Below are 72089 nucleotides of genomic sequence, written 5' to 3' on the forward strand. Positions count from 1 at the left end.
GTGCATTTCAAAGCAGTTCGTAAATATATTACATCATTCGTAAATAAATTTTCCATCTTTAAAAATTAGATTTAAAATAAACATTATATACAAAAAAACTTATACTTTTCAAAATATAATTTTAAGAATACAAAACGCCTACAAAATGGATATAAAATTAGTTTTTCTTAGATAATTCAATTCATCTAGTGCTTCTTTCTAATTGTATAAAAAACGAATAGTTTTTTTTACAACGATCTATAAAATTATATGTATAAAAGTATATATTTTGTATGAAAAATATTTACATGAGGATTTTTCAACTTATTTTCAAAATTTGTGGAATAAAAAAGAGTATATAATTGTTTGTGGTACATTACAAGGAAAATAAACATCGTCAAAAAGAAAATATGTTTTTTCATTAGTATCGCATGGAACTTCATGATAAACAACGGATAATATTTTGTTGTCAAAAAATTCAGAAGTCAGGTAGAATTATTAAAAGCTCACGTTAAAAATTTAAGTGAAATGATTAAAATTTCAAAGAAATAAATTTCAAATCCCATCACCATTTATATTTTTATTTCCCGTAATGAAAAATAAAATGTGGTATATTCATAGTGTTTAAAAATTAATATAAAATATCATTCTCAGATTAATGTAACAACAGGCCATAGAAAGAACCAGTCGATTTCCATTTTATATAAGATATTTATGCAAAATCTAAAAGTTTGCAATAGACATATATATTGCAAGTGGAAAAGAAATAAAAATGGTGATTCGAAATGAGCAGTGGACTGTACTTTTGCTTAAACTTCTTTATTTACACTATATACACTCCTTTTACGGTGAGTAGATCATATAATACATGGCTGATTGCGGTATTGCATTGCGGTTGGCTTGTTAAGCCTTACAAACTGAAGTTGTTTACAGCTTCTGCGGGAGCTGGGGAGCCGATGCGGGTCAACGTTCTAATGAACCCCTGAAAGACTCGACCGGAAGGGCGGGTAAAGGGGTTGCCGTAATTTTAACATTGCCAAATTTGGCGTTAAGTGACATTCGCGTGAACAAAAAAGTTGCATGGATTTCCATCAACCTCAAATCACAAATTAACAATTTCTCGCATTGATATTACATGGCCGAAAGTTAAGCGGCCTAGCTTGACACCTCCGAAAGAAAGGATGTAAAGAAGAGAAAGAAGTGGCGAGACCCACAGGACAGAAAATCTCAGAAACAGACTTTCAGTCTCAGGGAAGCAGTTCTCCCATCCCCTTAATTGAGGTCATTAAGGGAAAGAGAGAAATCTGTGAATGAGTTAACGGACAGAATCAATGAAATCATTTGAAACCGCATATCACTGTAATTGGGGATATTCACAGAAAGTCCCTTGCCCAGTGGCATTAGCGATTTCTTGACTTTCCAATATCAATGACTTCGCACTTGATAATATCAGTATCCCAAAAAAGATAATTTCTAATTTCCTATGACGTGACCTTCAATTCAGCGCACGCCATCTATTAGCAGAATTTAGAACTATAGTGAAAATCTGATAAAAGTGACATTTTTATTTATTTCAACTTTTTCAGAAAATATTTTACTCCAAGAAACAAACAGTTTAGAAAGAAAATCAAAATTAAAAATTAAATAAATCACATATTACTTAAATTAATAAATTAAGTATTAATTATAATTAACAAATTTTATTATTAATAATAATTAATTTTTGATTAAAAGTGTGAGATAACAGATATTTGGAACAAAACTTAAAAATAACAATAGCAAAAAAATTTGTTATTCAAAAACTCATGGATTATGCATCTTTATTTCATTTTAACTATCCTAAACAGAAAGCATTAGTATGAGTCTGTTGTGTATAATTTTAAACAAGATTCTGATTAACTTATTTCCCTTTATAATTTTTTGACAATTATATCATATGCAGATATAGTTAGTTTATTACATTTAATTTCGAAAAGGTTTCGATTATTCATATAATATGAATTGTTATTTGTATAATATATACACGCTTTTCCATCATATTTTAGCAGAAATATTGAAGAGTGTTGAGAAAATTGTGATAATTAAAAGTAATTTTATAGTTTAAGGTAATAATGACTGAATATTTCAAGTAATTTTTTTCTTAAACTTTCTTATTTTGGAACTGTTTTTGTATTTTATAACATAATTCTTAGCACTGTAATTTATGTTTTCAAAATAAATCTTTTCTACAGTTACTTTTTAAAGTACGTCAATTTTATGGAAAAACCTTTTTAAAATAATTGTTATATTTAATCACTTGCAGTGGAAAGACATGCCACGCGAGTCGAGATGCTTTTGTTACACGTCAGTAGGCAATTATTACTGAAGTAAAAATCATATTCGCTACTCTTCGACTGAGATTGTTTGCCAGAACGCAGTCAAAATTAATTCATTTAGAAGATATAAGTCTTTTTCCCATTTCTATAAGTTTGGATATTTTGTGCGGCCTCGCTGCGAGTTACACTGTTAACTATTTTGGCACGCGCACCTGTGAAATTCTTGCTACTGCAAGTGTTTAAGAGACTCGTATAAATTTTACGTTATATGTATATTTTCCCACGTTATTTAATGTGACTCATATTTTTTAAAGAACTTATAATGCATTTAGTCTGAGGTCTTAAAAAATACAAACTTGCAGTTAAAAATATATCTCTGTTCAGAAATTTATTAAAAAAAAAAAAACTCACAAAAAATATTTTTTCATTAAAATTTTTTTGATTAATACATAAACAATATTTAATACGCATGGCATTTGTATTTCTTATAAATTTTTCTACTTTGATCTTTAGGTATTAGTGTCTACTGTACTAAAGCTTTCAAAAACTGATTCTAATTGCAATCATGCCATTCTGTTATGCGGTTTAATGGATTTAATTATCTATTATCCATTTTCTAATTTTCGATAATGAAATCTGTCAATAAATACAGAATACGTATTTATTCAGGTACATGAAAAATACTCACAACACAAAGGCATTCACAGTTACATCACTAATTAGATAGTATAAAATCTGAATAGCTGAGCACAAAAGAAGGAAAAAACTGCTTCAAAGTTCTAGTAAAAACTTCGCATGTGGCGGTTTCCCTGCAATAGAATATCCAGTCCCCAGTTGGACAGCTGTTCCACACCCTTTTCGAAAGGGAGTGGGCACTTTTTCGGAAAATTCTTTTTGGGGTTCAGATATCTACAACACGGACTAGTCCATCTGCTCCAGGACATGTTCTTTTATTTCGAACCAAATTCCATTCCATAGGGTTCTTGTTATTCTTCTTCAGGATTACCAGCATCCGGGTTTGATGCTTGGTTGAGATAACATACATTTGGCTGGAGACTGCAAGTAGTTTATATATTTCTAAATCCATCTTTCCCAAAATCTATATCTTAGAAACTGTATGACAGACCATCGGGAAGATAAAGAAATGTTAGTTATAGAGACGCATAATCCACAATTTTTTGAATAACAAATAATTTTGCTATTGTTATTTTTAAATATTTGTTCCAAATATCTGTTATTTCTATCATATTATTAATTAAAAATTATTACTTAGTATTAAATATAAATTTTTTTAATGGCAATTAATACTTAATTTACTAATTTAAGTAACGTGTGATGAATTAATTTATCTATTTTAGCTTACTTCGTAAATTTTCTTTTCTTTTCAAAACTATTTATTTAATTTCTTTATTGGAGTAAAGCATTTTCTGAAAAATTTGAATTAAATATATGAGCCGTTTATTTTAAAAGTGGGGCAAGTCCATTTTTGAAAAAAATGGAGATAATGGTAGTATAGATAAAACTTTTTATGATCTTTTTTATAACTAAACAATATAAAGTAAAAAAAATCAGATTCTAGTATTTTGGAGATGGAGGTTTTAGCCCTTAACAGTATTGAAAATATGTTGATTTTGAAAGTGGTGCAAGTCCATCTTAGATTGAAATTATTTTTGGCTGAATATATTACGGCAAAATTAAGCTCCGGTTTCTGCATGGTGAAGCAAATGTGATCGTTTGATATCATGTCTAAAATCTAGGGTGTTTCTATCTATCTATCTTTGATAATGAAAATCGGTGGTTGTACAGATTTTCATAAAAAATAAAAAGTATATCTTAATTTTGTGTTTCAATAATAATATTATTATTATCGATAATATTATATTCAATAATAATAATATTTATAATTTTATAACTATACTATAGTTAAACAATTCACGGTTTCTCCATCGTTATTTTTATTTCTTTTTAAAACCGCTTTTTCCAGATGTTGGGTTGAAAATATATATCCTCGTTTCATTTCATGTATTAAACATTTATTATATTTTCGACAATTTCATATTACTTTATAATAATCCTGGGGAATACATAAGGAACTGGTTTTCAGGATTGCCAGCACTACCAGTCCAAAATCCCGATCGCTCGGTAAATTGAATGTCCTGACAAAAAAAATTTATGATCAATGATATTTATTTCATTGTCACTGGACTGAACAATCAGTGTGGGAAGTAAACACTTTATTATCTAAACACAAAAATAAGATATACTTTTTATTATTTATTAAACACTATACAACCACCAGTTTTCAATATCAAAGAGAGAGAGATAGAAACACTCTAGATTTCAGACAAGATATCAAACGTCCACATTTGCTTCACCATACAGAAACCGGAGTTAAATTTTGCCGTAATATATACGGTCAAAAATAATTTCAATCTAAGATTAACTTGCACCACATTCAAAATAAACAGATTTTCAATACTGTTCAGAGCTAAAACTGCCATCTCCAAAATACTAGAATCTGATTATTTTTTACTTCAAATTGTTTACGCACGAAGAGATCATAACAACTTTTATCTATAACTATCAATTTCTAAATTTTTTTTCAAAAATGGACTTGCCCAACTTTCAAAATAAACGGCTTATATGGATCTAAATAGATGCAGATCTGACACAGGCCTAATAAAATGTAGTTCTATTTAGATACAGATCCGATGTGGGCCTTATTAGATGCAGATTTGAATATATCTAAATATTTACAGCTCTAAATAGATGCAGATGTAATAAGATGCAGTTCCGATGCATGCCTAATAAGATTCAGTTCCATTGAGATGCGGATATAATTAGATGCAGATCCTACGTGGGCCTATTTAGATACAGATTTGAATATATCTAGTTATTTTCAGCTTTAAATGGATGCAGATGTAATAAGATGCAGTTCTGATGGATCCAAATTATATGCAGACCTGATTCAGATATAAATAGATGCATATCTATTTAAATGCGGGCCTAATAAAATGCAGTTCTATTTAGATGCGGATCCGATGTGGGCCTTATTAGATGCAGATATGAATATATCTAGTGATTTACAGCTCTAAATAGATGCATATGTATTAAGATGCAGTTCTGATGCGGGCCTAGTAAGATACTGACCTGATTCAGATATAATTAAATGCAGATCTATTTAGATGCTGGCCTAATAAAATCCAGTTCTATTTAGATGCGTATCTAATTAGATGCAGATCCAATTTGGGCCTTATTAGATGCAGATATGGATATATCTAGTTATTTACAGCTCTAAATGGACTTAGATGTACTAAGATGCAGTTCCGATGCGGGCCTAATGAGATGCAGACCTGATTCAGATATAATTAGATGCAAATTTATTGAGATAGGGGTCTAATAAGATGCAATTCTATTTCGATTCGGAACTAATTGGATGCAGATCTGATGTGGGCCTTATTAGATGCAGATTTGAATTTATCTGTTATTTACAGTTTTAAATAGATGCAGATGTTATAAGATGCAGTTCTGATGCTGGCCTAATTAGATGCAGACCCTATTTCGATCTAATTATATACAAACCTGATGCAGATTTAGATATGGATCTAATTAGATGTAAATCTGAATCGGGGCTAATTAGATGCAGACTAGATGCAGGCCTAATTAGATGCAGTTCAAATTAGATCAAGTAATCTGCAATTCTATTTAGATTCAGGTCTGATGTAAGTCTAATTAGATGCAAACCTGATTTCTATCTAAATAGATGCAGATCTAATAAGATGAAGTCTGATTGGGGGCTAATCAGATGTACACCTGATTTAGATCTAAGTAGATGAACTTCTATTTAGATACGGATCTAATTAGATGCCGATCTAATTAAGTTCGAACCTAATTAGATGCAGTTCTTTTTTAGATGCAGGTCTGATGCGGGCCTAATTAATTGCAGACCTGATTCAATCTATTTAGATATGTATCTAATTAGATGCAGTTCTGATGCAGGCGTAATTAGATGAAGAGTTCATGCAGGCGTAATTAGATGCAGTTCTATTTAGAAGCGGATCTAATTTGATGCAGATCTGATGTGGGCCTTATTAGATGCAGATTTAAGTATATCTAGTTACGTTCAGGTCTAAATAAATGCACATGTAATTAGATACAGGTCTGATGCGGGCTGAATTAAATGCAAACCTGATTGAGATATGATTAGATGCAGATCTATTTAGATGCGGGCCTAACTTAATGCAGTTATATTTTGATGCATATCTGTTGCGGGCGTAATTAGATGCACATCTGATCAGAGATGCACACATGATGCTCTGTTATTATCGAAACACAAAATCAAGGAATACTTTTTATTATTTGTGACAGACTGTACAACCACCGATTTTCATTATCAAAGATAGATAGATAGAAACACTAGATTTCAGACATGATATCAAAAGGCCACATTTGCTTCACCATACAGCAACTGAAGCTAAATTTTGCCGTAATGTATTCGCTCAAAAATAATTTCAATCTAAGATGGATTTGCACCACTTTCAAAATAAACAGATTTTCAATATTGTTAAGAGCTAAAACTTCCATATCCGAACCACTGGAATCTGATTCTTTTTAACTTTAAATTGTTTATTATTAAAAAAGATCATAACAAGTTTTATCTATACTACCATTATCTCCATTTTTGAAAAAAAAATGGACTTGCCCCACTTTCAAAATAAACGGCTTATATGCTGAATCAGATTTACAAGGGATGCACCATACAAAATGTTCTACAAAACTTCGATAGAACGAGATGTTGAATTTAAAATTATCGATTTGCCAGCACAACGAAGAAGTCCAAGTGATTTCAGAAATATAAAATTATATTTTATATATGAAAAAAAGGAGATCTATTACATCTGAAAAATGCAAGGAAATGATGGATTTATTACCATATATAACTCCTGTTCATCATGGACATTTTAAAATGTTAAAACCTGAATAAAATTCAGTTTAATTATATCTACGTATAAACTGAAAATGTATAATTTCGTTGAAATTATTAATAAAACTGAATTGGTTTTTTTTTTGTTATGTTATATTTTCTACAAGAATATTCTTTGTTTTCTTTCACTTTTTATGAAATGAATAAATATTTGTAAATTTTTGAATAGTATTTTTTATTATTAAAAAAACAGACTGGTGAAACTGAAATATTTCCCAATTAAATGAACGTTTACAATAATTCATTAATTTTGAAAGTGAGGCTAAGTCCATTTAGTTATAATAAACTCTTATTTTTTTAGTCAGCACTGTAAACAATATTGGATTATAAACTTATATTATCTGGTACCACAAAATACAAAAAATATATATATTAATACTTGCCAATATTTTTATATTTATTGAAATGCAAACCTTTAAATATCTGGCAATAACAAAAAAATGGACTTGCCCCATTTTCAAAATAAACGGCTCATATATGCCATTTCTTTAAAATGTTTACTTTAGACTTATATTCTACCAATAGATGGCGCCAGAAGTAGACAGAATATATGCAATCATGTCACAAGCAATTCAAAATGATTTGTATGGAATAGTGCATCATCAAATGCGAATATCGGAAAGTCAAGGTCACTCTCATCAAGTGGAGCGGCGACTTCACACTTTCCAGTGAAGTCACCGCTCTGATAAATTTCAGTGATATGCAATTCAATAATACGATAATTCCAAGAATAACCGGTCCGTTCACATTTCAACCCATTCACAGATTTCTCCTTTTCTGTTTTGTTCGAGAGCTTCCATTGAACAGAACGTATCGATTGTAACTTTCTATCGTGATCCAAAACCTGTAATCGAAATATCACCAGTAAGATCGTATCAAGGATTTGAATCACACCCCTCTTTGAAAATTATTGATCACTGGTATTAGTGACTTTATGATATTGGTTACGTAATAACCGCTCGTAAAATATTCGTCATCCCTAGTTAGTTATGAAATCACCGAGTTCCAGTATTGACAAGATCGATGTTCCAACCAGGAGACAACGGTTGAAGATCAGTTGGATCGACAGAGAGAGAACACAATGATCTTAAGTTCAAAACGGCTTCAATCTGTTTCACCAGCGTAGTAAATTCCTCGAAATCAACATTGTTGATTTAATCACCTTCAATAAAATTCTTTTCAATGTTCCAATGTTAGCCTCCCATAATCCACCAAAATGAGGTAATGGAGGAGGAATGAAGTTCCATACTATTCCTTTGCACAAAGGGGATTTGATGGGACTTTGATAAGAGCATCTGATGTTTCTGCAGTATTCCACCAACTCGCAGCAGTTCATCTTTGTCAAGAAATGGATTTAAAGATAAACTTTTATTATTATATGAAATCTGATGTTTTAACTGTAAACATTTTTCTTCAGATTAAGATTCAGATTACTTCACTAACACAGTGGTAGATTTTGACAATATGAGGCCATAGGTACTGAAATATTTTGAGATTCTTCCTGGAAAAACTATATTGATAACAAGAAAATAATTGGAACTAAACTTAATTGAGCTATTGACTTCATGCTTTTTTTAAATATCGTTTATAATTTGAAGGCAATTTCTGTATATCATTTAAAGCATCTACAGCTTTTATTCCTCCTCAGTTGAACAGATAATACAGCTTTTATCGCACAATATATATGTATGTAAAATGTAATTTTATGAACATTTGATTTGAAGCAAGAGTCGTGGTTTCCTTAGAGATTTTTATTCAAGGAAATAATCGAGTTTTTATACACTATCAAGATCATTTGTCCAAGCTCTGGTGAGTACTTTGTAGCGTAAGAAGAGGTAGGCAGATAGTAGGAATGGAAAGTTGAGAAAATATTTTGAACTTATATAGTTTTAGAAAAAAAAAATGTATTAGTCCAGCGTTTTGAGAATCAAAGTATTCCGTGAGGAAAATACAATATCTCGCAATTCAGAAGTCAAAGATACAGAAAACATTTTTTAGAAAATATATTAATTACAAATTGTAACACGCACACATAAGATACAACACTTCCATTTTAGAAAAGTAAGCAAAAAATAAAGAATTTTTATTTAAATATTTAATCACCATTTATAACTTACTGAATTTAGAATGTTTCCATTAATTTAGAAAAAAAAAATGTAGCAATATTTCTCTAATTAATTAAAGTGATCTAGCATTACGGAAAATGGAAGTACTCGCTCTGGGCGATGATGATACCTTTGAGGGAAAATATTAATAAAATCCCCTCATTACTGATAACACTGATTCGAGCAGAAAAGAAAAATCGCACTATAGCATCAAAGTCGACGATTGATGTAAATGATTACTATTCAAAATTAATACTTTTCATTGGATAAACAAAAGATAGATATTCGTTTTATTCTTTTAGCTTAAAGGATACTTGCCGCCAGGTGTTCGCCTTTCATATTAAAAGTAACAATTTAACCATTTCATCTACCTTTGATGAATGCATTTTATTAAGACAAATGAAATAATACTTTAAAGAATTCTTGCCCGCTAAACATAGAGCGTACTGACTGATTGGCTATTAATAAAAATAGGTGAAATTAAATGACGAATAAAAATGACATAATCTGCCTGGTTGGTAAAGGTGGTTTTATTAGTTTTATTTTGCGGTAAAAAGCAAAATGGAATGGCCGAGCGGGCAGACTATCAGTGATAATCTATCTAGAGAATATGAGCTTCTTGTGAAATTGAAATTGGCGAAATCTAGCTGGTGGTAGAGACTGGGTGATTGGTCAATTCCCCCCCCCTTATTATTTTAACTGTAGATTGTTTATGTAATAATATTATTTATTCGTCATATATATCTTAGAAACGCCCTGAATATCATGACTTTCGAAGTTATCTGATAATGTGGGGATTCTTTCTTTCTTTCTTTTTTTACTCCTTATTCCAGTCAGTGTTTATTCTCTCCAACATTTCATTTGTGTTTTTTTATATACATTCATTTCTTCATTAAAAAGTAAATGGTGAAAATTTAATGAACCAGACCGAAGGGAAGACTACGGAGAAAAAAAATTTCCGACTGCTTAGCACTGTGATATACGTCGAAATAGGTTTTGAGCCCCTCCCCCCTCTAGATCTCGAAGCACAATACGACCACCTCCAACGCCTGCGTGGAAAACCGTCACTGCACTAACACCCTTGTAGCATTTGCAATTCAATAACACTTAAATAATCCCTTTCTATTAGAAATATTAGTTTTATATTTATTAATAAACACCATTCAGTTATTCTAATTAATTTATCAAATAAGGAATATTTTTTAATTAAATCATTCTCTGGAGGACACTTTAAGCTAAGAGAGTAATTTCTTCCTTGTTTTCAAAAGCAGAATTCATTTCCGCATCGATTTTTTTTTAAAAATAATTTCCTGAATTTTACTACCTAATACTCTTGATAGCCTTAATTTTATGACAGCTCTGAACTGTTTCAGTTTCTTCTTTTCATCTATTCTTATAATGTATAATTAATTAAATATAATAATATAACATCAAAAGCAATTTTTAAAAAAAATCTATATTACAAATTAAAAAGAAATGTTCATCAAAATGTATCAATCAAAATCCTCTGTAAATTCGATCGTCAATATCTAATCAATGCATTAATAGTTTCATCACATCAACACTATCGATTTGTATATCTACAATATTTTTCAAATCAATTCTACTTATTTTTTTATCGAAATTCTGTTATAAAGGTACTTTTACTTTTTTTTTTTTTTTTATTCTCAGCCAATAACCGAAGAAGAACATGATATTATAAATCATGATACTATCGCATCTTACTTTTATTTCCGGAGTCAGATGTACCAAAAATAAGGTATATATGGGGCGAAAGCTTTCAACAGCTGATTCTAACTGCAATCACGCTATTGTAAATCTATTATCTGGTTCATTAGTTTTAATTATATAATATCTATTTTTCAATAATCAAATCTATTACAAATACAGAATCATGCACACAGAAAACATATAATTATACAAAGATATTCACAGTTACATCCCTAATTAGATATAACAAAATCTGAAGAGCTAAGCACAAAAAGAAAGAGGAAAAACAGAAAGGGGAAAAAAATAGGAAATGATTCAAAGTTCTAGAAAAAACTGACTTGTGCCGATTTCTATGGCGATCACAACTGTCGATCACAACTGAGGAAAATGCCTCCTTACCAGGGCCTGGGGCAAAAACTTCTTTGGGGGCCCTCCTCTGCGAAAATTTAGTTGAATTCCGCCCTAGAAAGCCATGGATTTACGAAATATAAATTTTTTGTGTTCATACGATAGATAAATGAAGAAGCTAACATAAAACTGACGGATTTTACACTGTACTGATATTTTGTTTAAAAAAGTTCATTAAAGTAGGAAACGTAAAATAAATTTTGTATTCGATTTGGGGCCCCTCTCTGATGTGGGGGCCCGAGATAACTGCCCCGTATAACCCCTGTCTTAGTCAGGCTCTGCTCCCTACGTGGGACAGGTGCAGTGAGTAAAGTCTCCAAATAAGTTTGTACTCCTTATGTTTTATAGTTTATTTGGAAGTGAGGTAATTGGTCTTTAATTCAGAATCTCGTGAGTTGAACGGCTTTATCAATTTTTAGATGACAATTGTTAATCAGAGCGTTTTTTATCTTCTTTGACTAATAAACACTATGCCTTTCCTACTAAAAGCACCGTCTTTGTCCACTCGTCGAAGCTTTAAAATGAATGGGTCAAATCACGACCTCCGTAATACAAGGCCTCACAACTCCCAACGCGTTCAGCCCGTGACGTCACGAGTTAGGATGAATTTTCAGGAAAATTCTAAAGGCAGCTGGTGTAAAAGAGTGCGGTTAGTCACGGTAGATGTTGGCGTAGCGAAGTGCGGGTAATGTGTTACTGGTTTTATTTAAAACTTTTCTGATCTTTTTTTCATATTAATTTTAATTTATTGTAATAAAGATGCCTAGTGCGTGCTGTGTTCCTAATTGTAAAAGTAATTACACGAAAAATAGCCCCAATATTTCAGTATTTTCGTTTCCAAAAGATGAAAACACTAGAAGAGCATGGATCTCTGCAATAAAGCGGGACAATTTCGTGCCAACTAAATATAGTAAGGTAAGTTTGATTCTTTTTTGTACAATTTTTAGTTAATTAATTCTCTTGAACTGTGAAACATTTAAAATTATGTATAACTTCCATTTCTGTCATTTTGTTTTCTCTACATTTAGTTGCTTATGCTTCCAATTACTTTGGTATTGTTTGCTTGAGCTAAATAAAAAATTTCTTTGTTTTATTGTTACTTCTCATAGTCTTTTTTTTTAATTTGTTCTTAATATTTAAAATGTTTTGTTTCTGTATCTTTTTAATTATACTTCATATATATATTTTTAAAATTTGACTTAAGCCTAATATTTGTTTCATATATGTAGGTCTGTGCTAAACATTTTCCAGAAAATCAGTTTTTAACTGTTAGAGAAGCGTTTAATACCAGTACAGGAGAACTTATTCAAGTACCAATGGAGTATAAAAGGTAAGTTTTTTTTAGAAATATGTAATAATTATCACCAAAATCTTACAAAGTACTTAAGTGATTTACTGTTATTATACTCTTATAAAAAAAGTTTAAAATCTTCTAATGAATAATAAAACTTAATTTTTTATTATATATATCATGACTATAGATTGTAGCAAATTAAATTTATATTTTGTTCTAAAATATTATGTAAAAAAGTTAGATATAGTTGTAAAACAATATGAATTGCATGCTCATATAGGTTTAGAAAATGTAGTTTTTGTTTATCTATAAATCATCAGATTATATATAAAATAATTAATATTTATTATTTTTAAATATCATTAGTCATATACAATCTTTAATTATAAATGAATGCAACTTTTACAAAATATCTTAAACTTTTTAAAAAAAGTAATGAAAAGTTAACTGTTTTTAAATCAATTTTTCATATTGTGTAAAATCAATTGATTAATTCATGTAGAATATTGTATTGCTTGAATGGTAGTAATAATAAATAATTATTTTAGACATTCCAACACAATATTGAACTATTTATTTTGGATGAATAAATGTTTCTGTTGATTTTAAATTTTATTATTTAATAGTATGATTTTATTTAATACTGTCCAATATACGTTAGCTTTCAGTTTATGCATTATAAAATTACTAATTTTTTTTATCTAATGAATTCCACTTTTTTTTTTCTAGGCTTGTACCTGGTGCTGTACCTTCAATTTTCCCTAATTTACCCTCATATTTTTCCTCGGAATCAAAAGCAAGAAGAGAAACTCCAATGGATAGGGCAACACGTAAGGATATGGAGAACTTAAAAGCAGCTTTAAATAGCAGTCTTCAGGACATAGCAAAAAAAGAGGAGTTAGAAAAAATCAACACTTTTTCTGATTTAATTTTAAAATTTAAAAACTTTGAATCAAATATATGGAGTGTAATTCAAAAAGCAAACGAAATAATTTTTATTTGTCTAGACACTTCTCAAGCTCCTAAGGTAAGTCATTCTTTATTAATTTCTTCCAAATTAGAAGCCCATGCATATGTTGCAGATCATGAGGTTAGAAGTTTAGGCAATTTTTCTTTTCCATTAGTCATAAGTAAATCAGGTACAATTATAGAAATTCTAGATCATTTAGAAAATTTTATGTATGAGTTAAAAGGGAAAATTGAAGTAAAAGATACAGTCCAGTTAATATGCAACTTATTAAAGGCCCTTTCGGAAAATTCTGAAGTTAGCTCGCAAGCAATTAATTTTTTGATGGAGCAAGTTTCTTTTCTTATAAATAATAAATATGCACGCAGATATTCATCTGATATAATGATATTTTCATCTTTACTGTATACTATAGCACCATCTGCATATAAATTCCTAAGACAAAGTGGATATTTGGTTCTGCCTCATCCAAATACTATAAATCATCTGTGTTCAAAGTATAATGTAAGCCCACAATTAGAACAGCTAGATTCATATTTTTTGTTGTACATAAAACAGAAATTTAAATATTTGCAGGAGAAAGATAAAATTGTGACTTTATTGCTAGATGAAGTTCACATAAAAGAATATTTTGAGTATAAAGGGGGTTGTGTAACGGGCATGTCGTGTGATTCTGAAGCTTCTGCTTCTAGTGCCCAAGTTTTTATGGTCAAAAGCATTGCATCCCAGTATAAAGATGTTGTTCATGTTCTGCCAGTGCATTCCATATCAGGGGAAATTTTGCATGAATTTATTAAGAAAATCATTATTGGATTGGAAGGTATTGGGTTTACAGTTATTGGTATTATTACTGACAATAATTCAGTTAATAGGAAAGCTGTTGGACTTTTTATTGATCCGCCAGAATTATCTTATTGTTATTCTCATCCAGTTAATAAACAAAGACCACTGTTCTATGTTGTAGACCCTGTTCATTTGTTCAAGTGTATGAGAAACAATTGGTTAAATCAAAAAAATGATGGGAAATGTTTCTTCTATCCTAATTTTGATTTGGTTCCTGAGGTAAAAGATATAGCTAACTTTAAAACAGCTCGATTTTCAACTATAAGAGATTTGTACAACTTAGAATCGGATAGCTTAGTTAAATATGGTTTTAAATTAAGTCTTAAAGCACTTGCTCCATCAAACATGGAAAGGCAAAACGTTCAGTTGGTTTTGAGTATTTTTAATGAACATGTTGCAGAAGCTCTTGTTGAATTAGGAGAAAGGAAAAATTTAATCTATTCTAAGGATACGTCTGAGTTTTTAAAAATCATTATTACATGGTGGCAAATTGTTAATGTTAAAACACCGAATAAAGGTAAACGCTTAAACAATAGGTATCAGGAGCCATTCACTTTTGATAAAAAGGACATTAAGATATTATTTTTAGAGAAATTTTTAAAATGGCTTGATAATTGGGAAGACATGAAATTTAATACTGGGACATTTACAAAAGAAACAAGGACTGCTTTAGTTTTAACTACCAAAGCTTTAATAGAAATTTCATCTTATTGTAAAGATAATTTTAAAATGAGTTATATTCTCCCTGGCAAGCTTCAAACAGATGACTTGGAAAGTAGGTTTGACTGTTATCGCAGATTAGCAGGTTGCCAATACAATATTTCAACACAGCAACTCTTTGAATGTGAAAAAAAATTAAGAATTCAGTCTTTGTTGAAACTGTCCGTTCCCAGCAAATCTTTCGGCACCTTTAAAATTACAAATTTTGAAACAGATGATATCTTTCCGGATTATGATCCAAGCTCTTCAATTGCTTTCATCGACCTTAAAGTAGAACCAACAGACATTTTGAATTTGCAAGAAAGCCTTCCTGTTTTGATGTATCTTGCAGGGTATTGTATTTTTTCTGTTTTAAAAAAATCTAAGTGTACTGCCTGCAAATATTTACATCAGTTAGATAAAGAGATAGAATTATCCCCAGAACATGAATATTTAAAAAATTTGGATAGGGGCAAACTTTCTTTCCCGCAAGAACATATTTTAAATGCAGTGCTCTATAATTTTACAGTATTTAAAAAAATATGCGACGAATATGAGTCTGAATTCCTAAAACTTCGCGATCAAAGAAAAATAGTTTCTTGCCTTACATATTCTATTCTTGAAGAAAATGAATTCTGTGATAGTGGAGCATGTGATGAAGGTCATCAGTTTAATTCCATTATCTGGAAAGTTGTTTGGTGCTCCACAAATATATTTTTAAATAATTATGTTAAGAAAAAAAATGATAATTTAGCTAAAGCTTTAGCTCAGAAAAAAAACCTAGCTGTAAAGAAAGCAGAAAAAAGAAAGGAAAAAAAATTAAAAATTACTAACTTGAAAAAGAGGAGGGATGATAAAAATATTTAATATTAAATTTTCAAGCATAACAAGTAATATCAGTATAAATTGTTAATTGACTTTTATCACAATTGTTTCTTTTAATATTGTTATTAACTTTTATTTATAAATTTGTATTTTAACTTTATTTAATATTATAATTATTTTCATTTTTCTGTGTGAAATTTATAATAAAGTATAAAGAAACAAAATGTATTTTGTTATTGTCTCTGAAAATAAAATGTTATGAATCAAATAGTGTGTGATTTTTTTGTGTTATCCTTTACTGTTACTTCAGATTAAGTATAAGTGCATTGAAATGTGAAATCAGATGTAATAAAAGCTAGTTTATTAAATTGTATGAATTACTAATATATTAAATGAAAACAATTCTTAATGTGAAAAAACAAGGTGTGAAAGTAATTCTTTTTTATCAACAGAATTAGTTGGTGTAAAATTTAAATCTGATATTAAATACATTAATGTTTTATTTGAAAGTTCATAGGTAATTTGAGAAGTAAACAATTATATGTTAGTTTATAAAATACATGTATTACCTGTCACTACAATAAAAAAAATCATCAAAAGCTTTAAAAAGTCTTAATGATTAATTTAATTTCAAGCTTTAAAAAATATTTTCAAGGAAAAAATAAAACGATTTTTAACAGCTTTTAATAAAATAAAACTATTAAAACAAGAAAACTAACAATACCTCAATGTATATATCTAATAAATTCACATCTTCGAAAGTTTGAATGTTATAAAATGGTCAATACGCTATAGAGGACTTTTAAGATTTTCTATCATGCCGTTTCTTTTATTCACACGGGAAAAAATAAATCTTGAATTTTATGCAAGATTCATGTCTTAATATTAGGAAAGTAAGTTATTTTTAAGTGAATTTAAAATATACCTACACATCAAGGAAGAAAGCAGGATTCTGCTCACGGCAGGCAATCATCCTCATTGTGTGACGTCACAAACTAGTTGTGAGGCCTTGTATTACGGAGGTCGTGGTCAAATGGGCTTTCATTGTATGAATTCAGCTGGTGGTATACAGAGCTTCGTCGTTCATTATCCACACTAGCGTCTCAATCGCAACGTTTATTCCTACGAGATGGGCGAATCCATCATAAACTGTACTTTTCACAGGTATGTACGTTTGAGTGTGAGGGGCACCAGGGATAAGCGTTGTCTTTTAAATGTTCAGTTGTAGCTCAACACTTTTCCCGGTTCAGTTGAATCATTTTTCGATGAGCATGAGGGAAAACGTTGTCATTGCTTTTGTACGTGAATGTGGATATCGGTTTTTTTCTTCTTCTTTTAAAAAAAGTTTTTATCTAGTGAGTGTGAATAATTTATCATAAATTTCCCTTGATTAATGTCTATTTTTAAATCGCCATTTCTTATATTTGTAATGGATGTTTTTGCTGTTTACAAATTTGTTCTTGTGATGCATTTCGTAAACAGATCATATAAATTTTTTAGAGATGTATAAATTACATTGTAAATGAAGAGGTAATGTGATATTGATATCACAGTATATGATCTGTTTATATCCATGTATCTAATATGAAAATAAAACAAATCATTATCCATTCCATATATGCTGCTTTTTTATTTGGTCATTATATTAATCTTGTGCTTTCTAGTTTTAAGCAAATGCATGTTAAATTCTTGTAACATATAATTTCTAAATAATTTAAGGTGATAAAATAACAGGAATTCATATCTGTAGTCATAATTAAATAACACATTTCATGAGTAGAAGACATATAACCAAATTTAGTGATCTAAGTCAACTTTATTTTTAAAAAATGAGTAAAACAATATTAACATAAATTTAGAAAAATTATTAAATAATAATTTAGAATTTTTTTTTAAGTCCTGACTGTAAAAACAACTTGATATCACAATTAACTGCTCAGGGAAAGTATTTAGATCTTCCTCTCTCTTTACTTTCAATTATTCAGTCTTCAATTTATATCTAACTTAAATGAAACTGACTAAACAAAACACAAAAGATAAGCAATAGCATTCATATCATAGTGGTATAATAAACATAGCATGTTGAGTAAGTAAGTATACAGGGTGTTGCCGAATTCGATTGACAAATTCACAGGGGTGATAGTAGACATCAGGATGATAAAGAATCACCAGACAACATGGGATCCCAAACGACGGTTAATGGGGTCAATTCATGTGACGTAAAAGTCACATGTCATGTACCTCTTGCGCATGGCATTTAAGTTTCATCTGCGCCGCTCTCGTCGATCAGTCTGCCATTAACGTTCTCCGCCAAGTATGAAGCGGATTTTTTGTTTACGTTTGAAGTTATAATTTTTGAGTCATTTTGTTTCCTCTTATTATGTGTTAACAGAGGAAATACTGGTGTGCTGATGGATGCATGCTTTAATGCGAAATACAAGAGTGACTGTCATGATAAAATGTTTTTTTTTATTTTAATTTCAACAAACCTGACTTGGGTTGATAGCTTTGGTATAGATTTTTTCAAGCCTTCGAAGTCAATGATATGCTCCGATCATTTTGAAGAATTCCTTCAGTTTGTGTCCATTTATTAAATATAGCTGTTCCAGTAATTTGTTAGAAAAACTCTTCGAAGAAAAAGAAATCGGTAAGCGATTTGCCACCAAAAACAATCAAACAAAATCATGAGTGCATTTCTAATTTACTTCATTCACATTTGATGAAATTTCTGATAATTTTGAATATGCTTAGAAGGTTTTAAAATGTTTACATGAGTATTACATTGCATTTTTTTACAAAATCTTATCTAAATTTAATTAACGTAAGTAAACAAACTCCTATTGCAAAAATAACAACTGCTATAATGCTAAACTTAGGTGGAAGTGAATATTACTAGCTTTCTAATTACATTTGCAGATTTGTGATGGATTCAAAGTGAATTTATATCAAACATCTTTTCTATTGTTCAAAATGAAATGTCAATAGTTTATTGTATTTAAACTGAAATTGACTGTTATCATAATATCCTGTTATAACACTGTGCACCTCAGTGATTTCTGTTTTAATAAATAAAGGTCTTTTCATTGAAAATCAATTTCCATATCAGCATTTATTATATAATTTTTATTCCCAACTTCATTGCTACATGCATGTTTCACTTTTTTTTTTCTATTTCTTTAACATATCAATTTTGAATTATAAAATTCTGTGAAAGCATAAAAGTGTTTCTTTCAACTCCTCTTTATATCCTATTTAACTTCTCTCTCTATATATATGTATATATATCATGACCTTATTGTTGTTTATTAAATTTACTCTATTATATGTTTTTGTTTTATTTTATGATATTCATTCAATTTAATTTTTATCAATGTAACTTTAGCATTTAAAAAAATTTCATAAATGTTCTGCTTTAAAAGTATACTGTTCAACATTATGTTTTTATTAGTGATAAAAAAAACTGTTCTTTAGTATCTAGGATGTTTCTGTTGAAAAAAATTGATTTCATCATTTACATTGACATTCTTGTCATACTGTGTTTATATTATTTCTAAGTGTCTAGAAAAATAAATGTTGATAAATAGTTAATAGTTTTTTTTTTAGTTTTTTGTATTAGTGAGTACATTGAAACATACATTGGATCATATTTTTTCAAATAATTATCACATATATTTTATATCTCTCTCTCTCTCTTTATATATATATATATATTTGTAATGTGTAAATAAAAATTATGAAAGCTTGATTTTGTTTGTTTTCCTTTAATGATTTCTACAAATTAAAATAAAATTATTTATTCATAAGTTGCATAGATTTAAAAAAAGGTATCCATACCTTTTATATTTCCTAATTTGAAATTGTAAACATAATTTATTCAATATATACTAATTTGAGTTTCATGTTCTTTCTTTTAAGCAAACTGAAAACATCAAATAACTAACTCTCAATATTTATAAAAGTAATTACATAAGAAAAAAAAATACAATAATTTCATTAGTAAGCTTTAAAATATTAACTTATCTAAGAGTAATAATTATTTTTAAAAAGAACTAACTGGGGGAACTATATTCATAAAATTCAACATTCAATACTATTTGAATAATATGTAAAAAAGAACATATGTAATTTTTCAAAAACACTGCCATAGTCATTTGTCAAAATGTATCCTTCGGATGAAAAAATGGGGGTGGGGGGATATGGGAAAGGAAAGAATAAAGCGGCACCAGACGAATTAAAAAGCGATGTTAGTTAATTTTGCATAAACAATAATTCTATTGAAAATATTAATTAAAATTTTAATATAAGAAATAAAAATATATAACTAAGAAAATTTGGAGAAAGTAATTCAAAATAATATCTTTAAAAAAAATCAGAAGTTTTTAATAATTGATCGGCTAGCTTAATATTTACTAAACAATGTCAACAACAATGTAAACAGTGTCAACGTTATCGGCAGACATCACGACATGCGCAGAACGGTTGAAAATTGAACAGAAACGGTTTGTTTGGTACCTGACACGTGACCGTGAATTGACCCCATTAGAGAAAATCGCAAAAATATAGAGAGACGGAAAACTGTTGGAAACTGTAAAAAATTAATTAAAAAAAAAATAACAAATTATGTTTTAACTACGAATTTTTTTTAAGTGTAAACACATTCTTAAAAAAAAAAAAAATCGTGCTGGTAACATGCGAATTTGATTATCTAAGGGGTCGTAAATTACTGAAAACGAAAAAGTAGTTTAGAACCCATATTTGCAAAAATATTTAAACGTGAAGAAAAATAAAAGCTTGAAAATGTAAGGAATTTTACATTATATGATTTGATATAAGTGTGTAGTATGAGAACTGGAGAGTTTAAAGATATTCAAGAAAAAATAAAATGTGAACCAGAAAATATCGCTGCAACATCAGTACCGATGTTCGTAGAGAGCGTTGTCAAATTCGAAAGAAAAATTCAAAGCAAGGATAATAGGTATTAAGTAGATGAAAAATTACCAGAAAACATAGGGTTGCAGGTAACGTTTATTCAGTGAAAATCGCAAAAACAGACGTCGAAAAAACAAAGAGTCTGGCGAAGAGAATGGCTCTATGAATGCGAAGATGAGGAAAAAGGTAATCGAGAAGAGGCCTTCTAGTATGTAAATTTTTCATGCTTTCGAAAAAATAAAAGAAGTGAGCAAGTATTCATTAATGAGCATTGTAGAATTGATGGTCGTTATACTTCATTCGCAAACAATAAGTCAGATTTCACAAATGTAACTAAAATGTGCTGGTGCTCCGTTGTACATTAACCAAATTGTCGGTGTTCCCTGCAGTAAATCCGGAAGAACGTGCTGATACTTTTGCCACTGAGGCGTTCGGGGAGAAAAAAAGATACTTTTTGCCACTGAGGCGTTCGGGGAGAAGATACGGTCCAAATAAATGACTCTGCCCAAATGTTAATATCAAACTTGTGTTGTACATTCGACGAGATAGTGATGTGGGGATTTCATTTGTACTGAATGATTAACACTATGTCATTTTTCTCCAGCATTCGCTGTAGTTAAATAATATACAAAGGAACACTTATAAAAGATGAAAAGGAATTTGTATTAAACATCCATTAAATAAGTAAAAAGATTACTGAAAAATATGTTTTAAGCTAACATGTCACCACATCCTTTGGAAAAAAAAAATATCATTCCTTCCCAAACCACAGGGAAAAGCTTTATGACTTTGTGATACAACTCAACATATAAATGACAACGCTTATCCCTGGTGTCCCTCTCACTCAAACGGTCCTACCTATGAAAAGTATGGTTTGTGATGGATTCGTTCATCCCATAGGGATAAACGTTGCGATTGAGACGCTAGTCATTATTTACAACCACATTCGAGGATCCATTCTGGTGCGAACGATACTCGGTATCCCGATGGACGAGACTTCTCTAAGGGGTGGTACCTAGTAATGAGTGCTTATTACTCCTCCTAATTCCCGAATCCATCCCCTTTCTAAATGTAAACATCTCCTCTCCTCATCTTTCTTCTCACCCCTGTATTGACACAATAAACGCTTCCTGACACATGCGCAAAATTGAGAAGAGTTTCCGAATCCGCGATTGAACATTTCGTATTAACAGAATGTAAACATTTCTGTGAGGACAATGATGTTTAAGTAAGAATAATATAGTCCTCGGTATTTGATTATTAATTCAGGTAAAACATTTAAAATTATTTGGACATTTTCTTATTTGTCTATTTGTTTCATGTTCAAATTAATTTTTTAATGCAAAAATTCGGAAACATAGATTATGTTTCTTCCTTTGTAGCTTGATGGTTTTGAATATCAATGTATTGTTTATTTATTGTACTGTATAATTCAAAAGTGATCTTCATAATTCACTGCTTTGAAGTGCCGTTGTGTTATTCGCTATTTACACTGTATTATTTTTAAGTGATTCTTATTTTAGAACAAATATCTGACACTTGATGCCATGGGTAAAGTAATTTATTGGTGTAAATTTGGTTTATAAATGACAATTCTAAAGTAAACAAATGATTATGGAATGTTAGGGAACTGTGCTCATTTGTTAAACATTTCTCTAAATAACCACTTTTATTCCTTTGTTATGTTTAAAATAATCATAAAGACATAACCTATTAAGACTAATTATTTTGTCTGAATTTAAATTACTTCTAATATGTTGTTTCAGAAAAATTTAACAAATATTCATTAAATTCAAAATTTTATTTGAAGAAATGCGTATTTAAAATGTAAAATATGAGCAAGCAATCATCTTTATATGATCAGTCAGGAGAACTGGGCATTTTGCTTAAGTCATTGTAAATGATGGCCTTAAAATCAAGTGTGTAGGGTTGGTTGGTGTAAATAATGTTAAAATTTACTAGATATGATTAAAATATGAGTAATTAAACTTGCATGAGTTTATGCATATTAGGATTTTTTTTGGGGGGGGATTATTTATGTTCACTACTTGTCTTTAGCAGTTTTACTGATTTTCTGTTTATTTTTTAAAAAAAGCTGTTCTATTTGCTGTTAATTTTGAAGATTGAAATTACTTATCATATATGATATTACTAAGTAAAATTTCAAAATTGAATAGGCAATAAGAATAAAAAGAACACATAGAGATGTTTTTAAGTTGATGGTCAAGAAATATCTTAAATTATAAAGTTTAGCAAGATTTACTGATTAGACGAACAATTTTTTCTTTTAAAATAAACCGTGGAAAGTTTTTACTTTATAAAGTGTGACTTCTTTAATCATTAGCCATCATTAATTTTCCAGATGACTGCTCTTTTCACAAAAATGTTCTTATCTCATTAAACTTTGTATTTTTTAATAAAATCAGAGAGGGGGGTGCTTCCAAAATATTATTGGGTTTCTGAAATTCTTTCTGCATTGAACCTAGTTAACAGATATTTCCTTAAAAATATGACATGAAGTTTGTATAAAATTAAAAGAAATATATACAATGGATGGAATAAATTTTTTGATCAATTCTTCCTGTTTATACATTAAAAGTGGCAGTGCATATGAATCTTAAAAAAGCTTCAGAAAAATATTGAATGTATTTTATGGCATTATTATGTTTAAGATCTGTGATTGTATATATCATCTTCAAAACTAAATGGTTTTCAGGAGGCTTGAGAAATAAGCACCACACCATTTTAATATTTTCATATTCTTTTTGTTATCTAAAAACTAAAGAGCCTAGTTCCTTCTTTTTGTAAGAGTTACTGTTAATAATGGATTAAAAAAAAAAAAAACTCTTTAAGTAAAAATGATCACTTTATAATTTTTTGTATTTCAAATTTTTATTTGAAATATATATATAATGTCTTTCATCTATAAATTCATCCAGTTTTTGTCATATTTTCTGCTGCCCATTAATAAATATTTATTCAATCATTTATTTTGTGAATCAAGAATGTTTGCTTTTGATTAATTCTTATGTCCTATGCTGTCAGTAGTGAATTGGATCTGAAAATAATGGTTGCCAGGCTGCTACAGAGTTTAAGGGTCCATTCACTCACACACACAAATAGATGTGTAATTAAACTCTGTAAATTAATGTATTCCCTAGTCTAAAATATATATTAGATATATTACTAATTACAATGCATATATACAAATATTATACATACAAATATACAAGTACAGTTTGTTTCAAGTACAGTTCGACAATTCTATCTCATTAAGGGGAGAGACGTGGAAGGATGAGTTTGCTCAATTTTTATTTCACGTGTATGTGAATATTCTTCATTTCTGACCATATTATTTTAATTCAGTCTGCGAGTAATCCAAGTTTATTTTATTGTTAAAAGTAAACATCCCCTCCTTTCATCTTTTCTCTCACCCCTATTTTGATGAATTTAACCCATCCTAATGCATGTGAAAAAGTTCTGAGGGTTTTAGAATCCGTTGTCAAATAATATACAAATATTATACATATTTACGGCAGTAAAGAATATCAAATAAGAATTCAAATTAATATTGAAATTTTAAATTCGTTTTCGATAGGTGTATGGTGTACTGATATTTTGGAATTATTTTGTTATTTTGAGAATTTTTTAAAAATCCAAATTTAAAATAAAGTGCAAGCTACCTACCAGTTTCAATATTTTTTAAGAATACTTCTTACCATCAAAGATAAACACTTCGAAAGTGCCAAAATATTTTGCATGCAATTCACTTATTTAAGGACAAGTCAAAACGCATTTTAGTTCTCTAAAAGATTCTGCAAACCTATCAGTAATTATTTTTGCATCTAAATCATCTAATAATTCCCTTTCAATTAAAAAAATACTTAGGATTCCAAATTCTTCTTACACAATGAATTTTTTAATCTATTCTTAACGATCTTCAGCTTTGAAAATGTCTTTTCGCTGTGCACTTGAATGATTTATAATGTTCAAGCGACTTTATAAAGTTCATAAAGGTTGTCATATCTTTTATTATGAAACCTGCTTGATGCTAAAATTTTTAATATGTACATCATGCAAACACTGCAATTTTTAATTCTATTGTAACGAGTTCTTTAGCCAACAGTGGCAGACTGGATCTAAAAATAATAGCTGCCAAATGATAATGAGGTGCATTCACTCACACAGACATATACATATATTATTAAAATTGATAAACTAAAATAATATATTCTCAATAAAAAATATTGAATATATTACTAATTACAGTATACAAATATTATGCATATTTAAGGAAGGAAGAAACATCAAATAAAAATGCAAAATTAATATTGAATTTTAAATTTGTTTTTGATAGATGTGTAGCAGACTGATATTTCAGAACTATATTGTTATTTTGACAATTTTGTGTATCCAAGCTTAAAATAAAATACAAACTATCTATCAGATACAATATTTAAGAATACTTTTTACTGTTGAAGATTAATATTGCAAATGCATAGAAATATATTTCATATAATTCACTACTTCAAGGACAAGTCAGTATGCATTTTAGTTCTCTAGATGATTGTATAAAGCATGCCAGCTCTGAAAATGACGTTTCTCAAAGCACTTGATAGGGTTCTTTGTTCCTTCAAATAAATTTATCCTTTAGATAATTAAACTATGTTATTTTGATAGATTTAATATTTATTCATGCTGTTAATTTGATTTTTCCTTATATCAAGATAATCTTCTCTGGTGATTATGTTATTAGCTAAGGCTTTTGTTATTTGTTAAAGGCTTTTGTTACTAGCAGCCTTTGACGACTAGTTAGTTGACCAGAATTTATGATTGTTAAATTTTAAATTAAATATTTTGTTGCTGTCTTTTATTATAAGATAGTAAATTATTTTTCAAATTTTGATAGGCCAATAACATGTTCTGTTTTAGAAGCTTTACACCATTCTATTTATTGTGCTGTGCATCTCCCTAATTTTCTATAATCTTACCTAAAATTTTAAGTTTAATTTGAAATGGAAATGGTTAAACTTTGACTAATATGAAAATTATTATTGCAGAATGTATTTAAAAATGAATGAACTGTAAAAATTTTTCATCATTACTTATTTTTGCCAGATGATAAAGGGGTGCAAAATTGTAAGTTTAAGAAAATTTCTTACTTAATTGTAAGTTTAAAAAAATTTCAAAAGGTTTTTAAAAAGTATACTTGAGAAAGAAAGCCTACTCAGCATACAAAAATAAAACTATCTTTGTGCCTTCATCATCGACAATGAAAGAAAAATTCTGGATGAAATATTTTTAGCAATAATGAAAACAATTAGAATTTCTCTACAACAGTGAAATATGTTGTTGTAAAATTAATCTTAAAATATTTTTGAAAAATCCATTTTAAATAGACTAACAACTGAATAGGAATTTAATTGGCATCATTGAAAATGTAATTTTTTGATTTTCAAGATAATATAAAGTTCTTTTTTTTTTCTAAGGTTTTCAACAATTTTGGGAGAAAAGTATAAAAATTTTATTTAATTTTTAATTAAGATTCAGTAGTTCTAAGTTGTACATTTTCACTTTCCAGTATATATCTATACCAAATTTTTTAGTTTGAGGCTCAACATAGAAGTTCCCTCCTGTTCTTGACCACAGTTCTCTTAACAAGAAAAACAAAAACATTTTAATGCAACTCTTTTAAAATGGTTAATCATACTGAATATTAAAATATTATTATCAATGGATCCGCTAAAGCATTTAATGGAGAACAGTACTGCCCCTATTGAGAACTTATGGTCTAACGGTAAATTATGTAGCTTACCAACATATATATTTACTTATTTTTTCTTTATTAGTTGTAGGAATAATATTAACTTTTGCTAAATAAGTTACTTAATTGTAATTTAAATTCATTTTATACATGACCAAAAGAAAAATAATCATTGTTGAATATCAGCATTAAATGAATTTAAACCGGTTTTATTCTGGGGGGGGGGGAGTTCAAATACCAATTCATTTTTTTCATTAACCAATTCATTTGTAACTAATTAATTTCTTAGTCTTTAGTGAAAATTGATTCTTTGAGCTTAGGTTACATTAAGTTGGTGAATTTAAAGTTAATTTATATAATTAAATCTGTACAAATAATAAGATATGCAACTCAGCTGATTGCTAAAGGTAGCCAGTGTGCAACACAACAAAAGTAAAATAAAAATAGAGAAACAAAAATTTTAGCTCACCTGTTCCAAAAAAAAAATCCTACAAGATACACATGTCTTAAATTGTACTCAAAAATAGAAATATGTCATTTTCCTCCAACTGCAACATTGAAAGAATGTCCAGAAATCTGTTCCATAAGATTCAGAATTCTTTGCCTCTCTGACAACACTGTAAACATGATTAAATAACTGTTCCCAAACACATAAATCTTAAAAAAGGTATGCGGGGTTCTTTTTGCCAAATGTTACTTTAGTCATCAAATGCCCCATTGTAAAGAATGCAGTTGTCCGATGAAGATTTCTTTTTCTTTAGAAAAGCTAGTTAGCATCTCTACGATTTTATGATAGCAAAATGCATTGTATAAAAATTAAATAAAATTAAATAAATAAAAGCGAGAGAAAAAAAAAGTTAGTCATTTAGTCATGTCTTGCAAAGACCATGCACTTCCAGCAAAAGGGGTAGTATCCCTTTTGTATTGCTGCAGGACATTTACAGTCATAAAAATCTAAGAGGCCACCCTCAGAAGTGGTTAGTGTTTGTACCAAAAAGTAATTTCTTGCAATTTTGTTTACTTAGTTTTTAAAAGCAAAAGAAGTTTTAAAAATTCTTTGCTGGAGCTTGTTCTTTCCTTTCGCACACAATTATTGGGGTTCATATTGCCTAATGTGTGAGAGAGGGCCACTTATCATTGGACAAGCTACCAACCTGGCCTGACTGCATGCTATGATTTACCAGTATCTATTTTCTATATACTGATTCAATGTTTATTTAATTCAATACTTGCACAGCTTTCAGGCAATTTCATTTTCTTGTTTGACATTCACTGGTCTCTATTTTCAACTTTTTCAATTAAAAATTTTTTAATTCTTATTTAGGCATACCTTTGTACTTTTATAATGATTTAATTTTAAATATCATTCAAAATGTCATAATTTTATTATTTTTATAACCTTTTGACTGTGTTGAACCATTTTATTGTAGACAAATGCAAATTTAATTGCCTGACACAATATTATCAGGAATGTTTCTTACACTGATGGATAAAAAATAATCAACCAACCTTTGAATAAAAGAATTTTTTTTTCCTTCTATGGAACTTAACTTCTTACATGAATTAAGGAAAAATACTAATAATATGATTGTTGAGAACACTATTTGTTAATTTTAATGAAACAGATCCAAGAATGCAAAATACAATAAGATGTAAATTAATATGAAAACAAAAATGCAGACTATTTTTATTTTTTTTTGAAATGATAAACAAATTAATAAATAAGACATAAAGACAATTGATAAATCAAATTGATGCATTGAATGTTCATATGGGCATAGGAAAAGTATTTACCTTTATACTTAGATTGATGCTTAGAGTGGGATCATTCCAAACATCAGTATAGTTCATGCTCGGATTTCTGATGCCATTGAATATACAGCCTTTCAAACTATTTATATAACAAAGCTATAAGAAGGATTGAGGGCTGTAATGTTAGTCCCTCGAGTATCCTAGGCATGCATATGGAATTCAATGTAGAGGTAGCCATTGTATGCACTGAAGATATTCTTCGATAATAAATGCCTTATATGATCTAGTTTTGCTGTCTCATACGTTGAACTTCTATTATTGTATGCGCTTAAGGGTACATATAAGCACCAAGTGTGTAATTTTAAAGTTGGTATTACACTGGGAAAATTGTTAATTTTCAATAAAATCCTTATAAAATTAGATATAAAATTTTTAATCCAGTTTTCAGTATTTTATCTAAGTGATTAATTAATGAAATAAAATTAAGTAACACCTTTTTTAGATATTCACATGTAGATGGAAGATAAATACACTCAAAATTGTTTATTGAAACAACAAGAATAGTTAAATGATTTTGAAATGCAGAAATTTTTTCTTTTGTTTTAATTTTCCATTGAAATGATTTTTAAAATTTTTTAACTGTATAAAACAAAGGAATTTTGGAATTATGAAACTATCAGAATTGATTTAATTAATGTTATCTTGTGAATGTGTATAAAATAATTATCAAGATGCATAAATGTTCAAAATGCATAAAGACATGAAAAATGAAAATAACTAAAAGAACATACAACCAATTTGTTTCCATTTTTTGTTTATGTTATATCTTGTAGCCAAGTAAAGGTTTAAATATATTATCCTATATTTCTGGTTGCTACAAAAGGTATGTTTTATGAAACATTTTGTTTCTAGTATTTGCTGTGAGAATTTTATTTTGTTTTGGGAACTACAATATTTCAGGTGAAGAATTACTGTCATTGAATGTAGTTTTATTTTTATTTTGTTGACTTAATTGAAACATTTGTAAATTGTGTCTTTAAAAAATAGGCTGATTGATAATTTAAGTGTCATAATCTCAGAATCTGGGAAATTTTTATTTCTTCAATGAAATTTAACTCGGAGAATGCATTTAAAGTTTGATAATGATTATCATGAAGTTTTTGAATTATTACAATGATGACAATATTGCTTTATTCAAAATATCTGGGAATATTTATTGAATGTATAAACTTCTTTTATACACTTTTATTGACATGTTCCATGTTTGTAAACATACAATTTTGTAATTGATTTTTCATAGATTTCCTAATTTGTTAAAAGAGATTTTAAATTTTGTATATTTGTGGTTTTGATCACAAAATACTATTTTAATACTTTTGAATTACATGATGAATGATCAATTCATTGAATTAAATTTTTCATATCAGTGGCATGCCACTTGAGCTTGAAATTGAGAAATAAAATTGTTTTTTAATAGAAATTTTTTTATGTTTCTTCATTAATCAATAAAAGTATTATTGCACCTAAATTTCATTTTTTAAATGCCTTTATGTCTAAATAGTATTACTTTCTCATGCTTTGATTTTTGCTCTTTGGAATAAGTAGCTGTGATCGCTTATAATTCTATGGATTTTATTCACTACTGCTTCAACAGCTGATCACACCAGTCTTTTATTTATTTATCAGAGAATCTTCAGATCCAAACAAGACTATGTGATCTGTATATGAGACTGAAAATTGTAAATTTTTAATGGCTCTGCCATTTTGATTTATTTTATAAAAAAAAAAGATTTAAGATTTTTAAGTCAAGTTTTAGGGGCACAGTTTTTTTAATTTGAAGGACATTTAGACTTGAACTAACTTTATATAAACTTATTTTATTTTTTAAACTTTTGATTCCAATCTAAAAATCTTTCAATTTGTTAGACATGACAACTTATCAAGCTAAAAAATTTTGTTTTGACATCTTCTTTAAGATTTTAAAATAAATTTCTTTTAGAGTCTGAATATTTGCTTCTAAATTACTTTGCCGACAACAGCAATAAGATTTGCTTTTTTATGAAGTGTGTTGTACAATTCCATCTACACCACTGTCTTCTGTTATAAACCAGCCATTGTTTTATTTTTCTTATAAGGTATGTTGTCTTTCCACTATGTTACATCTTTTTTCCAAAACTTATATATATGTATGTAGGAGTGTATGCATTTAATTTTTATTTAGGCAGCTTCTTTAGCTGTATATCTTATCCTTTGGAAAAAAGACAAATTTATAAAATAATTGCAACCTAAATTATAGCTATCTCTCATTCTTGTACAGTAAAATATACAATTTTGGTATTCAAGTTATATAGATTTTAATGTTCTGTAATTTTTATGCAAATCATTTTTAGAATTGAGTGTGTTATTTCCCAATAATGTAGAAAAACTGGACCACCATCTCATTTCACTTAACTTTACTACCTAGCTACCAAAGTTCATCTTACCAGATGGGACAATTGAGATGATCATATTGTCATATTGGATCGTAACTGAAGTGATTAAAGCTATAAAAACTAAGCTCTAATTGTTTTCAATTCCCTTATACCTATGCTCAAATTACTACAATGCAGTTTTTGAACCCTCCCTCACAACACAACACATGAAGCATACTGCAGAATGTCAGAGGCTTTTTAGGCATCATTTATAATGACAATTTGAGGGGAAAAGTAACTTGTAAAATTATTCTGAAGAAAGATGTTGAAATTACTAGACTGTTGGAGTGAAACACTTCCTCACTGGTATTAAAAGTTACAGTGGTGAATTTTATCCTCATCAGCTGATAAAAATTCAAAATTATAAGGGTGTTATTTATCTATTTTTTAAGTAAAACATTAATCTAACTAAATTATTGGTTTTTTCCCCTTATTTTTTTATATTATACTCATGTGTATATAGCAGTCAGTAAATTGGGAATATTTTGAGGCACTTATATTAATATAAAGTTTTTAGGATTGCCTTTAAAAAGTATTGGAGAGTTGGTTAAATTTCGGTAGTTATTTGATTTATTAATATTTTTTAATTAAATAGCTTGAATATCAATATACAGTGATTTTCAGTTATCTGCTGTTGTTAATCCAAAAATGTAAAAAAAAAAAAAACGTTTAGTTGCAAATAATAATAATAATAATAAAAAAATTCTTTTTATTTTGTAAAAGTGAGCAAAAAAAAAAAAAAAAACCTTACATTTATGTAAGCTTACTTTAAAACATATTTATAAACCCCTATTATAAATAAAAATAGTTCAAATGCATTTTTGTGCTTTGTATCACTTTGAGGTTATTTTTCTCACTAGCCACAGAATATGCTGATCGCTCCACAAATTTCTTCAGACTATCAAAAGTTAAAAAAAATTGAAAAAATAAACTCATGATTTTTTTTTCCTCTTGGAATTTGGGTGGCATTTTGTTTTTTGTTTTCTAAAATTTTTTATTCTTATCATTGCAGGTGAAAGCATGAATGGTTTTAATCGCTTTACTATTACTCTAAGAAGATGGATGTCTACTTATCCTAGTGCTAAGAAAATTGATCCTCGATTTAAAAATCCTTGCAGTGAACTGCAGCAATTTATTGAAGTACCATTATTTAAAGATGATGAAATTCCTTTTAATCCTAGTATCCAAGATATGAAGTTAGCTCAAAAACTCTTTATGCCAGAAAAGGGACATGAAATAAAATATATTGCATCTGTTTCTGATATTGAAACTTTTCCTCATCATAATTTACCTGAGGTCAGTTTATTCTTTGATTATATTATATGTGGTAATTTCTATGGTTTTTCATATTTTTTTTGTGTTCTTAATATTTAAAAAAAAAACATTAGTTCTGTTTTTATCAGTGATTTGTAATTGATTATTGTTAATGAGCTTCATATAAAAATAATTGAATAACTTACTAGGCAGCCATTTGTTATAATTTGCATTTTGGATATTAAATTGTGTATGTTTTTGCCCAAACTTTACAAAAAAAATTTTTTTTTGGTTTCAACTTATTAATGGTAAAAATAAAATTTAAATGTGAAATGTTAAGATATAAAGAATTTTTTTTAGAAAATTTTATTTTTTATTACAGTTAAAATATTTACTATAAAAAAATTATTAAAGTTCATATGTATAGTGTATTAAGCTTGCCATGTAATTATCTGGAATATAAATATGAGAATTTAATTGTGTTTAAATTTTAAATAATTATCATTCTATCTATAATTAAAGACCATGAAAATATTTGGTAAATTTGTGGTATCTTTTGTAACAACTTTTGCATTAAAATTGTTAGAAATAGCATTAATTTCTTTTGCACTAATGTATATTTGTTTTATAAATAAATAATTGTATTATTTGGTTTTGTTGAGGCAGAAGAATGCATAATGTTAAAAATTGCAGTTAAAAAAAATCTAAACAGTTTAATTTCTTTATCTTCTTTTTTCATAGAGATTATATGACAATTGTAATATTGTTCTACTGAACTTTATTTTTTTCTTTTTAGGTTACATTTATAGGCCGTAGTAATGTTGGAAAATCTTCTTTATTACGAGCTTTATTTGTTAGAGTTCCAGGATTAATCTTAAGAACGTCTAAAAAACCCGTAAGTTATGTTACTTATAAGTAACTGGAATTCTTTTCTTAAATTTCAAACTAATGAGTAATTTTGTAAATTCACTTTTTAAGTAATAACGTGAATTGTTTGCACCTAATGTGAAAATAAATTTTGTAATATTACTTGTAAGGAAGCTTATTTAAACAGTGTTTTGTTAATATGTTGAAATTTTGGAGTCCATAAATTTCAACTGCTTTATTAAGGAAGGTTGATGTTTTTAAAATGTTCTTCTATTTGGTTAAAATGTGTGACAGGCTTGAATATTTTGCTGATATATCTTTTCATTTAATTGTTTTTTTAATGGTAAATTTTGTTGTTTGATTATTTACTTATATTTAAGTGATGATTTTTTTTAATTCTTTGTAATTGATCCTGCTTATGGAAAACATTTTTTCAGGGTGAGCAAACAGTGAACTTTTTACAAGTAGGAAACAGTCTTTGCCTTGTTGATATGCCTGGATACGGATTTCGTCAAGCTGAGGGCTTCTTGAAAGCTGTTGAAGGCTACTTGAAAACTCGTAAAAAGTAATTGTCATAATAGGGAGTTACACTTGTGATAAAATCATTTATGATTTCTTTTATTTATCTCCTTCTACTTTTATATGAAGCTGTTTTGCAACCATTGTTGTGAATCACCTTAACTTTGCAGTGTAATATTTTTCATTTTTGTATATGACTGTTGATAAATTTGTATAATGAATTACTGAACTTTGGTGAAAACTAATGGGAGATGTGCCATCTTGATATATCTTGTACATGGTTGCCTGGACTTATAACCAGGTTCTGTTAGTACTGATGGATCACAAATGAAACTGGTTGTTAGTCGAATTTATATATATCAGCACTACTTTAATTCTAAAGAGTTATGAAATTTGTATATAGAACACATGAATGTATCCATGATCTATTGACAGTCTGTCAAAAGAGTATCCAAACATTACTTGTCATTCTAAAACTAATTGTGCTCTATAAAACTACAAATGACTACATCGTTAGAAATATACCATCTATCAACCTGTAAAATATTTTTGCATGCAAGGTCTTATATTTATTATTGTTCATTTTCATCAACATCTTTAAATTTAGATTTACACTAACTCAATTGTTTCGAATATTTATCCAAATCTTCCAGATTAAATTAGTTTGAATATATGTAATATTGAGTAAACGATTGAGTTATGAATAACTGAATTTTGGAATTCCCAATGTTAACTGAAGATTCCTTCTTTTTTCAAAATATTTGGGGTACAGTTCTTAAGTACAGTTCTTATTTTACAGTAAAATAATTAATGAACAGGGCAGAAATTTGAAAATGTGAAAGTATTATATAATTTGTATTAATTTTTAAATTCAGTATTAAAAACTTTTAAATAGTAACATGCAAATGATTTAATGCTAATTGCATGGGGTGACTTTAAAACATTGCTATTTCAAAGTTCTGTTGGAAATAGTTTTTATGATAAGTAGTTATAAACGGAAACTTTCATAAGAGTATATTATTTGTGTTCTTTGAAAGGCATCTATCTCATCTGAACTCTAAGATTCATTGGCAAGACAAAAAACAAAAACAAAAATCACTAAAATGATGCAAAAAAAAAAAAAAAATAGAACACGTCTTTAATTCTGTTACTTTAGACTAAGAGATGTATTAAAAAACGTAAGGCAAGAGCTTTCAAATTGTTATTTAATATTCCTTATAGTAGAAAAGTTAGGCATAAAAAATAAACAAATTTGTAAGAGTGATTTAAAGTATATGTTGTAAACTGGGCATGCAAATCAACTAAATTATACTAGTTATATTAGATAGTTATAGATATTTCAGAAAATAAATATTTATCTTTAATTTTTTAGCTGCTCCAAAAAAAAAAATCATTTCAACTTCTTTTATTTCATATAAATAAGAAAATATAGTTTAAAAAAGTTTTGATTATATAAAACAATATTCCTTGTAAATATTCTTTAAAAGTTATTATTATTAATTGGTAAATAAATGTACTTATACAGGCAAATATTACGAATTCTATTTTCGTGCTTCATCATTTAAAAATCATTTTTAGATTAAAATTACTGTAAAAAGGACTGAATAAAAACTTGAACATAGGAAAATATTCATAAGACTTATTTGCCCTATTTCCGCTCATTGAAACTGCTCCTAAATCAATCTTTCCTGCATGTCTCTAATTTAACTGTTTTAACAAAAAATTTATATCTAGAGTCTTCTTATTTTGCAGAATCTTTTGAAAAATTAAAAACTGACGATTGCTTTTGGAAAATTTGTAAATATAAATATGTAGATGTCCATTTATACAAATGCCGTTTTTCTATTTTTAACGATAGCTTATTGTCAAATTGAATTGCACGTTTTTCTTAATTTTTAGCTTTTATATATTATGAACATTAAAAAAAAGTTCAAATACTTTTTTGATGGACTGTTCATAGAATTATTGTGTGTATTATGAACAGTACATAATATACTCTTATGTTGTATGTGCTATACAACCTCAAGTTACATTTTATTTTGATATTTATTTTTCATGGCTCAAGTGTGGTTGGTCATAAGTTGTTTAGGTCCTATGTCAAGAAGATGCATAGCATAGAGTTATGGTCTTGCAGTTCTGTGTTCACAGATGTTGGCAATATGTTTTAATAGTATTAAGAAATAGGTTACGATACAAGGGTCTTAGCGGTATAGTAAAACGAGAGAGAGAGAGAGAGAGAGAGAGATTATGCTATAAGTTTTGTAGATTAGTTTATGTGCAGATTTTCTATTGGCTAGTAGTCCATTGCAGTTAGTCCGAAAAAATGGCAAATAGCAGAAGAATTTACAGTTTCTAAATTTTGATCAATCTCCTTTGATTTGAAGGTGAGAATCGTATAGTTCCCACTTTTGAGAGAGGAACTTCCTTCTTACCACCCCTTCGAAAAAGTCAAATCGTAAAACAGTTGTATTTCCCTTATAAAACAAGTTGCAACAAAGATATTTCATTAATGTAGGTAAGTAATTCTTTATAAATTATTTCATTAGGTTGAAAAGTGTGTCAGGCATAGTTTCTGGTTATAATACATACTCTTACTCAAAAAATAAGCAACAAATATTCATAGACAAGGTACCCATGCAAAACGGTGAGCAAACACACGATTTACATATAAGACAGAGGTTGCATCGCCGAATGCAAATGGGTAATCAAAATTAGCATAATCCCTCAATCACACCGTGACATCTCAAAAGGGGGCTTACTGGACATATGCTTTAATTCGCAAGCAGCGGTAATTCCGAGATAGCCAAAATGGAAAGCACTACAGAAGAAACTATTTGCACTTTGAAATGTGTTGGAGGACTGTCGATATGTTGCAAGCTGGTGCAAGACAATCTGCTGTTGCCGTAGAGCTGATTGTGCTTCGTAGTGCCATCCGTAGACTGTGGAACCATTATCACACCGATCAAAACGCCAATACAAGACATGGGTTTTAACGCCGTAGCGTCACCGCATCTTCAGATGATTGCTACCTGTTGCAATGTGCTGATGCCGGTGATCACTAACAACGCGACAGCTAGCATCACAGCTCTCAGCTACTGCAGGAAGGCCCATAAACCACCAAATTGTGTCGCGCAGACTGCATGAAAGCGGACTGTTCGCACGACGACCTGTCATTTGTGTGCTTTTGTCTCGTCGCACGTCAGAGCGCGGTTGCATTTGGCCCGTGAACTTCTCATTTAGACACTAGAGCAGTGGGGCCGCGTACTCTTTACGGATGAGTTGATTGAATATTCAAAAGGATTTCTGAAGGGCAAGGATATGGCAAGAGCCAGGGGCACACTATCGGCACCAAAAATTGTCGAAAGGACCATTACAGAAGTTGCGGTTTACTTGTCTGTTCAGGCAAAAAAATGAACACCCGAACCGACCTCCACGTGTTCGCTAAGGATTTCGTCATAGCTGTCCGACATTGCAACAAAATTCTACACAGCCCTCCCGCATAAAGCATGATTGGTGCGGAGTTATCTTGAGAGTGAAACCATTCCACAAATGTGATAGATTAACGGACCTGAATCCCATAGAGCATGTGTAGGACATGTTGAGAATGCGGATTGTTGGTGCGCAGTGTGCCGTCAGGGACCCTCTACGAGCTCCGACAAGCCTTATTACAGGAATGGACATTACTTTCATAACAAGGTAGCGGCATTATTGACAACATGCCTCGCCGTTGTCAAGCATGCATTTGAGCTAGAGGATATCAAGCCTGTTATTCGCATGGGGTTCCATTTCACATTCTGCAATTGTTCCCATTTACGAATTTGGGCTGTCGTGTCACGATAACCGTAATATATGTATTTTTGTTTCTTTTTGCTGTATTGTTTGATGTATGGTCTAGTAATGCCACACCTACCTTGTGTCCAATTTTTACGCATGTACTTTAAATAGTTTTTTTTTCTGAGTTTTATATTTATTGCTTATTTTTTGAGCAGGTGTGCATTTTATATAAAAACTTACATGGAAAATTTGATTTTTTTTATTTTTAAAGATTTTAATGAACTGCCAAATTTGACATGCAATAAATTAATAATAAACATTCGAAATGCCATATTGTTTTATATTTTGTTTTACCAATGTTGCTGATAAAAGCTTTTAAATTTAGCTTATGCTTAATTTAAAAAAAAAAAAAAAATTCTTTCAATTTTCGAAGGGAATATATGCAATAAAATTTAAATTCAAATCTTTACTAAACATCAAGCAACACATAACCTTCAGCAAATGAAAAGATTTGAAAAATGATAAAAAATTGATGATTAATGAGCATCAAAAGTGTAAAAAAATGTTTGGACTACATTTCAATATTTTTTTTATTTAAAAATAATATGACCATTACATTTTTAAAAACCTAATTAATTTAGAATAATGTAATGGCTTTACAATATGGCGCTTATCTTTCCTGACAAGTTCTGTTGCCTTGATGTTATTACAACTTTGGCCTATGAAGTTCTGTCACATACTAGTGCAATCCAGACTACAATCTTTGTTGCATCCGCAGGTAATTATAGATACTACGATGTAAAACGAAACGCTCGTTATTAGCAAAACTTTTTTGAAACTACCTGTAATTCATTGTGAACGATAACTTATTAAAAATTATTTTTCTTGAAGTTAACTTCATCTAGCGTCTTTACAATTTTACAGCTTTGGCGCCGACAGACATTCGATGCATTCGTCAAAACAGTCGTTAATTCATCGTCTTAATTCTTCTTAATGCAAGATGTGTGTGCAAGCGAAGCAGCACCAGAGGCCTGGTGTCTAATTTACAAACGTGATCGCCCACAATCTGATATATTATTTTAGACTGATTTTATTTTTAATTGAAAATTGGAAGATTATATTTCTTTCATAGTCTAATGTTGTATCACTTTGTCAAGGAGTTTACAAAGTATTGAGAGAGCTTGAAAAAAGTATTCAGTAAATTAATAGTGTAAATATATAAACAAATATGAATAATTATAAGACGCAAGTTTTTATTATGAAACAATTTATTTTATATGATAATAGATTTTATGAATTTTTTTAACAAATTTTGGTCTATAGATTTATTTGAAGGAATTTTAATTGTTTGCAACGTCATAAATTTCAAATTTACCGCTGTCTTTTAAAGAAAAGGGTGACATTAATTAATCCAAGCTTTCCTAATTTATATTTATTTGAATATGGCTGTTGACAAACAAATTATTTTTCATCAAGATTATGAAGGTAATCATGATATTAGAATAATAATGAGCAATTTTGAAAATTGAAAGGGGAACATTTTGTAATTTGAAGGCTATTTTGAAATGTATATAAAATTTAGACATTTCTCACTGAATTTAGAAAGATCATTCAACTTGTAAATTCAAAGTTCTGAAAAAATTTCTGAAATTTGATTCTACATCAATTTATTTGACTGATTTAGTTGAAAATTGTTTCTCTGTACTAGAAATGGTAAGAAAGGGTTTAAACACTGAAGATTAAAAATAATTTTTTATTTGAATCTTAGTAATTATTCTATGTCTATTTTGATGTTACATTTATGTATGCATTTTAACTAAATCCATTAGTGTGTTAAGGTAATGAAGTTTTTACTAGAGTATCATTATATACAATGTTTCCATATAAAACACACACACACAATGAAACTTTTTGACTAATATTGTATGCTAAAAATAGATTTTATGGATAGAAAAACTTTGAAATTTGACAGAAACTAGATTTCCAATAATTGGATTTTTGTTTTTGCTAATTATTAGTGAAATTTCCTTTTATCTTATGAATGAAGTAAAGAATTTGAAAGTTATTTTCGTAGAATCAATGAAGACTCGTTGTGCAGATATATTTAAGTAATAAGGCAATTTCAAAATGAATGCACGTTTATATATTGAATTAACCTAAATAAATTCGAATTTTAGACAATATTTTGGTGTTTGAATAGGAAATTCGAGGAACAAGGAAAAAATCGGATTGCTGAAGAATTTGCTTGAAAATTTTCCAATTATCTATAACTGAAAATAGAATGAGTTGTACAATTTATAGAGACTGAAAAAATACTTGGGTAACTTTTAATAATTCAAAGAAAATGGTGTTGATGGCATTTTTGTTTTCTGATATAAAAAACGTTAAATACGTATTTATTTCCCTTAAGGTGCATTGCAAGACTGGTATCCAAAACATTAGAAATAACTCTAACAGAATTTCGAATTTTCTTCTGTTAGCTCCAGTTTTAACATTTTCATTATGTCCATAACTTGATTTGAATCTGTGTCACTTGTTTATTTCTCGCCAGGAAGTAACGTTTTATAAAAGAAAGCTTGGCCGTTTTTAATTTTGGTGTATATACAATTCGAAACATTGTTATTGGTTAAAAACATCAAAGACGATTCTTGTTTATTAAAAATTATGTATGATTTATTTTAAATATTTCTCAGCTGATTTTTTAAAAAAAAAATCGACATTTGTTTCCATGTTAAAATTACGAATTGTCATGCAATTGTTTCCTAGAACCCTCTTACGCTGATTAATCGCATTGATTATGTGATTTGACATGTGCCGACTCTATAGAAACGATAGATATTTGAAAGAGTAACGTAAGCTGTCTACTCATCTATTGAAGAATAACGTATGTTTAAATATACATTTAAAAAATAGATTTAGGCAAGTGTTATCATTTAGGCAAGTATTATCATTACATGTAACAGAATTTTCATTTTCTGCGCGCAACAAACAGGGTTTTGCCCCTTCGTAGATGCTACCAAGTTTTCCTTTCTGTAATTAAATTATTTCCATCAAATTTCAGTACTTATTTCACAAAATAACAATTTGAGAAATAAAATTGCACTTTCTTTTTTACATTGTAATCAAATTTATTCGCATGTCATTTGTATACAGAATAAAATATCAATATTCCCTTAAAATATTTTCGGCTGATGACCAAAATATACCGACTGGGAAAAAAACTGGAGTGGAGTTTTTCTAATGGGTATGTAGTTATTCTCAATTCGCTGCTTCTCTCAAAAACTGGTATTATCTTATGCAGCTGTGCCAGATGCCTAGTGAGGAGAGATCTTTCATATAAATAAAAACGATTACTGATTCAATAATGCTTCCACTTTCCTGTAGTGTATTTCGTTTTATTAAATTTCTTTTTTCTCAATCTAGCATGTTTATTGCTCCAAACCACAGCATACTGCATTTTTCATTTACCTCACTAACATGTTGGGTTCGAACCGCAGTACCACATATTAAGAACTCTACTCCTGAAACCTCACCTTTGTATAACATCTTCCAGCACTTTTAAGGGTTTTCATTAGAGCTTCGTCGCCATGTCTAACGCAATGCCGCACCTGTTCTTGCTCAAACTGCGAATCGTAGAATAGCTTTCGTGAATAAATTAATGATATTCCTCCCTTATTCTTTCCATGTATACTCATATCTTGGAAGTATGGTTCATAAACCTTGGCATAAAGGAAATGTTTTGTTGCGCAAAGCATTCCTCCAGTGAAAATTTTAATTATCCGTACATTTTTTTCTCATAATATATAGTGCTTAGAGTACTAATTCTAAGTACTGGTGTCATACTTGAGGTGTTTTCCCTCGTTGATGGAATCCACCTTCAAAATTTTTTATTTTAACTTTGTTCTCACCCGATCTTTTTCCATGCATTCAAATGACAGTGAATTGCGTCCTAGTACAGAGGAGATAAGTCATTTACATTTGAAATGTCCATTCCATCAATTATTATTAGTACTGAAATAGGCCTCAAAGTTGTACAATGTGCTGGATAGCTCTTTCATGAGCATGTCCTGAAAGCATGTGAAAGATTGATATTTCTGTCGCGCGATTTCCTGTTGCTCAGAAATTCCACTATTCTTCATTATGAAGCCAATTGATTATCGGTAAGTATGCTCAACGTTATGCCCCTCCCTCCTCGCCATCCTAACTTGATAATATTTGAAAACTTTTCGTTTGCGTTAAACTTTTTTGTATTTTCCCGCTGGAGCCAGAATTATAACATACCGTATCCTATTGATATAGTTTTTATAAAAAGAAAATGATATAAATAATAATAGAACAGTTGCTTTATTCAGCATTATGCGGATAAGAAAAAAATTGTAATGATTACAATATTTCAAAATAAAAAAATATATATATTGTTTTGAAATGTACAGGGTTTGTATCGCCATTAAAAATCCTTAAAAATTGCTTATTTTTGATGATCCCTATTAAAGAGCCTTAAAAGTGCTTTTTTTAAAATTATTATTCAGGTGGATTTCTTTTTCTGATTGGGGGGGGGATTCCATTTCACCAGGTAGATCTACCCAATCGTACACTTTATTTATTTTGCGGTGTTCGATCTTTCAATGTTTATCGAAATTAATAGAATCCGGAGTTCGGTGGAAAAGATTTTATTTCAATTTAGGGAAGTACTGATAGAATGAGGAAAATATATCCTTTTAATTTACTCGACTCTTCTTTCAACTCCTTTTGTTTGTTTTGACGGGGGGGGGGGGGTCTTTTTGCTGATAATTTTATGTATTTGAATAAAACCACTATTATTAACTTTTAAAAGTGAATCAGTCTTTTTCTACATGTGATTACTTGTTTTTAGTGATTTAGTGACTCACCATTATTGAATTACTTAAATATTTTTGTACAAAAGTTTAGAACTTTTTAATTATATATCGGAAAATGTGTATTTCATTCATTGTGGACTTCCAAAAGTGAATGTACCAATTGAGTCAAAGCTTCCAAAAGCGAAAGTAAGGCAAAATGTTTATGATGCTCTGAAGTTATTTATTCTTCCCAAAATATGCCAAACATAAATTAATGCCAATAAAATTCCTTTTTTGCTTTTTCGTATACAAACTATTCAAAGAGAAAGAAATGTGATTGCCAAAAAATTCGAACTCATGATTTTGCCCAATTTTCTTGATTCAAATCTTTGAATAAAACGTTTTTTTGAATTATGTCTGTCTGTGAACAAGATAACACAAAAAACCTTTGAGCTGGAATTTCTTAACATCAAATTTACAGATTTCTTTTAAATTTTAAACAAAATCATTTCAACGAAGATTGTGTGTGTGTGTGTGTGCGTGCGTGCGTGCGTGTGTGTGCGTGCGTGTGTGCGTGTGTGTGTGTGTGTGTGTGTGTGTGTGTGTGTGTGTGTGTGTGTGTGTGTGTGTGTGTGTGTGTGTGTGTGTGTGTGTGTGTGTGTGTGTGTGTGTGTGTGTGTGTGTGTGTGTGTGTGTGATCTTTCGAGTACAGAAGAATACGATAACTTCAAAACGCAAAGCATTACATGGGTAAAATTTTCCTCGCAGTTTTAGTATCTGAAGTATGCAAACATGTCAAAATTTTCAACCAAATCCATGAGCGAATTGTCCATCTATCGGTCTTTATGTCCGTATGCAAATAAATACTGTTGACAGAAAAACGAAACAACTTAGGTAAATAAAATTTGGTAAGTAATCTTGTTTCTGAAATTGCAGCTCTGTTACAAATTTTGGGTTCAGTTGGCCAACCCAAAGTTTATGAGCATACTCGTAGTTCTTTTTACTATACTGGGCCTCAGAAAATAAAAAGCTGTGTACTCTTGGCTTTCACAATCTTGCCCAAGCTTCCTATTTTTTATGTAGGGAGGGAGAAAGGGGAGTTTGATAATATCTTTCTTAGTGAGTATGAGATGATGTATTGTAGAGACATTTTCAGCTGGTTTCGTATGTGTTACATGACGTATTAAGCCATTTTTTCTAATATATCATAGTGATCATCCACTTTTGGCTTTTTATGCATAAACGTAGCGAGTAGGCTTCTAATTGCTGCACTGGGAAAGTGAAACAAAACAGTACAGCTTTTCGATTGTTAACTAAATATTTTTTTTAATATTTCAAGTTTTGCAGTTCAATGAAAATCTTTATTTTTCTCACTTTTAAAATAAAAAGGAATTGGTATAATTTTTTCATATGTAACTTTTTTATGTATGAAATATATTATTTCAGGAAAGCAAAACAAACTTTAATCTGATAAAATAATTTATAGAAAAGTTGTTTATCTATATTTACTTAAAACCATAGTTGTAACTTGTTTCATAAGCAAAAGATAACTATTTTACGTGCTTTTTTTTTAGCTTTCTGAGGGGGGCGTTACTATCCCTCAAAGGTAGGAACTTTTCGTATCTCATTTCCTTGTTGCCAAAAAAGTATTTGGCCAAAGTTTAAAAAACTGTATAAATTTTTTTCCTAGTTTACTTAATTGCAATGGACTACAGACGCGTTATACTAAACGTAGTGAATTTGACTTATTCTACCAAAAGAAAAAGGATAGTAGAAGCACCTATATGGGTCATAAAACAGTATAGAAACTTTATCGTATCTCTAATCATTTGCAAGTTATGGTTGGTAAAATAAAAATGACACAAATCGAGAAAAAAAATTCAAATTTGAAAAGTTTTTGATATAAAGTAAATAAGCTCATATTTCAAAAGGGCAGGGGTAATTCTTTGAGATGATACGATTATCTTCAGGATACCTGGATTTAAAGTCGAGCTACAAGCGTTTAAACTTTGGCGAAATGAAAAATTGAATTGTCGCCAAAATATTTAATTCTGAATACCACAGACATGTTTTAGCTATAAGCAGTCAAATTTACCAAAAACTTGTTCATTAAATCAGCTTTAAAATGAGCTTAATATAAATTATTTCGGTGTTCTAATTTAGGAAGCAAGGGGTTCACCGCATAGAAGTTGCCGCTTTAAGAGACTTGAGCAGTTGTTCACGGAAGTTCGGAAGCGAACACTGACATATAACGGATATGGAGGCTACCAATTTCAGCAGCTGTTAAAAGTTCAATGCATCTGACCGAATGCATACGTGCTTCATTAAGATGAGGAATATCTCACTGTTTTTTTTTTAATTTAATTTTTTGTTTTTGTTTAAAAATGCTATTTTTCTTATTTCGCTTTAAAAACTTTCATTTTTGTAATTAATTAAAATAGCAAGCTGAATGTGGACAGCAAATTAAAATCAGGAGCGACAATGCGCCCATGCTAGTTTTCTTTTTTGAAAAATGCAGATTTTAGTGGTGCACTGCAAACCAAAGATTAAATTTCTCCTAAATTAAAGCACTGATATAGTTTATTATAGGCTCAATCGAAAGCTGATTTAATGAATAAGTGTTTAGTAAATTTGATTGATTGTAGCTGGAACGCTATTTGCGGCATCCAATATTAAATATCTTGGCAACAATTCGATTTTGCATTTCGCCAAAATTTCGGCCCTTGTTGCTCGACTTTAAATTCATATTCCTGACGACAATGATGCCAATTTCTCGTATTTCCCTTGCAGTTTTGAAATATGGGCTTATTTTGTGAGAAGGTCTGTTAAATACTTTTCATATTTGGATTTTTTTTCTTGAATTGTAACTTATTTATTCGATTCACCATAATTTTCAAATGGTCAGAGATAGAACATGATTGTTGTATTGCTTTATGATCCACTTGGATTCTTCTGTCACCTTCTTTCGTTTGTTGGATTAGATCAAACTCTTCCTGTGTATTCCATGCTTTACTTTTCCATGCAGGTAAATGTTGCTGTCATTTGTTTAAAATATATATCATGACCAAGCAGCATTAACTGATATTCATACTAGGAAGCAGCACAAATATATCTTAAACTTCTACATCTCCATCACAGCTGATGAAGACTATAGATTTTGTGTGATAGTAACCAAAAATCATTGCATCATTTGCCAGACTCGAGAATAGAACATATCAATAGTACAAGAAACCTTACAATACGAAAATTTTTATTTTGATGAGTATTTAAATAATCAAATTTGAAAATTAATATTGAAAACGTGACAGTTAAAACATCTCTTACATCTTTATACGTTGCTTTTATTCTTTTTTCGAAATCTTTATGCAAATTTTAAACATTTTATATGTACTTATATTTTATGATAGCATTAAAATGTATTGATCTAAATGAATATATTTTACGATCCATTTATATTTGTTTCTTTTTTTTTCTCGTACTGAACAATTTTTGTAAAAATTATTTATTTCTTAAACCGTTTTGTTTTTTATTTAGCTTAAAAAGGACATTTTTGCTAGTGGATGGTAAAGTTGGTTTTCAAAAGTGGGATGAAGTAGCTTTAGATATGTTAGAAGAATTTAATATTCCATATGGTGTAAGTTCATTCCTTATTTTTCTCCATTTTTTTTTCATTATTAACTTTTAAATGTGAATAATTCATTAAAATTTTTTCTGTTTTAGAATAAATTCAAAATTTAGCTTACATTTTTAATGTTTCAGCTTGTCATGACAAAAATTGACAAAGCTATACCATCCCAAAGACTCAGGAATATGTTATATCTTCAACAGATTAGAAATAAATACACATCTGCAAGTTGTTTTCCTCAGCCTTTTATGATTAGGTATGCTTACCATTTTTTCTGAACTATTTGATGTTTTCTATGCTTTAGACAATTTATGTTAATTTATAAAAATTTGTCTTTAATAAAGTTTATTTTTGTAATAAAATATTATATATTCTTTATATACATTTAATTAATACATTTAATTTAATGCATATAATTCTCTATATACATTTAATAATCCCTTTATAATTTATTTTCTTCAGTTAATTTTTTGTCTGCTAATTAAAAATCAATTGGATTAATTAAATATTGAGGTAAAAGTAGACTAAAGCAGATGAAAATCCATTTATAAATTAATTATATTTGAACTGATTTCTTAGAGCTAAAACGAGAAATTTTTCTAACATTTTTGAGTTACATCTGATCACCGACAATCATTTGAATTTATATTTAATTAATGTTTTCATTATCACATATTTTTCATGTTTTATCTTATCAAATTTGATTTGCAAATACTGTCATAAGTTTACTATATAATGTAAAAATATCGAATGAATATTTTTTTTTATATAAAATGTTCTCAATACGAGTTAATTAAGAATGTAAATTTAGTTTTTAAAACTACATTCTTTATTTTCTGAATCCCATGCTGGAAAGTTTGTGTAATTTTGCTTCAAGCCTGAATTCTAACTACTCTATTTAAAATATTCTGTCTGTAATTTCATTTAAATTTTGTTTAAATATGCAATTTGAAATTCATGTTTTGATTCTTATGAATTCTTATTAGAATAAATTTTACAATTTATTAATATTAATCTAGAAATGTTGTAGAACTTAGTAGTTAATTCGTAAAATAAAAAATAAATCGTAAAATAATCTAATAAAATTATTTTTAATGCATCATTCTACTAATTTTCCCAATTTTGGCTTACACATAAAATTATTTATTTTTCCTTTTAAGTTATTTTGAAAGTGATAAATAAAAGTGATTCTTGATGTTTAAATATGTTATATGGATGCACGTAACTCCAAAAATAATTTGATCATTGTACTGATTTATTATTAAAGAGACATAAAGGCGTTTAATTGAATATTATGGAATAAATTAACTAATAATATTGCCTTATTGAACATTTACGAAGTTTTTATTATTTATTCCCAATTTGTTTTCGCTCTCTTTATAATAGTTTGATATTGATATGTGATGTCGGTTGCATATTGAATGAATATTTTTTTTTGTGTGTGTGTGCTGTGCAGAATCGTTTACCTTGTGTGAATCATTAACCAATTATTTTCAGCATTGTTTTTAAAATAGATTTGAAAGGGTCGTTTAAGTTATTCAAGCCTAGAACAACTACGAGTATCTCTTTTTCTCTTTGCTAATAAATCTCTCTCTCTCTCTCATCTCTTTCGCTTTTCCTTTTTTTTTTTTTTTTTTTTTTTTTTTACTGGCCCAGATCCTCCCTGAAAGAAATCTGAATGCCAAGCACATTTTCCATATAGAATCGCAAAGCTAATTTGTAAACTTTTGCCTTAAGATTGTTTTTAAAGATTTAGTTAATGTTGAATCCTTTTATGCTAATGGCAGAATATTTATGAATTTTTTTAAAAAATCAGAATTATGTTCATTACGTAATTCTTCACATGTTTCTTTTGCATAGTTTTGTATTTTTGCAGTTAGTGAAATTTCGCTTCAAATCTGCAAAATTTCTTTTTGTCCTTATTGATGGAGCAGATTATATTATTTCTAAAGCGATCTAATATTCTTTTACCACACAGAAAAAAGAAAAGCTAATATAATTAATTTTTACTTATAAATGTGTGTATATTAATTCGTGAACATTATCTTTAAGATGTAAAATGGATTTTTGAAGAAATATTATAATTTTCAAAAGTCTGATATTGTTCAGATTGCATATAATTCGATCATTTTGAATATATTGTTCAGAAAGGTAAACATTAAATTCTTAAATCTTTGTCAGAAATAACTTTTCTTTTAAAACATTCTCCCATGCTTGATCTATATGGAGCTAAATGCTTCTTGTTTCTCACAGTGTGTAATGATAAAAAAGGAAATAGTAATTATTTAGACATTAGTGTGAAGTTTGCTACGTAATTGTTGACTTTATAAACTTGATTCATGAAAATCAAATATTATTTTTATGAGGTCCCTTGAATATTGCTTAGAGTAATAAAATAATCAAAAATCCTAAAGTACTTGGAACAAATTCCGAAGAAAATTCATCTTAAATTAGATTTCTAGCTAATGAAAAGTGAGAAGAGTACTGTTCTTTTAAAGAAGGAAAAAAATATTTTATTAATAAAATGGAGTTTGCAAATAATGATGCTGATTTTTATCTTAAAATTATCACCTATGAAATTCGAAGGTAGTTGTAATATTTTTTGATATGACATTTACATTACATCGAGTGTTTTTTTTTAATAGAAAGATTCATCAATAAATAAAAAGGATCGAATACCTTTAAATTTCAACTTAATATTTTAAGATAGCCTTTCGTCAAAATATTAGACTATTCTTTAATTCATTCATGTATTTAATATTCATTATTCTTTTATAAGAATATTTATTCATTCTTTGATAAACCAATTTTTGAAAATAAATTTTTATATTCTTATGTGATAAATTGAGTATTTCTCCAAATTGTTAATTGTGAAAGTTTCCTTTCTAATATATAACATAATTGCAAAATAGTCATCAGCTTTTGAGGCATGTCTTTTAAAAAAATATTAATTTCAGTCTTCAGTTCTCATGTTAAGTGGTGAAAAAGCATATGTTGATTTTTTTTTATTTTTTATTTACATACTTTGCCATGTGAGCAAATGTAAATTGATTCTGAAACTAAGATGTAAAAGTTAGAGAGATTTAATTTCCTTGTCTTGTATCTCAAAATAGAGACTATTGTGTAAAAGACCCTTTGCGTTGTAAAATATTTGAAATTTTTATTGCTTATTTCAGTGCATTGAGGATTTCGAAGAATATCTTGACAAATATGGATGAATAATCGGAACATTATGTGTTGGTGTCATTTAAGTAGATTTTTTTTTTTTTTTTTTTTTTTTTTTTTTTTTGTGAAAGAAAAATGTCCTGGGAGACCAACTGTTTCATAACATTTTGCCGATAGGTAGAGACTCTTATGTGTTTCCACAGAAATCAACATTACGCGCTAGTTATGAGCAGCAGTTTTCGCATCCAAACATTTAAAAGAATTTATACCACCCATTAAATATGAAAACATATTATATACAGTTCCTGTTGCAAATGAAGTCCCATGATGGTACCAAACTTCTATGTTTCTGGGGAGCATTGTTCTATCGTGAAAGGACATCCTTGCGACTATTCAAATAACAAAGAGAAATATTTCCGTTTTTACGAGGTATTATCGGCGGTTTCCATAGCTGTAAAACTTTTTAAATATAACGAGGTTAAGCATGACAATTATTTTTATTTATCTTATATTTATGTATGGAAGTAATTAACTTTGATTTCTAGTTTGGTGATTCAGTTATTTATTTGCTTCTGCTTATTGCTCTTGAACTCTTTGGGAAACTATTTTAATAATATTAAATCATTTATCTAATATGCATTCAAAAGATGTACAGTTTTTGTTTCATTTTCATATTCCTTCTAGATTTTTCGCATGACTTATTTAGAATGCCCTCCAAAAGACTGAAAACGGCGGTATTCGGAACCCTTTTTAATTTTGCTGTATATTTAAAAACTGTTCGACAAAAATAATTAAAATTGGCATCAAAGTTTTCATTTCATAATCATAATTTTGACTAGCAAATAAAATAAATAAAAATTATGAAGTGTTATCTGAAAAATTCGTTAGGTTTAATACGTTTCATGCAGCAGTTTAATGCAAAAAGGATTACTGTTTTAGATCGTTTATATATAGAGATATATCGAAAGATGGAGACTTTATTTCTTCATTGGGAGTTGCAAATCTCAAGTGTTCTGAAGCAATCGATTGCTTCTTTGAAATGACTAGGCTATATATATTATCGAGCTAATTTAATCTGGAGGATTTGAATTTATATTCATAACTATGTGTTGTCATTTGAAGTGACAAAAATTGTATGAATTTTAATATAAAATGCCTTGCTTAAATCAGAATTGTGTGATAATAGTATGTCTAATAATTAGTTCGTGGAAATAAGCAACATTTGGTAACTTTTTTAGATGGTTTGTATACGATCCTTATTTTAATGTTGCTCACAATTCATTGATAGTGAATGTGTAATGTTTCTGAAAACGGTGTTATTATTATCACAAAAATGACTGAGAATTCTAAATTAATTTGATTATCAAATGATCAATATCAATGTTGATTTAAAGAACTAAAGTTTGAATTCAGATCAATGAAAAATTTTTAAATTTGCTTTTCAGCTTATTGATAAGTATTAGCAGTAAAAAGAAAGTTATGATTAAAAAGGCTCAGCTATTTTTCTAAGAAGTAAATTTAAAATTATCATTTTATTGTAATGTTGCTTTATTTAGAAAAAGTATCCACCAATTTGTAAAAATATTTTTATTTGTATAAGTAGACTTTGTTACTTCTGTGCAAGCTGTTTTGTAAAGTAAAATATTTTTGAAATATTTCAAAATAAGTTCATCTGTATTTTTTTATTTTTTATTTTTATTGTACATGCCTTTAGTTCCATTACTGGTGAAGGAATTGCATACTTGCAGGCCTACATTGCTCATCTAACAGGAAATCTAATGCTTGAAGGATCTTCTTAAGAAGTTAATTGATGTTAACTGCTGAATCTTCGTATCGAGTTGATTTAATGAAGATTCATGTCTTTATAAATATTTATGAATGTAAACAATATTTTGTTCTGAAGAAATTACAAGTGTACTTTGTGTATAGCCTTATTTTTCTTATCTTATTTATGAAATCTCCCTGTGTAATTACTATTGCAGTTTCTGAACAGTTTTTTTCTTGTAACTATGAATATTGCTTAAAAATTTTGCTGAATTTAATTCAAAAGAAAATAATTTTAAGAGGTATTTTATCTGAACATCCGATCTGAAGGTGTAGGATCATTACAATTGGAATCCAGATTAAACACTGTGAATAATTGTTATCAATTTTATGATTCAAGAAAAAGCAAATTAGAAATTATAGTATCGGATGATGAGCATGGTATTTTCCGTGTAGTCACATGCTATTTAAAAAGCATCTATTATTCAGTTAATTTTAGTAAAACAATTATTTTGATTGAACATTGAGTGAAAAGGTTCGATCTTGTTTCTGTTTGGTTCTCTACTATGATCATTTCAAAGAAATCACATTTTTTCTCTTGATAAATTTCTTAAATAAATGTTTCGTGTAGGGCTCGCCCGATGGTAGCTTTGTTTTTAGGAGTTTTTGAAATTTATTTCTTTGTACAAAAAATCTTTTAATGCCTTTATTTTTCTAATTTTATATTTTGTTCTGTGTTCCAGTATTTAATTTTATGTTTTGTTCTTTGTTCCAGTATGTAATTATATGTATAAATTCTAGTTTATAATTTTATATTTTATTGCTATGTGTTCATTAAACATGCTGGATTTGTTTCATTTCGATAATTCTTGGTAACTCTCTTCATTATGACTATTACTTTCTTGAATGTGTTTCTAAAATGGATTTTTTTAAACAGCTCGTATAATTCCTGTTTACAAAGTTTGGGGCAGTTCATTGTTGTACATATAAATGTTAAAAACTTATGTGTTTGCATGATGCGAAGTGATTTTCAAATTTAAATGAAAATTATGTTTCTGTGGTATTAATTTTATATTGTTCAATATTTGATGGATTGATGTTTATGTATATTGGATAATTGGTGGGTTTTAAATAGATTGCTTTTTTATGTTGCTGTTAATTGTTTCATTTTTTCAGTATATATATATATATAATATTGATAAATGGGCTACTAAAATTATTTTTGTTGCTGATTGCATGTGGCAATCCTCCATTTTTCAGACTTTAATTTTTAGAATTTACTTTTATCAGTATTGTACATAAATCCAGAATTTTGATTTCAAATTTACATAAAATTTTAAGTAGAATATTTAAACTATTTAATATTCTACTTGTAATTTAATTAAATTTGATCTAAATAATTGCCTTTATTTTGAATATTTATGAATTATAATTAATCTTTAAGAATTGAAAAATCTTTTTTAAAAGCATTTTTTTTTAATTTAATGTTTTTTCTCATATTATATTGATTGTATGTAAAATTTCTCATTTGATTGCTGCAGTCTAAAATTATTTATCCTTGGATTTTGGCAAAAAATTTAAGTATTTTGTATTTCATTATTTATCGATTGTGTGTGTGTATAGAGGCAACTTTTCCGTGTGGAATTGAATTATTTTTCTTCATTGTGAATTATATTTTTTGCTTTAAAAGGATTAAATAAAAAAATATCATTAAAATCTTACCCGCCATGGTCATCAAACCGCAAATTTGTTGCTCTTGAATAATTTAAATATATTAAGGAATAAAAAATGTTTATAAAACATTTTTATTTTCTGTGATGTTAGTTCTAGAATTTATGGTATTTTGTGTGATGTGTATCAGTTATGAAATGCTTTCACTTTAAAAATTTGAAAATTGTAACCATTTAAGAGGTTTTTATGTTTTGTAAAGTATCTCATTTATTTTAAAGATAAAGAGTTTGATGAATTTGTCATAACTCTAAAAGTTGAATTCATTTGTGTTACTTGGAATCATTCATATATTTATTTTGAACATTTTTTGCAAATATAATCCTTTTATTACATATATTTTCAAGAAGTTGCTTATGGTTTTATTCCCAATCACTGTGATATATTTATTTTCATTGCCTATTTTATTTTTGTTGAAGCAATTTTTTAAATGTTATTTTTATTTGATTATATATTTGTTATATTTAACATACATTTATAAATAGATATTTTTTATGTACACATTAAGAGTATGTTTTGAATAAAATAATCAATTAGTTTAATTCTATTATTTTTCTTTTCATGGAATTCGCATTTTCCATATTCCTTAATTATTGAAATTGATGCTTAATTATATATATATAATATAATATATTGCTTACATTTTTATTGCTTTGCGCTTATTCGCAACATTGTCGGTATTAGTAGATTGTTAAAAATATAATTTTTGAAAATGATAAAAACGTTCTTGTTTGACCATGGCACCCTAAATACTTGTTAGTGTGTCATAACTCCATGAATACCAGAATAACAAAAGATTACAAGCAATTTTAATGCCGAATCATAAATTCAAACATTTGCAGTAACAAAAGCACGTAAATTATTATCTCAAATTAAGTTGGGGTGTATATTTAATTTAAATTAAATGCATTATTTAGTTTAGTAACAAATCACTGTTGTATAAAATACAATAATGGGAATTATGAAAAAAAAAAAAAACTTATTTTAAATTACTTTTTTGTGAAATATAAATGCAATGGAACTTTTTCTAAATCAATGCTGATGGGATCACATTAAAAATTCTTTATACAAAAACTGGAATTAAGATTAATAAATATAATTCTTTTATAAATGCCTTTATTAGTGCTTTGAAAAGGAAGTATATATTGTTAAAAACCAGGTGGTCAAAACAAAAAAATTTTTAAGCGACGGGCGTGCAATAAAAAAATTTATTTCTAACGTTTTTTTTTTTTTTTTCCCTTCTTTTTTTATTATTTGATCTCCAGATTTTTTAAAAAATTAAAAATCACTATTCCTTTTTCGTGTATTAATAAAAGCTTTTTTATATTTATTATTTTATTGATTTTTTTTTGTGATGTTCATTATAGATTTAAGAAAACATATAAAATGCCTAAGCTTTATCGTGGAATCATATGTTGCTAGTCTGATTCTGTAAAGCCGTATTCGCACTCTCTCAAATGGATCGGCTATCATTAAATTATCCCCATATTCTAAATAATTATGTGATATTTGACTATGGAGAAAGTTACCTTCTGTTAATATCGTAAATTTCAAAGAGTAAAATATTTTAATTTGTACATAAATTATATATTTAAAATTTCATTGAAATATTAAATTCTCTAGTTCACATTATCGATTTTTTTAAAAAAAATTCTAAACTTAAATCTTTCAGTTCTTATCTTCTCATATTATTCTTAATTTTTTACTTTTAATAATTTTTTATTAAAAATATGGATGTCAAAACAAAACCTTAAATCTTGAGATTTTGATTGGATGACTTTAAGTTTAATTTTTTGACTTTTGGAATTTTCATCGACTTTATAAAATATATTTTTAGTGAATGTCCGGAATTTCTTCCATATATTTTCATTATGTCTTAATTTCTTTATAATATTGCTAGACTTTCGATAAAAAATTTTACTTTTTACTAAACTAGTAAAAACGCCTTTAAAGTTTTTTTTTTTTAAATCTCTTTATTCTTTAATGTACTGCAGAGAATGTACAAGTCTAGCCTATGGGAGCACTTTTTTACAGGATTTTTGTTAAAACTTTTTTTTTTTATCGTTATTCTATTGTTGATTTACGGCATATTTTTAAAAAAATTTGCCTGTTTTTTATATTTTTCTCGTGCCTACGTTTAATTATGCGGTACTAACAAATATATTTTTATTTGAGGACAAAGTGACTATCTGTGAGCATTTTTCAAAATTTTTTTGACTGAAATTTTTTTTCTTGATGAAGAACTGGCTGCCGAACAAAAAAATTTATCTGGCATCGAGCGGAAAGAGGATTTTCAGACGCTTACAGAAGACAGATTTTTTTCCTAATAAGTGTAATTCGGTTTCAAGTGTGGAAGCTGACAGCTATGGTGTAGCTTTGCCCGAGTTCGATTATTCTAATGACAGCAATGGTCCTATGAACAGGCTTATGAATCGCAGAAAATGGGAATCTTTGGAAATGCTTTTGCTTTCACTCTTTTATATATTAGTGTTCATTAAAAAATTGCCCTTAATATAAATTGACAAAAAAAAAAATCCAATCATCTTTTTGAGCATTTTATTGTCGATGGTGTAATCATTTTATTAAGTTCCTGAGACTAATGGATTTGCAGCCTAAACTATTGTCTTTGTGAATGATGCAGAAAATAAAATGAAAATTAAGAAAGTTTAAATGGGTGGAAATTAACACCATTGAAATACAAGTTTTGGGAAATCAATTTATGGATGGTTCTCAGAAGAGGCGATAGAGATTTGCCGACGCGGTAGCAAAGCAAATCCGGCCAAGTGCAAGCACAACTTCTCTAATTTGGCTTCAAAATAACTCATAATAATTCATTTTATATTTAATTAAAGAGAATAAGGAATATTAGCTGTTGTTTTATTTTGACCCTCTCTGTCATTGTTAAAAATTTGCAAAGGTATTTGTAAAAAAAATGGTCTTAGGTTCTCTACTGAACATCAAAATATTGTCAATATTTGAGTCTATTTTTTTATTGATATTTAATTGCACTGAGATCTAATTCTAGAAAAAAAAAATGGTGACATTTCATTCTAGATTGTACTGTATAGATAGAAACACAGGTTGCAAAATTAAATTACCTAAATTTGTTTTAGACGATAATTGAAATATTTAACGAGGGATATGTTTTTAACTACTTTGAATTTAGTTCGAATTTAACCCAGTTCTTAATCTTCTGGATCTTTTTTTTTAATACTTAAAAAATATTTCAGTCGCAACAAAAATGAATTAATCGAACATGACTGTAGTGATTTTATAAATGTCTAATTTTGGATAATGTTAACATGTACAAAATAACTTTATAAAATGAAATAACCAAATCTAAAAATTTAAAAAGTTTTCTTCATTGGTTAATTTTCTTGAAAGTGAACAATGCTTCCAAAATATATGAAAAGAATTACTGCATAAGACACTGTCGACGCAAAAAGAAAACACACACACAAAAAAAATTCTCGGTTTATTCTTATAAACCCCTTCAAATTCAGAAAGAAAGCAAAAAAAAAAAAAAAGTTATCTTTGACAGCGATACCTCTAGGAATATTAGAGCTCCCATCATTTCAATCTAGGAACTTTTGATGAAATAACTTTCCATGGATTCTTTTTTTTTTTTCTTTCTTCATACCCATTTCCAGCAACCTGATTTTGTTGAACTATCTCGGGATGCTTCATACTCGTGTCTCCTTTAGCGTAATTAGTGAAAAAGAATACATTCAACTTTATATATCGATTGAACCAGAATGACATGCCATGTGAATGAACAAATACAAGCTTTTATCATGGAGGGTATAAAATGAATGTAGAAACTAAATTCAAAAAAGTTTTATCGAAAAAATCTTTCAGAAATCCAGAATATTTACTAAAAAATATTTGAGGTTTTCGCCAAAAAATCTTAATTTTTTTACCGTAGTCTCCGACCTAAGATAATTTTTTATATAAGCATTGCAACAACGAGCAAGAATGCAGATGTTTTTTTAGCCCTAGGTGAATAAGCTCGCGTGCACGAACAAAAACCGTGTACGTGATTTATTTAACCTTTTGTTCGAACAGTTTGGACATGGACAATCTAGAATGCGGAAAAGATGCGATGACGTTGTTTCTTAAGAAGGCTGGAGAAAATATTTTGTAAATATATGTGCCAACTTACTATTTTATATAATGTTTAGTAAGATATGAAAAAATGTACGAGTGAAAAATGGATTACTTAAATATTAGATTCCCCATTATTTATTTTTCAATGTGTATTTAGAATTAAAAACCATTGAATTTTATCTAAAAACAATTAGATCTTGAATATAAGCTTTCCTATCTTCAATTTTAAGCATGTGTTCTTTAAATACTTTTGTTAAGCACGTGTATATTAAGTACTTTTTTGTCTCGAAGCTATTGATGCAATATTCTTCAAAAACTGAGGTCCACCCCCCACCCCACCTTATTTGCATGCATTGATTTTACTTAACTCCTTCGTATACAATGATGAGTCTGACTCACGCATCGAATCACTAAAATTTTAATTTTAAATCTGCATTTAAGGGAAAGCTTTAAGTAATTTAAGATGCAAAAATCACTTAAAAACGCATCATTATCTCAAATATACTTGTCCCAAATAGGATATGGCATCTAATTAGGAAGTTAAATTCGTATATCAAAGGGTTAATATGTTATACATGATTATTCTATGAATATATTTTTTTAATCATCGTTTTATCAAGGCACATTTAACCAAAGTCTATTAAAAATTTAGATGCCCTTGAAATTATAAAGATTTGCCGTAAAATTTAATTGAAAAAAAATGAAGTAGAAAGTAGAAAATAAACGCTCCCCTATTGCATAATTATAATAATGAATGTTGAATCTGAAAAAGTTAGTAACTTATTTAACAAATTTTGTGCATACTTGGATAAGATCTTTAAGTGTAATTAAAAAGCTACCATATCACATATACATATTTTTGATGTCAATTACAGTCGATAATATTTCCTTAGTGAAATAATTGTTGCCTAATAAATGAGATCTTAAAAATAGATATTTTACTTCTAAATAAAATTAACTTAAAATTATACAGTTTACTTACTCGTGATTTATAGTGAATTTACATACTTTGGCTACGGCAAAGTAACTCTTATTAGCATTGCATATTGTAAAGGAATGCCGAATGAAAAAAGGTGTTTTCTTGAAGTTGGTTAACGAGATTTTAGTCAGAGAAGTTTTATAACCAAGTAAGTGAAATGAACTCACAATCAATTATTAATGAAGTAACAACTGGATGAATAAAATGGCGATTCTTTTCCAAACTATTAATCGAATTCTGAATCAGGGAAAGCAGCTCTATAGTAGTCCTATTCATGTCTAATATAAATGTTTGTATTTTCGTAATAATTTCACTGACAGGTGGTCGAAATAGTGGATGAAGACAAATTTCTTTTCATAAACCATTAAAATCTTAGCCGAAAGACAAAGAACAGTAGGTAAAAAAGCGATGTCATTCACTTGTCACATTATAGTTATATAACCAAAAGTAGTGCATATTATAAGCTAAATGAACAATAATTGAATGAGATGGACTTAACATCATCGACATCCATCGCATTGAGTTCGTAGTGGGCGGACTAAAAATTATCGGAAAAATATGACATCTTATTGATTTGCTAAGCCTATCGATTATTTTGCCAAATGTAGTCAAACCGTTAGTTGGATATTTCGATTGTTTACAGTATATTAATTTTAAGATGGTTTTCAAATTATCATATTCGTTAATGGCCACCTCTCCACAACCGTCCTGAATGGTGAAGACTTTTGCCGATGAAACTCTCACTCTCTCTCCGAAGAGGAGAGGGGGCAATTGCTTCCTTCTAACGCCGCTACTGATGGTTCTAATGCAACTTCAACTGAGAGACTACTGGTTTACTAATATGTTGTATGAAAATGGCATGCCAAGGATAATAAACTGTAATTAGTTTGAGATGTTTCTTGGCTTGTTTCAGATTACCGAATACGAACAATAAAAAGTTCCAGATGATCGTTTGTTCAAAATCTGAAATTAACTGGATTTGCTTCTACCTATATTCAAGTAATCGTACATTTCCATAGAATTAGTTTGTATCGATGAGAGTAATGTTCGGTTTCGTGACTGAATACATTACAGACTATACATACCTAATATGAGGCATAAGCACTGAAATCAAAATGTATAAGCTTTGTGTTAACGGTGGCTATACTTGGTCTTTTAAACAAGACGGGATAGAGTCATTAAAAGTCCTTAAAAACTGCTTTAACCTTTTCTAGGGCCATGGGAAGTATGCTTCCCACCAAATTTATCAATCTTTGTATGAAATTATGTAGGTTGGCATAAGTTCTGACAAAATTTTTTAGTAAGTCAGAAACTTAGATTCTTCAGTTCTTTATCTCAGACAAAATGATGTGTCTTGATTTGTTACTTAATTATTAATTAACCAAATTAATTAATTAATCAAATCAAATTTATCTAATAAGCTAAATGAATCCCTTTTCTTATTCTAATTTCAAGCCTAAAAATATTTTAACATAATATGACTAGAAAAAAATGACCCTTTAAAGGGTTAAAAAAATGGTCCTTATATAAGGTACTTAAAAATACTTTTTTTTTTCCATTTTTATCCAAGAGCTTGTTTTTCTTTCTGGAGGAAGAAAACAATTTCTGTGCAGTACAGAGCCACGTTAGATCTGCCTGATAATATGGCTGTAGAAGACTGTAATAGACTCTTTATGGTGCCTGTAGAAGAATGGATCTTGATGACTTCGAAAGTCCGTAGGAAAAGTTTTATCTCAATTTAGGGAACTACTGGTAATATGGGGAAAATATATTTATTTCGTTTACTTAACTTTTCTTCCTTTTGCTTGTTTAGCTGGGCAAAATATCCATTTTTAGGGATAATTTTATGTATCTGTGCAAAACCACGTACATGAGTTTTTAAAAGTGACTTCAGCTCATCATTATGTTCTTTGCTACGCTGGTTATATTTGGTAGAGCATTTGTTAGTTATATTTCAACATTATTTAGTAAATCATCAATAGTAGTTTATTTAAATATTTTTATTGCAAGAAATTTCTACGAAAAATAAAAAAAAAAAGTTTAGAACCTTTTAACAATTTGACGAAAAAATGTATATTTAATTTACTGTGGATTTTCAAAAGTACGTACACTGAAAAGTCCAGTGTTTTCAGAAATAAAAAGTAAAGCAAAATGATCATGGTTCTTCAAAGTTACTTGTAGGTAATTTGTTACTTTTGCCCGAGAAATCAAAAATAAATTAATGCCAATAAAATTTCAGTTTTTGCTTTATCGTATACGAAGTACTCAAAGAAAAAGAATTGTTCTTATTAAAATATTAGCGATCGAGATTTTGCCCTATACCGACGATTCAGGTTTTGGAACTACGTCTATCTATCTGTGACGCATGGTAACTCAAAATTGCTGCGAGTTAAACAGATGAAATTTGGAATGGCTTCTTTAACACCAAAATTGCAATTTTTATCAAATTTTGAATGAAATCCATTTATAGATTTTTTTTCTTTTTCGTCTGTCTTTCCATCCGAGTGCAAGTAAAAACGATAATTTCAAAACACAAGGAGGCATATCACTAAATTGGGCTCACATTTTTAGCATGTAAAATGTAGATCACTATGAAATTATTTTTAAGCAAATTTTTCATGTCTGTACGCGCGCATGCATATATATGCAATAACTCAAAAATGCACCAACTTAGATAAATGAAATTTGATAAATAATCCTTTTATTAAAAATTGTATCTGTGTGTCAAATTTTGGTTTCAACTGACTAACCAAACATTTTCTTACATTTTTATTTAGTTTTCTTTACTATACTGCGAAACACAAAACACTCATGTGCAAGACTTTGAAAATAAAAATCTGAGTGCTCTTGGCTTTCAGGGCCTTATGAGAAGAAGTTTTGGAGAGACATTTTCCTGTTGGTTTCACATGTGTTGCAGAGTGTAGTAAGTCATTTCTTACAATGTATCAGAGTCATGACCCCTTTTGCCTTTTTATGCACATAAGTTAGTAAAAAAGTGATTGTATTTCTTTTAAAACTTTGAAAGAAAAAGGTGAAGTTATTTCTTCTATAAATAGCTAATGCCAATTTAATTTTTCTAATAATGCATCATTTTCTTCAACTGATGATGTAAAGCAAGTGTTAAGTGAGGACAAATTATTGAAAAACTTACATTTCGCAAAAGAAATTATGATACAGTTATGTGTTTTTCAAGCATGATTGTCAGTAGCTTGTTTCGAAATTGTTGGAATACACAATAAACTGATTCCAATAAACTGTGCATCAGAAAAAATATTGTTTTAGAAGAGAAAACTATTAAATGTTAAAAAAAAAACAGTGATCAGTGTGATGTTGTTCCTATAGTCTATAAATGATAGTCAAATCTTCTTATTTAGTGTCAAGAATTTTAATGTCAGAAAAATGAGATTGCATAAACTTTTTTTTTATCCTTTATTATAAATTTAGAAGCTTTGAAAATTATTTTCATTATTTCGTGTGAACAAGCATCTGGTGAAAGAGGTTTCACCACCGATAAATATATTGAAAAGGAAAATTGGAATGAAATATCATATTTCATTATGTATTTAATGAGAATTACAATTTGTACGATTTCGACGTTAACACGAAAGTAACAATAAAAGTGCAGAGAGTGCAATTCGGGCCGTGAGCGGTTAGATTACCAATCCGACATTCTTGCATCTATACTAGATCAGTTTATTGGAAAGTTTGGGAAAATATGTTATAGTATATAATGAAATCAAATAAACATCACTCGTGATGCCATCTACAGGAACTTTTTGAAATAAAGCAATGCCTTTTTTATTTTATTAATTTTTGGATTTCTTTTTTGCATTAAAAATAAATATTTTTGAAAAATGTGTTTTACTTTAATATTTTTATTATGTCTAGTACTTTGTTCTGCTAATTATAATTTATTATTCAATTTTTTCTCTTATTTTTAACAAGGAAAGTTTTTTCTACAAAAGATCGATATATGTGATTTTTTATGGCTTTAAATATAATCTTTTAAAGCTTCTTTTTAAAGTTAAATTAAATCAATATTTTCATTAACAAGAAATGGAAAAATGCGCAATGTTTATGCCAGACATTCATTTAGATTAAAGTGTATGTGTTAGAATTCTGTTATGATCTTTATGTTAATTTATGCATTTCATATAGAAAAGTGATTTATTCTGAATCAAATGATAATAGTTTTTTTTCCCTCACGGTTCCTTAAAATTTCTACTAATCTCAAAAACGATCTACTCTTCAAACTTCTGGTGTTATGATCATTTTGATGCATAATTAAATTCAGCATGAATAAATGAAATCAGGAATGCAACAAAATAACGGAGAAAACAAACGTGTTTTAAAATAATTGCTTTATGGAAAATATGTATAATATTCTTATATAATTATATATACATACATACATACATACATATATATATATATATATATATATATATATATATATATATATATATATATATATATATATATATATATTTGTTTCGGAACATCTGTTGTTGTTAATTACGCGACTTGCTGGAATGTTCATCTCTTTTAAAGTAGCATAAAACTCGCCTGATCCCTTTAGAGACTTTTTTTTAAAATTCCTGATTAAATCTGCTTTTAGATTTAAAATTATACTTCAAGGTATACCTTGTCCTTTTGAAGTCTTTATTAATATCCAATTATCTGCTTTCAAGAAATCCAAAATATCTTTCACGGAATTAAAATATTGCAGTGTTGCAGCCCTATATACTTTCATTGTTATGGCATCTTTTTCTTTTGAAACATTTTCGTGTTCTTGATTTACACTAGTTTCTGTTTTTTTGGTTTTTCAAGTGTGTCTATCTTTTCCTGCTGAGTTGCAGCATTTTCACAAACTTTAGAACTAGATTCTACTAATAAATAGTGATTCACTTTTTCACTTCCAAGTAAGTCTTTTCTCCGCAGGATGTGTTCTATTTGTAAATTTGGGTCCTGTAAGTAGACCAATAAATCTCCTTTATCTTCAGATCCTATATCGTTTTCTTACTATGCGTCATGAGTAAGAGAACCGGTCACTGATATTTCAGCTGGTAATAGAATTGATAAATATCCTTTAGCACGTTCATTGGGAAGTTGCCACTTCTTATGTAACGGCAGCCTCTTTTTCTGAAAGTTTATTTAACTACATTTATAATGAGACAATTAATTTTTTTTTGGTGAGAGGCATATTTCCGTGAAGAACATTCTAAGCACATTCTCTCGGAGATCTTATAACGTTATTAGAGCATGTTTTAAAACTGAATCTTCGATTCAATTTCAGAAATCGTTTTTCAGATATTCTGATTATTGTTGCTTATTCGCTGACTCGTTAAAGTCTTCTGAGAATGGTTTATGATTAGCAAGAGAACGTTATATAGTTTAAAAGTGTTTGACAAGTGCCTTCGCTTTGAAATTGTAATAATCATGAAACTCTAATACGCATGTAAGGGCATAAAATATTGTAGGAAGGTAAATCTTTTATATTTGAACCTTCAAATCATCAAGTGTTAAAATATCTCTTTAGTTTAGCTTGTTTAGTTTAACTATATTTAGTTATTTTAAAGCAACACTAGGGCTATTTTGGGACGGACCCCGTAATTTTGAACCGAGGTCAGATGACAAGGACGACATTTAAGCTGGCACCCCCCTCTCCAAACTTCCACGCTACACCAGTGGGAGAATGTTTGGCCCCGACGGATTTAACATGCACCAAGCCTGCTTACATGATGGTTCTTCGGTGGCATCGGATCTCGAAGTTGAAACCCTCCGATTCCGTAGCAGAGACCTTAACACCAAGCCATCGTGGCCCTGTTTAATATATCGCATTTGGTCAAAAATTCTAAGAATTCCTTTTTTCAAACAATTTCATGTAAATATAGGGAAACGTGTCAATATCACTATCAACACGTTTTAGTTTAGTTTAGTTATAATGACGTCCCGCTTGAAAGCAACACTGAGGATATTTTGGGACGGACCTCGCAATTTTGAACCGTGGTCAGATGACGAGGACGACATCTGAGCTGGTACCCCCTCCCCTCTCCAAACTTCCACACCACACCACACCAGCACGAGGACGATTGGTCCCGACGGATTTAACGTGCACTACACTGTCAACACGCAGCAAAAGGTATTGTAAAGTAATTCACCATCGTTCCAGTCGATTTGATAAAGAGATTTAGTAATACAGAAGCTTTTGTTCCTTTCCATCAGAGATGAAAAAACGGGGGGAAGAGGTGATTTTAAACGTCTTCTTTTGAATAAAGTATCGCTATTCACAGTATACACTGTAATTACTTTTACGATGAAATGACCCGAAAAGAGTTAAAATCCTTCAAAATTTAAAATTGCAGATGTCATAGTATATGTAGCTTGAAATAAAAAACGAAACTGATATATATATAGAGATGGATCCTTTACATTCTTTAAAAAATAACAACAACAACAGTTAAGGTCTCCTCTTCATTTGGATATACCTTATAAATTTTTGTATGCAAAATTTTCATTCGTTCAAACAAACAAAACAAAAAAAACAAAAAAAAAACTGCTAAAAATTGAATGTTCATTTTGACTTGAATATTGGCATAATGGTGAAGATGTTTGGTTCCTCTTGAAGTTGAAAATTTTTCTATGAAACACTGAATTGAAAGATAAATAAAACGAAAAAATGCGTAGTAGCTTGCTACATACACTCAAACTAATTTTAAAATTATTATTTAGCATAAAATTCTATTACTGTCACAATTCATCTGATATAAACACGGAATGTGGCTGTTATGAGAATTAAACATTTTGTACCTCTCAAATATAAATATTTATACATTCTTCTCATATACGTATTGTAAATAATAATGTAACTGTCATAAAATTCGGCGTCGAGATTTTGATTAATCTTCATGATTAAGAATCCAGAGAACCATTTTTAGAATTATGGGCCCAATGTAAAAGATTTAACAAATAGGGGGGGGGAGGGGTTCGTATATGAATTTACTCCGTAATTGTGATTTTCTATAGTATTTTGGATAATGGGAGGCTTATACATCTGTCCATCCGTAAACATGTGAAGACGATAATTCAAAAATCCCAAAAGCTAGATAAAAGTTGTATGACATATGATTTTATTACTAGACATGTCAAATCGTATTACTTTTTACATACATGTCAAATCGTATTACAAATCGTATTACTTTTTACATACATGTCAAATCGTATTACAAATTGTATTACTTTTTACATACATGTCAAATCGTATTACTTTTTACATACATGTCAAATCGTATTACAAATGTCACTATATTTTTTACATACATGCGAATACTACTGTGTCAACGGAATACCCAAAATAAATAATCAATTAATTTCAGTTTATTACGAAAATATACTGTATTATGTAAAGTATGAGAGAAAGTGGATTGGGGGAATATTCCCACTGCCTTATATAGCCATGCCAGTTTTTGGAACAAAAGGGTTTGGTTTTCTTTTGTTTTGTAATACATTCAATACAACCGTACAAGTCCCGACTATCTTGTTCTAGAAGATAATGTGTATTTATTGAGCTCTATTCAGTAAAATGAAAGAAGATTTAAAACAAATCAAGATATACTGAAATTGGCGTCAAATAGAAAATTTAATCAAACGCTAAAATAGGCTGAACCGTCGTGAGATGGGTTGTCGCAATAGCTTGTTTGGGGAAAACTTCTTTTAGGAATTCACTCTATTCATTCATTCTCTCCTATTCATTCGCAATTTTTTTTCACTTCTAGCTTCCATTTATGTGAGACAACTTAAAAAGAAATCTTATTGTTTTACATTATTTCTTGTCTAATCTATCGGATATTTGGTATATGGTATTCTTTGAAGATGTGGTGAAATTATTTATGAATTAATTAAGAAACTTACCTTTTCTATTGCTTATAAATAACGTAATTTTATTATTTTTCAAAATAGTTTTTAGTTAAACTCAATTCCTTGCAGACTATAGAACTCAAATTATGATTTATATCATATCTATTAGTCTAATGTTCTTGTTTTAATTCTTTCATATTTAATTGGCCAAACATAAAAGATTTTTGTTATATCTAGAACGTTTGTTTACTTGCATCTAACTCGGTTGATAAGTATAAATTTATTAAGTAAATTGATAAAAGCATTTTCAAATTTATTAAAAAGGATATTGTGTTGTAGGTTTTGTTACAAGGATATGAAGTGCTATGATCATCCCAGCCACGCCTTTTAAACGGAGAATAGATTGATATATTTAAGAGATTCAGTTAGGAGATTACACTAGGTCACAGTGAAGTTTAACACTCTCAGAACCACTGGCTCACGGACAACATATTTAATTCACGGTAAACCTTCTATCAGCAAGCGGTCTCTGGAGACAGCCTTTATTATTTCTTGAAAAGAAATTAACAAAGTTATGCGCATTTTGTGGTGAAGTTAATTTAAAATTAGTTTGTTGAACTTCGGTCTTTTTTAATTAAAAATGTATTATTCTCAGGGGAAAACTTTCAAAGTAGTTGTCGACTAATTTCATTTTCATTCAGTACAAGGTAATAATACAAGGAACTACTGATTATTCTGAAAATGCCGATACGATGTTAAAACAAATAAGATGATTTTAGTCATCTCATAATTTGGACATCAGATGAGCTTCAAAAATTCACCTAATTAAGCATATTTATATATGTGATTATATCTTGATATTTGACAGTAATAATATCTTTTGGATTTATTTTATGATAGCAGATAATACGAAAGAAATATCGCAATGATACCGATTTAAAAAAAAAAAATTGGGAAGGCAGATAAACTTGATCAAATTATCTCAAAAGTAGATATTTCTTAATTGAAGGATCTATAGAGATTTAAATGTATTGGATATTTTGATTAGTTTTTAAGGAAATCAACAATTAACTATGAGTGATAACGAAAGGCGCTGTCAACTTGATAAATTAATTGATGTTATCAGGTAGAAGCGCTCAGAAATGATGAATCGAAAAGATTTTGTATTTCGCCAAAACCAAGGTAAAAACAGTATAAAGTAAAAAGTAAACAAATTTATAACATAGAGGGGATGAAATACCATATTCACCAGACTAGTCTCCATCTGACTATAATATTTTTTTTTCTTTGCAAAATTCTTTGAAAGTTAAAATTTCCATTGCAGACGAAATATTAAACTATTCTTAACATTTTTTCGACAATAAAGATAAGAACATTACGAGCATGGATTCAAGAAATTGCTTGTAAGATTACAAATTACAGTCATATAAATCCAGAGATTCTTAATTTCCTGAAGGCTTATTCTCGTAAAAAACTTTTTTCATTTTCATGGGAGAAAAAAAAGAAAAAAAAAAATACACTGCTACTTTTATTTTAAAGCATTTTTTTCAGCTTTCGCGATCGATTGTAACATCCACTACAACTTTTTAAAAATCAATAATCTAGAGAAAGTGCTATCAAATGAATTATTCCCTTTTAGAAAATGTTCCAAATAAAATTTGCTTTCTGAAACAATCTCGACGCCAGAGAAGGTTTATGCCAAATTCACACTTTGAAGATACATAATACAATTCTATTCTATTTAATATTCTAATATTCTAATTTAATGACATATGAGGATTTTGACTATCAGAAGAACTCAATTATGAAAGAATTATCCAAATTTATAAAACTTCATAATTTAAAATAATTTAACAATTTTATTAGTAATATTGCATGCCCGACACAGCGATAGAACTTTGGTGCCTGGAAACAATCATCATCCTGCTTTTATAGTTTTTAGATGTTTTGTTCCTGATCACCTGAATAAGAGGAATGTTAGTATTTTTAAATATGATTTCAAATGGGTAGATTTTTTTAACTATACGATATTTGTTCTGTGAGGTCGATTGTAGTTTTTTAGTTAATTTTAATTACATAAATTATGAAGTTTTTAGCTTTTATAATCGTTTAAACGATGTTTTAAGCCATACTATTCCCTTTAAAATAACTTGCTATTGGAAAAGGAGGAGAGGATTGTAGGAGATTGTTAAAAAGAAAGTCATGGCCCATAAATTAGCTCTAAGAGATGAAAATCTTGATACAACCTATCTTTAAATCTTATGATCTACTATTAAAACTATTCTTAAGATCTACTATACAACCTATTGGATACCTATCGTTATTCAAAAGGGTAACGATAGATATCTGCGGTTTACAGAAAATAACCTAATTTCAGATCCTAAAAAATTTCTGGTCTAATTAAAAAAACAAAAAACAATTTTGCATAACAGGTTACACAATAAAAACATGGGTTATCAAAATGATGATGATATCTAATATATTTTTTCTGACTATTTTAACTCTATTTTCTAGCCTAGCATAGACTAAAATAGAAATTATGAGTACAAAGGCAACTGCATCGATCTCATTAAAAATCAGCATTATATGTTATGTGGTTCTTACATTCTGTAATGTGGTCTTATTTATGTAAGCGGACACTTAATGTTTTTATAAATAATGTTGTTTCTCATGCGTTTTCAAGCTTTTCCGGTGAACCTTTATTCTTTGTTTTATTTATTGATGATTTTCCTTGTGTTATAAAACACTCTGAATATCTTTTATTTGCTGATGACTTGAAATTGTTTAGGCTAATACCTTCCAATTTAGATGCTGTACTTTTGCAGAGAGATCTTAGTTATCTGTTTAAGTGGTGTACTGACAAGTTACTTTTGAACATTGAAATATGTACTATTCTTACTATATGTACTATTATATGTACAAGGGGTGTTCAAATGAAAAATTACGAAACGACATTGTGGATATAAATGAAGACTTTATTCAAAGTATACATCATAGACCTGAGCACAACGATCCCATTGATTAACAAGCCGAAGGATTTATTGTTCCCAGAATTCCTGGGGTCGTGACGAGACCCAATCTTTCACAACGTCCTTGAGTTCGCCGTTCGAGTTGAAGCTCTTCCTTTTCAGATGTTTTTTCCGAACCATTAACTCCGATGTGTACTGTGAGACAGTCCAGAGACTACGCAGGTCCATCAAGAACAAAAGACCGGGGCTACTCACGGAGAGTGTGGTTCTGCTCCATGATAACGAGCGTCCACACGTCTCCAGGGCCATACATGCGGAATTGGCTAAGTTCAAGTGGGAGCAGCTCGACCATCCGCCCTACATCCCGGACATGTCACCATGAGATTTTCGTGTGTTTACTCCCCTGAAAAAACATCTGAAAGGGAAGCGCTTCAACTCGGACGGCGAACTCAAGGTAAAGGACTGGGTCTCATCACGGCCACAGGAATTCTGGGAACAAGGAATCTTTCGGCTCGTTAATCAACGGGATCGTTGTGCTCAGGCCTATGGTATATACTTTGAATAAAGTCTTCATTTATATCCACAGTATTGTTTCGTACCTTTTCATTTGAACACCTCTTGTATTATCATCTCTCAGGCTATCGTAGGTTTGGAATTCCTAAGTGCAAAACTAGGGAATTTGTCGGTGAACTTGCTTCGATGGTTTTATGCTACATTCATGGCCGGTATATTGCTGTGGTGTCCAGAATCTTGATAACAGAAATAAAATTGAAACTATCAAATGGATTGAAACTAGCTTCTTCTTGCGATATATATAATGAAGAAACAGTTTTTACTTGCTGTTTATATCATTTTCACGTCTGTTTAATATCTTTTACATACCTAATTTATGTTCAAGATGCAATTTCGGTTGTGTTCTATTCTTATACGAAGTCATTAATACATCATGAATTTAACTAATTGAAGTGATATTCTGAGTTCCATATATTTTGTTGTGGCTGCCAGACCTTTGAAAAGCAGAAGCTAACTTCAAAATGGGTTTTGGAGGCTGAACTAAGTAAAAAAAAATTCTCTTTAGGCAAATTTTATAGAATTTTTAACAAGTTTTCTAATAAACTTGACATTTTCCATATGCCTCCTGGTGTCTTAAAAATTAATTGTTTGCAATTTTTAAATTTATGATGTATTTTCTTCTATCTTTTAACGGAACTTGATTTTATTTTCTTAATTTGTCATTTCGTATTTTTAAGATTAAATGACAACATTTTTTATATCTTCAATGTGTTTTTAACAATTTTGTGATCCAGTGTCTCAATTTATTAATTTTTTGTTTGTTTGTTTTAATTTTAAGCCTTTTAAATCTTAATGTTTTTTTATGTTACTAAGATCACTGTTTAAAATTTTTAAGATCTTGCTGTGCCCTTTGGTGTTTGTGTGTATTGGTTTGCTCTACTTTTTAAAACTGTTTATTCCTTCATAATTTTTTTAATTTAGTGATTAGATCTTTTATATCCTCATCATGTTTTTAATGCTTTTAGGACGACTGTATGCAGCCTTTAATTTTCTAATAGTTTTTTTTTATAAATATTATTAAGATTAAATGATTACATTTTTTGTTCTTTACGTGTTTGATGCTCATTTATTTCTGCACTCTGTAACTGCAGTTTTCTCTGTAGTTTGCTTTTCTTTAAATTAAATATATAGGGGTCGTGGTGGCCTGGTCTCGGTTTCGAAACCGGAGGACTTCATGCTCGAGACCCGATTCCATCAGAGAACCGCAGTGTAAGTGGGCATGGTGCAAGCCAAAGTCAAACGTCTTCCCGCTGGTGTGGTGTAGAAGCTTGGAGAGGGGGTACCAACTCAGGTGTCGTCCTCGTCATCTGACCACGGTTCAAAATTACAAGGTCCGTCCTAAAATAGCTCTAGTGTTGCCTTAAAACGGGACGTTAATATAACTAAACTAATCTTCAAATATATAAATTCTTGCTCTTTGTGCAAATGATACTTCTTAAAAAAATTCGTCTCTGAAATTAACAAACACTTTCAAAATGAAATTTTCATCTGATTCTTTTTCCATTCAGCAATTATATTAAGAACTTCGCTGATTATAATTATCGCTATATTTGCCTTCTTACTTTGCTATCTTTTCTCAGCCATTATTCTAGATTGTACATTATTTTGACATTTCTTGATTTCGACAGTTGAAAAAAATAATTATGTTCATAGTTATCAGAAGTTACAGACTGGTTTTTTTAAAACAAATCTACTGCTGATTTCGCTTTCCCCGTTCTTTGTTTACACACCACACGAACACATAGAAATCTCATACGCGAGCAGATTTAACGTGCTCCAGGTAGACAAAATCAATAGTGAAATCGATATTCATAGTTGCTATTTACCCATCGCGGTTTCATACAGACATATGATTTCAGAAAGAAAATGTCTAATAAAAAACGAAACTGTTATAAGTCATGTTTTTTCCAATGCTATTGATAGCAACTGCTATGCAGAAAAATCCTATATGTTTGTCACAATTTGTTATAATTAATTTTTTTAGTGCAGATATTATCGACTTTCTTCTCAATTTTGAAGAATTGTTATTCGAGGACTTCACTGTTACTTCATTTTTTCTACGTTAAAATCTTTTTTTAAATATACATTTGAGTAATGGCTATAAAGCGATCTCGGGGGAAAAAAGATTTATAGACGTTATTTTTAGATCTTGAGACTTGATCTGCCGCGAAACAACTTTTGTCTCTAATTATTCTTGCAAAAGTTCAAAGCTATTATACTACTGTACAATATTTTTAAAATTTTAATTTAAAAAAAATATTTTCTGCCGAAAAGTATTATGCAGTATTTGTGATATCGAACAAATTATATAATGCAATGGAATTCATATTACTACTTAACCATGTCAACTTAAAAATAAGAACATTTTTAATATTTTACCTTAAAATAAATTTCAATGAGCCATTTATAATAATAGAACAGGTTGTGTAAATTAGAGAAAAAAAAAAAAAAAAAAAAAAAAAAAGGGAATCTCTTAGATAAATATTCCCGGAGATATGTGAGTATTTCATAAACTATATTCATTTATAGGACAATAAATAGAATCAGTTTGCATAGAGTCAAAAATTTCTAATACTAGGAGGATACGGCTTATTTTTAAATGATTCAATAAAAGAAGAAAGAGTGAAAGAGGGAAGTGAAGGGAGAAAAATCCTTTTCCCCGTTTATCTCGCATCCGTTTATTATCCTCCGTAAGAACGAAATGGATTTGTTTCGGGAGAGTATCGAGGCAAACAGTAGTGTTAGTATCTTTCTCCGCCAGATGGCAGTAAAGATTCGTTTTTCCAGGATATTGATTTTCCAGAGATGCTGTATCATAAATAAAAGGGAAGAGGAGAGAATAACCCACTGAATCCGGACTCATATGCATCGGGAGGGATGCTCCGGCATCTGTTGAACATTCCTTCGCATCTGGATTCTTCGCTTTCCCCTCCTAGAATATTTCTTCTGCAAAAACGGAGGGGGGCAACGCATTTCTGACCAGAAGTGCAGCGACTTGAGGTGAAAAACACCTTTAGACGTCATTGTTTTTTTTTTTGACCTCCTC

At 29.0% G+C, this 72089-nt stretch overlaps 3 protein-coding genes across 4 annotated transcripts in view; all 3 read left to right on the forward strand.

The window, feature by feature from the left end:
* Positions 1-12065: 12065 nt before the first annotated feature.
* LOC129959790 (uncharacterized) lies at positions 12066-32061 on the forward strand. The gene is made up of 4 exons (XM_056072683.1): positions 12066-12416; positions 12731-12831; positions 13525-15657; positions 32058-32061. The coding sequence occupies exons 1-4, from the start codon at positions 12261-12263 to the stop codon at positions 32059-32061; spliced, it is 2394 nt and encodes a 797-aa protein (XP_055928658.1). The 5' UTR covers positions 12066-12260.
* LOC129960759 (GTP-binding protein 8-like) lies at positions 21981-52153 on the forward strand. Of its 2 annotated transcripts, XM_056074371.1 has the most exons (8): positions 21983-22327; positions 30574-30709; positions 32058-32341; positions 33096-33194; positions 33604-33731; positions 45811-45910; positions 46036-46157; positions 50781-52152. In XM_056074371.1, the coding sequence occupies exons 3-8, from the start codon at positions 32066-32068 to the stop codon at positions 50863-50865; spliced, it is 810 nt and encodes a 269-aa protein (XP_055930346.1). In that variant the 5' UTR covers positions 21983-22327; positions 30574-30709; positions 32058-32065; the 3' UTR covers positions 50866-52152. The 2 variants fall into 2 exon arrangements, with proteins under 2 accessions (XP_055930347.1, XP_055930346.1); XM_056074372.1 differs by lacking the exon at positions 30574-30709 and having other exon boundaries at positions 21981-22327; positions 50781-52153.
* Positions 52154-71913: 19760 nt separating this feature from the next.
* The window catches only part of LOC129960627 (BTB/POZ domain-containing protein KCTD16-like), a 2384-nt gene continuing 2208 nt past the window's right edge, over positions 71914-72089 (forward strand). The window contains exon 1 of the mRNA XM_056074170.1: positions 71914-72089. This exon is cut by the window's right edge and continues 2208 nt beyond it. The gene's annotated coding sequence lies outside the window, so the exon portion shown is untranslated.

The sequence above is a fragment of the Argiope bruennichi genome, chromosome X2, assembly GCF_947563725.1.
Source record: "Argiope bruennichi chromosome X2, qqArgBrue1.1, whole genome shotgun sequence".
Taxonomy (NCBI): Eukaryota; Metazoa; Arthropoda; class Arachnida; order Araneae; family Araneidae; genus Argiope; species Argiope bruennichi.

Excerpts from the sequence above, each read along its gene's own strand:
- LOC129959790 (XM_056072683.1), top strand. The coding sequence starts at position 12,261 with ATGCCTAGTGCGTGCTGTGTTCCTAATTGTAAAAGTAATTACACGAAA. Across the intron at positions 12,417-12,730 it reads TGCCAACTAAATATAGTAAG|GTCTGTGCTAAACATTTTCC; the intron begins GTAAGTTTGATT and ends TCATATATGTAG. Across the intron at positions 12,832-13,524 it reads GTACCAATGGAGTATAAAAG|GCTTGTACCTGGTGCTGTAC; the intron begins GTAAGTTTTTTT and ends TTTTTTTTCTAG.
- LOC129960759 (XM_056074372.1), top strand. The coding sequence starts at position 32,066 with ATGAATGGTTTTAATCGCTTTACTATTACTCTAAGAAGATGGATGTCT. Across the intron at positions 32,342-33,095 it reads CTCATCATAATTTACCTGAG|GTTACATTTATAGGCCGTAG; the intron begins GTCAGTTTATTC and ends TTTTCTTTTTAG. Across the intron at positions 33,732-45,810 it reads TACTTGAAAACTCGTAAAAA|CTTAAAAAGGACATTTTTGC; the intron begins GTAATTGTCATA and ends TTTTTTATTTAG.